At 33.2% G+C, this 72,089-nt stretch overlaps 1 protein-coding gene across 2 annotated transcripts; it reads right to left on the bottom strand.

The window, feature by feature from the left end:
* Positions 1 to 14,597: 14,597 nt before the first annotated feature.
* LOC108557589 (zinc finger protein jing homolog) lies at positions 14,598 to 70,421 on the bottom strand. 2 transcript variants are annotated; one of them, XM_017914176.1, is made up of 7 exons: positions 70,092 to 70,162; positions 37,688 to 37,820; positions 16,243 to 17,623; positions 15,999 to 16,178; positions 15,769 to 15,913; positions 15,225 to 15,423; positions 14,598 to 14,997 (listed from the first exon to the last, which is right to left on the bottom strand). In XM_017914176.1, exons 3-7 carry the CDS (start codon positions 17,491 to 17,493, stop codon positions 14,829 to 14,831), a joined length of 1,944 nt encoding a protein of 647 aa, XP_017769665.1. In that variant the 5' UTR covers positions 17,494 to 17,623; positions 37,688 to 37,820; positions 70,092 to 70,162; the 3' UTR covers positions 14,598 to 14,828. The 2 variants fall into 2 exon arrangements, with proteins under 2 accessions (XP_017769665.1, XP_017769664.1); XM_017914175.1 differs by lacking the exon at positions 37,688 to 37,820 and having other exon boundaries at positions 70,092 to 70,421.
* Between the last annotated feature and the right edge of the window lie 1,668 nt (positions 70,422 to 72,089).

Below are 72,089 nucleotides of genomic sequence, written 5' to 3'. Positions count from 1 at the left end.
TATTAAGTTATTTTATTCAATAGAACAGTGATTTTCTACCGGTGTGTTATGAAAGAATCTAGTTGGATCGTGAAAATTATTAAGAGTTGCGGAAGTTTAATATATGTTCTAGTGTGCCTTGAAACAAAATAGGTTAATGTCCAATATTGTAAATAATAAATATCTAGCTCAAAAATATTTATTATTTTTATGCTTTATAAAGATACAAATAGTGTACAGTCAATAAATATGAACGTTTTATGTTTCATAGAAAAAATAATGTGCAAGTTTTGTAATGCGATCGTTGTTATTTGTTTTGGCCTCGTTCGGCACACTGGACTAGTGTTAAAAATGGTGTAGCATAACAAATGCTAAAGACTAAACATCATCACTGATTTCAAAACACTGATATCATATAACTATAACTGCATTTCGAATATGTATATCTGACGAATTTCGAAATGTATCATATAAAAAAAGAAATCCTAAAATTAATTAGGAAAAAAAAATCGTATTTCTTATTACACACATTTATAGAGAGAAATATTAAAAACTAATGATTGTAATTTGATTGAAGAATTTACATAACACACATTTCATAATACTCTTTTGAAAATGAAAATTGTATACGAGATGTTTATTGCTAAATAAAATCTTCTTTTCGATTTCCCTCATACATTGTATGCAATTTGTTCAGTGACGCAATTTCAAATCTTTTGTGCAAAATATTATTCAATATTGTAATAAATTGAAATAAACTAAATTTTATTTGAGTAAAATAAAAATTTCTTCTAAAATTAGTACATAAAATTATGTTTTTTTTTCAAAGTGGACTCTAGAAAATCCGGACTAATCAAAGCCCCGTCATGTGTGGTAATGCTGTATCCTAAAAGCAATTATATTTATTCTTAGAAACACACTTTACGTGCTTATTTTTATCATATCTTTAACACAGCAAAATTTCTTGTTACTTTTTTGTATTAGATTCAATTAGATTGGTAATAATAATTTTGTGATTACTTTGTAATATATCATTAAATGTGTTAAAAATAAACCTAAAAATATATATATTAATGTTATGAAGATTATAATTAACTATCATTAAATCATTACTCAATATTTATAGTATTTGTATAATTAATTCTCAAGTATCTTTATGAAATTATTCATTCAATTAATTGTATTTAGGTATTGTCTTTTATTATATATATTATATAATAATCATTATACAGCAATACCTCGCATAATGCTGTTTCAATCAGTGCGGATTCACTATAGTACTATTTCTAAAACTTTCAAAACAGACTAAATTTAAATTAACAAAATTTATAAAATTGATAAATAAATGATGCTTTTTGTTTCGTTTATTTTTTTATTAGTCTGGTTTCAAACAGTCCAGATTTTTGAAATAAAAATATCATTTTATTACTCACTTAGTTTACTTATGCAGATCTAACGTCTACTTTTTCATCCATCTAAAAAAATGTTTAGTGAAGATAATAATACTTGACATCACCTATTATGGATTTGCAACACAAAAAATTACTTGTACTTGTAAAAGTCAAAGTACTTTACTGGTATTTATTTACATCGTTATTACGAATACATACAGTAAAACTTGTTGCGTAAACGGTTTTAGAATCGTTAAAGTGTGGTGTATAATTTTACATATAAGATAGTTAACGAAGTTAATAATATTCCCTATATAATAATGTTAATTTTATTAATTATTAAATAACAAGTTGGACTTAAATAAAGATGCGAAATTACGCAATATTTTCGATTTCGTTAATTGTCAATTAAAAGTAAGTGAGCGCTGCTAATTGCACTATCGACGCACGTCTAATTGAATTTTCGATATGGAATAACGGTAATAGCCAATGAGCGTAATGAAATTATTTCCTGACCTTTCATTCAAATCTCCGCTCAATCATACGAAATGCCCTCATCGAGGAAGAGCACAAAACAAACAACAAACCAATAAAATGATACATCTTCATATTCGAATCGATTACATCTATAAAGTTACGTTTTAATTAAAAACAACGAAATCGTCTGTAATTGATTTGCAGAGCTTTTCAATAAAATCGAATGATTAACTTGTTTTTGTTACTTCAAGGATCAAGTTATTATCGGAATTTTGATGGAAACGTATAACAATGTAATGGACAAAATTATTAGGTACATGATTGGTGTCGTCAGTGGAAATTACGAAATGCGCGACCTTCGTCCACTCAATTTCACCAAAAACAGTTTTTTTTTTAAATAAAAAAAATTGTAAATAAATAACAAACATATATACATAGATTATGGTAATAATTGTTGTAGATGTGGGAGAAAGATACGAACTGAAAGTTTGAAATGTGATTAGTTTGGTTTACCTTAAATTCGGATTTTGCGGGGATCTCGAGTCGAGTCCTTATAAATGAGTCACAGAATCACAGAAACATCATCACTAAAGAAAGTCTTGGGCAGGTCGGCGGCGTTACGTGTGTGGTAAGAAGTGGTGGGTAAGAATGAAGAGCGAAATGAAGAGCGGAACGAACGGTCGAATGAAGAGGAAAAAAAAAACGATAAACAGAAGAGAGAGAAAAAAATGAGAAGAGAGTGAAAGAGTGCAGAATTTAAAGGGACCGAAACTGTATGTGTGTGTATGTTAGTGTGAGTGTATGCAGGCCAGCAGGATTGCAAAATGAAACGTGTTTCTTGTGCAGCAGGTTGTAGAGAACTAGAGGAACTAAGAGGAACAGAGTGTGCAGTTGTGCAGCAGTGGACTTTGGCTCTGCAGGCGGGGGACAATGGCGGGGACCGATTTGCAACCATCAGCAAAACTCACTTCGAAACCCCCATATGGGTGTCGGTACTTTTTATTTTTCTTAATATTAATATACTTGCACATCAAAATCGATATTGATCGAAGCATATGGAAGGAAAAAAAAATTAGCAATAGTTGCAACTTCAAATGGAACATTCCTTCCTTCAACCTCTTTGACTTTTCTGTTTGGTTCTTTTTGCAAATTCCGTATTAATAAGCAATTTGTTGCGGATTTCTCAAAATACCAAAGCTGAGGAATGGAATTGGAGATGCATCCGTGTGGATATCGTGGAATCGGCGGAATCTTATCTGCGGGGATCTGCTGTTGCAGATATTGCAATCACTGTGTCGTGATGTGTTGTGATTGTCTGAGATATGCAGAACGCTAAAAAGAGAACAATAAATCCACCTGGAACTTATCTCGTCTGCTTCGCTTCTTCCTTTTTTTCGTATCTCTATTCCTTTTTTTCTCTTTCCTCACACTACTTTCTTCGGCTGCAAAGAAAAAGATCAAGTAATTTATGAAGCTTAAAACACGACACGACACATTTGTACAGTGCAGAAGTTGATTTACAGTTTCTACAATGTGTGTTCATTAATTAAAGAAATGGATCGTTCTTGCAGTTGGAACAATTTGATTATGAACTAGTTCTTTTTTGGGAGAAATTTGAGAAATGTTGGAATTTTATTAAATTTCAAATTCCTTACAAAACTAGAATAAAAAGTAAATCTATTTAATTTTAGTATTTTCTTGAATTTTCTAACAACACCTTGCAAGGATTCACTTTGACAATTTCAAAATAAACTAAGTTTTAAGTAATAAAATACAAAAATAAATTCTAAGAAATTACTACACAAAATTATTTTTGTGTACATAATGATCGTTTTTCGTTCTTTATACATTAAGTCTGTATTTGTATTGTTTATAATTGATATATATACACATTTTTAATGACTTTCAACCATACTATAACTATTACTTCATGCAATTAATATATAATTGAAATATTATATAGGGTGGCCCATTGGGTACGCCGGATTTAAATTTCCTTCCATTATTTTGTATATGAGCTGCCATCTCTAATGTTTGACATCTCTAAGCAGATGACAAATGTCATCTGCTTTTTTGAGAATGATCTAACTTTTCGTGGGGTCAATTGGACGACATGGACCTTGAAGAAATGTGGTTTAAACAGAATGGTGCCACCACATGGCATACAGCAAGAGAAACCATCGATTTGTTAAGATAACATTTTCCAGGTCGTGTGATATCCAGAAATGCTGACGTAAATTGGTCGCCCAGATCATAATTAATCTCAACGGCGTATCTGATGGGCCACCCTATATAAGGATTTTCCATACTGTATACGGCGTGAAATAATTAATTTCTGTAATTTAATGTAACACTGTTACAATTAATATCAATTGTAATATTATGGTTAAAAAAACAAATAACATAAGATTTTTTTATAAATAACTTCATTCGTTTATTGAAAACAGACAAACAATTTTTTTAGTTAAATTATGGTTAAATGTTTAATGGGTCGCGAAATGACAGCTGTCACATTAGAAATGTAGGGTCGCGCGTCAAAAATGTTGAGAAACGTTGCTATATAATATATTAAAAGAATGTCTACAAAAAAAGTTTAGTTTACAATATTATTAAAAATATTTGTTATATTTAAATTAGTTTTTAATGTAAATTTAAACCATTACGTTTATCTTTGTGAGATATATTTGTTACTGTATCAAAAATAACATAAAATCTATGTAAACATAACATAAAAACTAAATAAACTTAAAAACACTGAATATAATATTTCAAATCTATTTTTTTTTAAATAATATAAATATAATCTCAACGTTGACGATTGTAAAAAAAAACTTTCTAATAATAATATTTATAAATTAACTAATAATGACGGCATATATATATATTAATTCCATTATTGTTGTTTTGTTTAATGAATTTGTAATAAACATGTTTTACAGATAGAAATTAAAATCATATTTGGTTTTTAACTTCTTCATTGCATCATTAAGTAATGTACAAATATGCGACAAAGAAAAAAAAACGAATAATTCTTCTATATACAAAAACTGTCTATTATTTACAATATATAAGACCTTGCATAGTCCGGATAATCGGTTACACTAATCAAAGCCGAACTATGTGAGATATTGTTTTAAATTTAATTATGTCAATATAATGAAATTGTTTGAACTATTTTTTATTTAATTATTTATACAAAAAAAACGTGTTAGATAATATTAACAGCAGATTTTAATCAAATCATATATATGTAGCCAGTAGCTTGAATTGCTTCAGTCAATGTTAAAAATTCAAAGCTTATGTGTCAACATTTCCAACAGCAAACATAAATATCTTTTTTGTTCATTTTTATATTGTATTTATACTTCTGTTATGCAATAAATCGATTTCAGTTTCAAAATTTAAATATTCATGTTTTTTATAATAAGACACATAATAAGATTTATACTTATTATGTGTAGCCCAAATAATATATTTATTAGTATTAAATATGTTAATACATTACAAACTTCTTTTGTTTGCGTATTACAATACTAAGTATTTCTTTTATACGAATTTGGTGCATTTATATACAAATTATGCAAAAAAAAAACTACTAAAAAGTGAAAGTATTGTACTATAAAGTTACTGTTTGAATATGTCAATACTCATTTTTTAGTACATGCATGAATGATTGAATTGAATTAAAGTGAGATTTATCACTTTTCGTACTCTTTCGTATTTAAACAACAAAACACAAACTTTGATGTAGTTTTACGAATTAAATTATGACTTGTCATCTAAATATTCATATATTCAATATTTGGATAGTTACTTGAATATTTGATGTTATCAACTCACACCTAATCAGTTTTACTGTTGAAACAAATATTAACATCATTGATTGAACTTTTTTAATAAGTTATTATATTTCTGTAATAAAAAAAAACTAATTGAATTATTGTTTTTTAATTTAATTTGTCTTAAATTAAATTAGTTTAATTCTAAACTATGTTTGATGTTTATTATGATTAATTGATTTAGTTAGTAAAGAGGCTTAGGTAATTAATTAGTTTCCAGGGTTTTATATCTGAAGTTAGCAACAGAAAGAACCTAAACTTTCTTTTCGTTCGGCTTTAGGGAGACAGGGATAGCATTTTTTTCCCATATAATATACAAGAGAACGGTAAAAAAAAGCAAATGACGGAAACGAGATTTCGACAAGAAAAGTTAGATGGAAGGAAGCTTTTCCAGACGTAGTAACTCCTGTAATTAGTCATCCTGCTGGAAGCAGAATACAAGTCGAAAGCACGGCAGTCGTACTGTTCGCAGCCTCAGCAGTCCCAAATGGCCTTAAAGCAAACTCCGAAAAAAAGTATCGTAAATCATTGAAATTCATCGTGCAAAGTGCTTTTGAAAATACTTGCATAAATACACAAGAGAGACACAATAAATTGCCGCCTTGATAAAACCGCGACTTTCCGACAAAAATTTGTAACTCGTCGCTTTTGTGCTGCAGACGCTATGAGATTTTCCGCACGCAACTAAAGTATTGCATTTCGCTACGTCAAGCTCTAAAACTACGAACTTATCGCTGGAAACTCAATTTACATAATACAGGTAACAAAAAAAAATATGGGCGCATAACTACATTTAATAAGTTTGTAACTTTGCTTCTTTACAGTCTTTCCCTGTTACATGGAAACGTTATGTAAATAAAGTTGCAGAAAAAAAAAGTACCAATCCTTGAAACAGAATTTAGCTTTAGGAAATGAACGGCTCATGCATATTTAACAAACACCTGCGAAATGATCGCGGATTCAGAGAATTGTAATAAAATACAAGAAACAAATACAGAAATACATTTTTGATATTACATTTTAATACAAAATATATATTTTAATTTCTTTTCTCTACATCCTTTAATTAGTCGTAATAATTGACTCAAAACTATTCATTAGTTATTCTAATTAACAGCTTTGAGTTTAAAGAAACCCATCTAGAAATGGGTCTATATCGCAAGCCCGACAACCGAAAGACCGTCTATTGAAATCCCGACGTTCGAAATCTCGACTGTATTGAAATCCCGACTATATCAAAATTTCGACAACCATAATCTCGACAAACATAATCCTGACTATATCAAAATCCCGACTGTATTGAAATCCCGACTATATCAAAATTTTGACAACCATAATCTCGACAAACATAATCCTGACTATATCAAAATCCCGAGTATATCGAAAATTTTTACAATAACATTTTTAAATTATTTCGGAGCGTAGTCACCTTGTGCTGCACTTTTATTATTAATAACAATAAATTGTTATTAATTTATTTGATTTTGTTGAATTATTCATAATAAACCTTAACATCATGAAATAATCTCAAATACAATTAGATTATTAATTGTTATTATTTATTATTAACAACAATTTAAAAGTCACTACGCTCCGGAATAATTTAAAAATGTTATTGTAAAAATTTTCGATATAGTCGGGATTTCGAACGTCGGGATTTCGATACTGTCGGCATTTCAAACGTTGGGAATTTGATTGACTGTATTTCGGTTGTCGGGCTTGCGATTGCCACCGATCTAGAAATACACTTTTGACAGTACAATTTTAGAAAAAAAAAGTTATTTCTCTTTGTTAATTACATCATATATTCTCTTATTTAACTAAAGTGTTAGTTTTACTAATTGGCTCAATAAAACAAAGCACTTTTCATTGAATAATTCTCCAGAAACGAATAAAGGATTTCATATTTTTTTCTCTTCCTTTCTATCTAAAGGATTAGTTTTACTAATTGACTCGATGCGATTAGTCTATTTCAATACTCGTTAAATGTATAAGTGTCTGTGTGTATGTGTGGGTTTTAACTTGCACTTTATTATACAAATATTTTTATGGGATCGGATTGAAAAACCGGTCCTCGACTTAATGTCAAATAATTGTTGTATATAATTTATATTTGGTTCCATAAATAACGCGTTTCGTGCAATCCAGAAACGCACTTAAGTATAGAGTATACTTAACTTTTATTTATTATACCTGTGCGAGATGCGCAACGAAAAAAAAAGAAAGACTTAACTCAATATTTCAGCACATGCTAAACGCTATCAATTTTGTATAATTAAGTATTAACCATGTATTTTCTTCTTTTTTTTTCAACATTTTTATTTTCTTTTACAATGTATAAAATGAAACGCTACAATGAAACAAGTTCGTTGAAAATTTTATGAAAAATGAAGAAAATAAAGCATATACATCTTTTAGCATAAAATATACTTAACAGTTCGTTTTTCATGTTAAAAATTGTATAACTTACTTACAAATATTAATGAAAATACATTAAAACAAACATAAATACATCAATACATCTCAAATTGTCATTCTTTGGAAATATGGATTGTCTACCAGTTTGTTATATCTCAACATAGTTTTAGTAGCATACAGAAGGAAATTCTGTAGTAAACTGAAGAAATAAAAACGATCGAAATTTTTGGATAAAACCATTGAGTTTATGTGACAAATTTAATGAAATTAACTAGAATAACAAATATTTTACTTACTACTAAATCTCAAATGAATATTTCCGCTGATATCCGTCAAGTTTCACATAACACCTAGTCAAATTTCCACTCCAGTTTTTTTTTATTATTGAAATACAAATACCTTGTTCATTAAGCGTAATTAGAAGACATGTATACTTTTTTTTCAAAGTTGTGCTGACAAAGATGTAGATTATTTGTTCTATGTAAGTTTATGTAATATTTACAACTAATCAAACTTAATACAGTAGTGATATTTCAATAATCTTTGAGTTGAAATTAATAATGAAAAGAAAAATATTTTTTTAAGAAAATATAATTGTTTATTGCAAACGTATTGTTTTAGTAGAAAAAAGTTGATTATTTTATTGAAATTATTTATAAATTTTAGTCTTTTGACTTGCCTTGCTTGCATTAATTATTCAACGATAGCAAAGTTTATGCTTGCAATTTCCGACTCAAATAAAAGTGTTTGCATTGCAAATTTTTCTTCGACCGTATTTTTATATTCAGTTTGCATTTCTTGTGTTATACTCTTCTAGATTTACAAAATTTACTTGTATTTAAGTGTAAGATTTTAAAAAATTGTACTAAAATTTAATTTGCTTCTAAAATATAATTAATTTTATGTATAGTTTAAAATATCTTTTACAAAAATATAAACATTACGAAATGTAAACAAAATACTTGCATCATTTCAAAACTTCAATAAAAACAAAATAATATTTCTGTTTTGGTACGTAATCACCAAAACAGAAACATGAATAGTTTTTAATTATATGGTAATTAACGTTATAAATAGTTGACTCATTATTAGTATTTACTTAGAAGAATCTAATACAATATAGTAATACCTCGTATAGTGCGGCTTCACTGTAGTACGGTTTTAACAAGCAAAATAAGTTCTAAAAAATGAGTACACACAATTATTATACAAACATAATGGTTTGTTTTTCCTTTATAAAGTCTCTTTATGAGCAGTATGTATATAGTACCTTGATTAATCCGGTTTCAAACAGTACGGAGTATGGATGAACCCACGCTATGCGGTTTTTGCTATATTTACATTTTAAATAAATATACTAAGGTTTACAATTTTCAAGAATCATTATTTCTATGAAATTCTCAATAGTATTAGTATTTACATGAGATGACTTTAGCATTCATTCACCTTTTTCTTAAGCACAAGAAACAGTGAAAAGTCACAACATGTGATTAAGGTAGCCGTTCCATCATATTGCAATTTAAGCATTTTTGTCAACGCTATTTGATACTTAAATTTATTGTCGTCGTTAATACAATGCATAATATAATAATATTATTGTTTTTCCACTTTTCAGGTAGCTGACGAGAAATATTCCATGGCAATTCCAAGAAAAAGTAGGCATCACCTTAACCTTCTACGTAGTTCTGTATGTATTTTAGACTCGACTTTGTTGTGATAATTCCATGATTTTCAGAACTTTTTAAATCTTTTGTATGGCGACTAAATATGTTTCTTTCTACCTGTTTCTATGGTTCAACGTGTTACCATGGTTAATAAAACAAAACTTGTTTTCTTTGCTTTCTAAAAATATTACAATTGATTTGTTAGTACACTTTTTAATTATTTGTCAAAGTTAAATGCTAAAAAAACGTCAACTAATAACAACAAAAAGCAGCAAATATTAATAACATCTCAATGAGTAAAATTACTCATTTCAAGATGTTAAACTTATTTTTTAATGATATTTAAATAAAAATAACGCATTAACAAAATCATATGCAAACGGAAGCTAACAATTTGCTCGATAGAATAAAAACTAATTGCGCAAAAGACAAATAAACTATCGATAATGCAACGTCCGAACAATTAAGGTCGTTCCTATCGTTGGATCATTTGCTGGCGTTTCAAATAATTCTACCTGTCTTTCACTCTCGCATCTCTTCTCTCTCTACAGTTTTTTTGTAGTTGTTGTTGTTATAATGTAACTATTTTCCCGTACATAGACACTTTTATCCACATTCTGTTATTTGCGACCTCACCATGTGCGACGCAAGTTCATTTTCATTTTTTTTTTGCGGCACGTTGCGCTTACATTTTTATTTTATTTTTCGTCAGCAGGATGTAATTTCAAATAAACAGGAAACGGCGGTAATTGCAGAAAAAAATCCACGTACACACTCGTATAATAATATTGGAATCTGATAACCTGTTCGCACGTGCTGACCCCTCTTGAAATGGAAAGACTTGAATTCAACAAACCCAATCTTACCTTATACTGTAATTATCCATCTCGCTTTTTTTTTATTCTTCTCGCATTGAAGAGGAAAGTGAAGTAAATGGAGGGAAACAGAATGAAACTACGAAAACGATTTAAAATATTTACAAGTTTTATTCATTTAGAGAATAATTACATACTGTATTATTTATTTATTTTTGCCTGTCGAATCACATAGAGAAATGTTCGGGAACGCAAAAATGAGGAAACAAGCCCAATTAGAAAAATGTTACATATCATTTTTGCATCAGTCTTTTTTTTGGGTATTTATAATTATTTTTTTTTTTTGGGTAGTTTACTTTATTTTGTTCGTCTACTTAATTTAGGATCGAAGGAAGGACAACTTTCGATTAGATCATGTAAGGGTACAATAACAAACGTTTGGAAATGAATTCGCACAGACAAAATAAAAAACTACAAATAGTTCTATTAATTATTATAAACAAACAAACAAAAGAGAATTGATTGTAGTCGATTAAATTAGTTGGGGAGTGAGGGAAGGGGGTAGGAAGGAAAGAATACAGAATTTCCTTTCGCATACTCTCGAAATTATTATTTTCTTGTTTTTTTATCGCAAAAACTAAAAAAAAAAGGAGAAACATACAAATTGTAAAAACTATACAAAATACAATTAATTATAATTAGAACATAATTAAATTATATATATATAAAAAAAAGAACACTATATGTTTAATTTACTTCTTCTTTTCTTCTCGTCCCTTTTTTTTTGTTTTGAGGTAGAATTTGTTTGTTACATATTTCTTGGATGATTGAAAACAGAAATTTGAACTCGTGTTTTTTTTTTCTTCACTTATTTAAGTTATTATTACTATTACGTGTTTTCTCCTATTCTTCGGGATGGTGTATGAAAAACGAAACAGAGGAAAACTCAACGACGAATGTAATAATAACGATAATACAAGATGCGGTGATTGTGTTATATTTTTTTTTTCAGTTTTTTGTTTTGTTTTCTGTGATGAACGTACTTAATATTTTGTTTTATTCATTACATATTTTTTTTTCTCTCATTTTCCGCGTTTATATAAATAAAATATAATTAACGCTAATTAAATTACCTATATGTACACACTTTTTCTCTCAAGCCGGATTTACCCATCAGCATGGTTTATAAACTACTTTCTCGCTCCGAGCAAATCATCCCCAAAATATTTCTCCCGCAAAGAAACTCGAGAGGAAAAGTCATATTTTTCGTCCTCGCGCTTGATTTTTCTTTTCATTTGCATTCAATATATATTTTTGTATTTATATAATATTTATATAATCTTTTAACTAATTCACCTATTATATATTTATATAAGACACCGATTTCAGGGCGATTTGCTGCATACTTTCTCTCTTTCTAACTCTCCTTATTTTTTTCTTTCTTTCTCTCTCTCTCTCTATACACGTTTGATTCAACCTTAAATCTTTTCCCATTCTTAACATAGCTCTAATAAAATTTCTAATAAACACTTAGCAAATAAGTTTCATTTAAGAAAACCGTAAACGAGATATTAATGCGCTTCTCTGTTGAAAATGATAACACAAAATAAAGTCAAAAGTAATCAAGTGGGGAGAAAAATCAAGTCGCATTCGCATATATATATAACATACTGTACAGAAGATTTCAATCGCGGAAAAAGGAAATAATTATGTACAAAATTAGTTAAGAATTAGAGACAATCAACATTGGCCGCTGCTTAGTGTCATGTAAGTACAGCTGTCTGTCATCATAAATACTGAAACGTTTTACAAACTTTATTTACATTTTTTTTGTTCTTCTTTGAATCATCTATATTTATATATTCCTCTCTGTCATTACTATTTCTCTGCAATATATATATATATAATAGTCAATAAATTTAAACGTAAAAAAGGAAGGACAGTCACGATTCATATCTTTAGCTTTTCTGGAGAAGAAACAAATCGGGGAGCAACCAACTTCATATCTTATCATCATCGTCATGTTACCAAACTACAAATACAGTTTACAATAGTAATAAAACATAATTAAATTAGGCACAGGTAAATTACAATAATAATATTAATAATAATAATAAGATTAGATTGTACATTTCCTACACGTCGAAAGAAAAATTAAATTAAATAAAAATTGCAAATTAAGTTTAATCAACAAAAACCGAAAATCAGACAAATCAGTCAAAAACGAAATCATCGATTCTCAAAACCCTTTTCATCGTTATTTGCAATTGATTCTCTTTTTTCCTCATTAGTGTGCTTTTTATTTATTCGCCGTTATTTTACCTAAAATTTCAATAAAATTTACTTTTTTCTTCGATATCAGTCTATATTTTCCAGTTTTTTTTTTAATTATTATTTTTTTTTTCTTTAATTATTAATTTTAATTATCTTCATAAATTTGTGAGCAAAAATATATATTCTTTCTATATATATTTTCTTCATTAATATTATATTTAATAATTTAAGAAGAAAGAGATTTTGTTTTTGGATTTAATTATTACTCAATCACGATTGGATGCGATGCTTGTCCGTGGAATCGATTGATTCAATTGCCTTAATAAATCAACAACAGAATCTTTTACTTTTTCATTTATTTTATTTTTTTGTTAACGCGAATTTACAAATTTTTTGAGGCACTTAATTTCCCTTCACTTATTAATTTCATTTCCACAAAACCCGTTTTGAACCAATCGAATCCAGCAGACGAAATATACAAAATGACGAATGAAGAATATTCAATAAATACATGGAAAGAGATCAATAATATTTATATAAAAAAAAACTATCATTACGCTTCGTACGTTTACAATTTTTCTTTTTTTCTTTTCTTTTAAATTGAACAAACAAAAGGTGAAACTGAACACACACGTTCTTATTAAAGGGCGTTGATCCTATTTTATTGTTGATACACACCCCCTCTCCTAAATGACGTCTCACCATCGTCGATTATAAACATTATTATTGTTATTCCACTAAATTCTAAGAGTGTGGCAGTTTTGTTGGCAGTGATAGGATTTCTGTTATTATTATTTATTACATTTACTCGTATAATTAATGTATAATCATATAAATATCCATTAATTAAGAATAATAAAATTAAATTATATCATATTATGCACCGTGTATTAAAAATTACAAAATAAAATAAAAACCGCATTCTTAAATACTTACAAAATAATAATAATTAAAAAAAATAAAAACAAAAAAAAATTACTTAAGACAACCGCGTTTTGCAGAAGAGAGTAAGTAGTCACAATCGAAAACGGGGTTAGTAGTCTCGACCGAAGTTAAGAAGGTTCCATTTGAACACATGTATTTCAATTCAGTCCTCTTCACAAATAATACTTATATTCATTATCATACATAATCATCATTATTTTGTCAATATTAAATTATAATCTAATAAGTAAATTTAAATTTAATTAAAAAAAAACGTAATATAAATTTGTACTTTAAAAATTTTCTTAAGCTAAAATTTCTCCAAGGTCAATGTAGAAAACAAAACGAAAATAGATCATGGAATGCTTGGTAGGTATGCTTGATAACTTCGGTCAATTCATCCCTTCTGCAAAAAAACCCAACTCGCGCGAAGACCCTTTTTAAGTGGTAATCGCGAGAGAAACGAAACGAGAAAAAGAAACTAAGTATCGTTCATTTTAAATTATTTTACAAGACTAAACGATATCCCGGAATTCTCGGCAGGCCAAACCTCGATCGTTAATTATTGGCAGTGATTAGTTTAGCTGGCTGCGTTCCTTCAAAATTTCTACCTAATTATTATGTATAATATATATAATATTTATATAAAACTGTACACAAAAAGTGTTATGTTATGCACAAAAAAAATACATACACACACGTATAAAATAATATTTTAAAAAAAACACACGAAGTCTGCATAAAAATATTGAAATTAATGTATATAGAGATCAAACAAAAGATATATTATATAAAATGTGTAATAATAATTGTCATGTTATTTGCTTACATTATGAAATAAACGAAGAAGAATGAATTAATGTGTTTTTTTTTGTGTGTGAAAAAAGGGAAGGGATTAAAGATGTGTCTCGTCGTTTTTCGCTTTCATGGGGGAGGGGGTTGATTTTCCGAGAGTACATTGAACACCCTGTTGTCTTTTTTTTTCTTCAATTATTTACTTAAGTTTCTTATGAAGGCTTCGTGAACGCTTTGAACTTGGGTTATATATCACGTGTTCTTACTAGGTTTGCGTCTGTGTTTTTGCCTTGTAGTGGCCACCTTTTCCTTGGGGAATAGCACGGGCCGTAGCGAATTCTTCGCCGAGGGTTGCAGCTTAGGTATCGATACTGTTTTTTGTGCCCTATAGTCTTTTTCGCTTACCCACTCATCATCAACTCTGAAATCAAGAAAAGAATCAAATTATAACACTTTCGATTATTTAGCTTCCTTCAACAAATCAATTCTCTTTTTTTTGCGCTCGATACGATGGCAACGAATAGATAAAACATAGCTTTTAACCTTTGAAGCCCAACCCAACGTTTCCTTCGGCTCACTTCCGTGAATAGTTGAGAATTTTTATTACTTTAAGTCGATTTCTTCCATGGATTTGTTGTATATACTTACACATCAGTGGGATGCCACCTCAGGAGCATTTTAGAGATGCCGTCCTCTTCAACTCGCCTGGCCAAAATTTGACTTTGCAGTGTAATGGATTCACCGTCGACGCTGGAGAATTGGCCCATTGTCCGTTTTTCCGTCATGGACAGTAATTTGTACTGAAGACCTTCCATTATCCCGGAATCCATAAAATCAAACATGCGAGCTATAAAAAAGAGAAGTAATGTAATAAACATTTGTAATTTCTCCAGTTGAATGGAAAGTATTCCATTATGATAAATAACTCAATAAGTCCATAACGTTTACAAACTAATTGAAATATGTATATAGTGAGGATGGCGATTGCATCTACATAGATACATGTAAATGTATATAATTTCGATTAAGCCGCGGATAATGCAACGATTTTGCACAATTAAATGTTAATGTATGCAACCACACGCGCACTTTATTCAGATTAGCGCGATTATTGTGTTGCATACATTAAACCCACGGAATTGACACTGTCGTACTGATAGCGATCTGAGCGGCGAATTAATTTTCAATTTACCTGACCACGGCTGCCTCCTAAATCGTATCTTCTTGCCATTTCTTCTAAATAATTTAACGCAACTATTCTCCACAGACTTCTTTGTACTTCCGTTCTGCGAGCTATCCGTGTTGAAGTGACCATTCACGTGCCTCTCGAGCGCCAACTGAAAATACATTATATTCAAAATTAGTTATCATACTTTCAGTTTTCATTTCAAGTTGATGATTAGTATTAAAAAAGAAACTTACTTGTGAACTAAACCTTTGACCGCATCCATCTACGATGCACCTGAAAGGTTTAGAACCGGCGTGCGCCAGGACATGCCTTTCCAGCCACGATCTTGAACACGACTTCCTACCGTGTACTTTACATCCGTGCCATAGGCACACATATTGCTCTTGGTTTGCTTGAGTTATCACATGTTTTACCTGCGGAATCAGGAATGGTTAATGGTTTTTGATCCGTTAAATCACTTGTGTGTGTCACACTCACCTGTAGATGTTCTAGTAAGGCACCATTGGTATCGAATTGTGCTACGCATTGATCCCATTGACATGTAGCGGCATCTCCGTTGACGGTTATCTTGTCCTTGGGTTCGGTCCGTTCCTTAGCAGGAAACCGTATAGTTTTGGGTTGGGAGAGGATGGGGGACTTCTGGGCTTGTTCGAGGGGAGTCTTTGCCTCGTCTACTTGGACCTCGAGGAGGCTGCTGGCAGTGGACACGCCAGAATCGGCCGGACTCAGTTCTTCGGCTGTGATACACTGGCGGCTCACGTCGAGGGTGGCATTCGTTATGAGGGATGATGTCGTTATGTTAGGTTTGGAGGCAGTGAGCACCGTCGGCACGGCAGTATTGATCATATTAAAACTACTATAATTCTTCGAAGGCATATTAAGTTTTACAATGGGCACGACGGTGGTTGCATTTGTGGCAGTGGTGTTCAGCTTGACGCAATTGAAGTTCGGCAGGGATTGAATGATACATGAAGCACCTCGATTTACTAACGGTATGGTGTTCTCGTTCAAGACAAATATATTATCAGGAGGTTTGGGAGCTTTGGTTTGTATATAGGCTACGTTTGGTATTAGTGTGGTGATAATGGGGGGGAAACCTGTGACGGGGGTGATTGGGTGGGCTATGGGTTGTTTACTGGGCGCAGGGAGGATCTTGCGTGGTACGCTGCGCGTCTTCGGAAATCGCTCTATAGGTACTTTCTGAGGCACTCGAACGATTTTCTTGTTTGATTCGACTAGGTTCACATACTTGTTTGGGTTGCTTGGATTGTTCGTTTTGATTATTATGTTAGAGAGCTCCTTCTTGATCAAGCTCGTTGGTTTGTATTGCGATTTGAAGTATTCTGTGATCTTCCCTTGCTGCAGTTTCGGATTCTGGGGCTCGGATTTCTTCTGCTTAGGACTAGGCTCGGTTTGTGCGCTTTTTGAGGTGATATTGTTATTTAGGCATATCGGTGTGGTAGTGGGAATTGTTACTACTGCTGCTGCTGATGCTACTGTGCTTGCAACCAATGGAGCTGCTATCAACACAGCTGATTGCTGTTGCGGCAGCTGTTGTTGTTGTTGAATATCCACGGTTTTAGCCCGTTTGGAGAAGGTGGTTGCAATGCCGCAGCCGCTTTGGGTCATCAACGACGGCGAAGTCCTCTTCAGGTTCGATACTCCGTTAGTAGACTCCTCTGTCCAGGATGACCAAGGCGGATGATGGGCGGTCTGGGTCGGTGGCATCTTGGCGGGCTGCGAACCCGAATCCTCCGAGTGGGTAGAGGCAGTGCTGAACGGCGATCCGGGGTCTGTTATATCACTTGAAGCTGTTGAACTACCGCTGCAATCCGTGCAGCTCAATATCGCCACACCACTGTAGGCAAAGAAGAGAAACAAAAGTTCGATAAGAAATCATACACAAACTATAGATACAATACACACACATGCACATAAATAGTGATTATCTGAATTCCAGCGAATTTGCATCTTAACAAATCTAATCTTCGTTTTCCACTCTGCACGGACAGAATCCATAAATATATATATATACCCATATTGCTGTCATAAAACCCAACGGCCAGTAATAATCCCGGTGCAGATTACGACCAGCTGATTAAGTGCACCCATCGTCGTGGAATTTAATTGGTATTGAAAATCCTACCAATTTACAGGCCACAATAAAACCATAATTATCACTGAATTAAAGGTAACAGCGCGCACAAACTGCAGCAAACGGGGGTTTAAAATCGAAACGGAAAACCGTCCTCTGCCAAGAAACACGTTATACTACAACTAAATGGGCTCACTCTCTACGAGTGGAGTGAAAATTTATCTACCGCCCATCATTTTACCCCCAAAAAAGGTCCCCCGGATGGGACCCTTTTTATAACTACAATAAAATTATAAAAGCCCAGGCAAACAACACGGATCGGATCTCTCTTCCCTCCTTTTCTGAACCGACACAGACCATTCTTCCCGCTACCCCTCGTCTTCCCGTTGTTCCACCTTTCGTTTCTTTCACCAGAACTGCAATTTTTTGGTCACATCTTTTTCGGATTTAGCTACATTTTATAATACATAATAAAACCCAAGTATGAAAGTGCTATTTCTTTCTCGTGTTTTATGTTCCATTGTGAAATAGCATCTTGCACGGATAACACCGAGAGCGCAAGTGAAACTCTCAAAAGGCGTTTACCAGGAAAATGCGAAACGTAATTTATGCATTATACTTGGAAATACAGGCATGATTAATAACGCTAAAAAGTAATTACATAAATAACGATTAGGCGGGTTCGTATTACTCGAGGAATCACATAATTAGCATCTCCCGCAGTTGGAACGTTTGCGCAACATGGTATCGCAATAAGTGGTTCTATAAGTTCAATAAGTTCGCTCTCAAACGGTCTTGCACGATCTTCGCTGCATTAGATAACAAACAATGCATGCTAAAGGGCTTTTCCTTTCATTCGCGCCTTCGGCAGCAAAGGGAGATAAAGGGGGAACAGATTCCTGACTGCGACCTCGTCATTCAATTACCTAATTATCCGCGACTCCCCGCGAACGAACGAAGACCACGCCCCAGTTACGGTAATCCAGCGACTTCCGCCCACGCACTTCCGTCCGTCCATCACAATCGCAACCACAATGCATACACTCGCACACCAACAGCAACAGCAGCAACATCAATACCAACATAGGTTACACTTGTTACCATCATCACGCACACTTAAACAACACTCGCTGCTCGCACATCTGCTGTTGTGCCCGAAACCACAAATCCCAACTTCACTAAAAATCGTGATTTACATGCTAAGGCCCCCCTCGGATAAGCCTTTTAATAATCATTTAAGAAACACCACTCTTTTTTCTTTTACATGTCCACGTGCATATCAATCAATTTAATTCCTGTCCCACTTTTACACACGCCCATGGTACTTTTATTACGGGAATAAACTATTCGGGCCATCAATCTTATTTCTTCGAAACATTGGTAAAAGTGATTAAAATCTCCGAAGACCACAAAAAAAACAAACTATATCTTAATATTGTATGTCAGCTCGAGATCGAGATCGCAATGCGAGAAAACAATGTAAACTAATGTTCTTTTTTCTACAGAAATTGTTTGAAAAACTCTTGTATCAGTATTACATATCTTAATAGGCTTTTTGTTTTAACCCGCGTCTTTAGTATTCATAGAAATCAGTGGAAATAATGTATGTACAATTATGTACCAGGTTATGAATAAAAATTACTGAATTAACATACATTTTTTGCTTTGTTGTTTCTCCCTCCTGCTTCCTTTCAAATAACAATAATATTGGTGCGCATATCTAATGAGACTTTAGATTTATAATTTTTCAATGAGTGTACAAATTTTTTGATTCATTATTTTGTACTAATCATTCCGAAATAAATATAATAGAAATAATTATGTTCATATAATATATAATAATTTAAAATAACCGAAGCACTAGATTCGTTGTAAGTTTGTAGTAAATAATTGATTGATGAAATGATGTTGATTACGTTCGTGGCAAATCCTTGCTCGTCTCACTAAATATGGTTACTTACAAAAGGTGGTCTTGTGCTTATATAAACTCGATAGAACCTCTTGCGAATCTTGCTAGAGGATCCATAGGTGTTGATCCACCCATTTCTAAGAAACATAAAGAAAAAGTTTAGAATCTTTTATACACACACACATATTTATCAACGATGTTCGATTCTTACGATCCTATTTAATATTTGAAAATATTTAACTGAAAAACTAAATCATAAATATTAAATAGTACATATAAAATATATAATACTAAAAAAAAATAAAAACTTTAAAAGAAAATGATTCGAGATTATGTTACTTCTTGCATCAATTTCCATAATAATTGATTTCTAACAATTTATGCATGGTTTATTTGCGTTGCAACAACTTTCTAAAGACTGAAAAAAACTACTTTTTTTGCACATAAAAAAGCGCAAGGGGAAAAATATAATGGAAACGCGAGGGTTGGGGAGAAGCAAACCCAAATCCCAACGTATATGTTAACGTGAAAAATATATAAAATAATGGCTTTCATACAACTGAAAATAAACTAAAATAAAACTGTCGAATGAAACTATTAAATGCAATACCAATTTGTATATGAAGTTTTTGTGTGTGTGTGTCGGAAACGTTAACTTCCTCAAACTCACCATTATTATGCAACAGGATATTTACACTTCATTGGATATCTTGTACGCCATCAAAGTACAGTTTTTATACCTGCGTGCACTTTTTACTAAACCAACCTAGGTTACGTAATGCAACCGGAAACAACACCTTGGAAAAGTATATCGGCTAAATGGTACTTAGATTGTTTGATTCTATATTTTTATTAATAATTTTTAAATCTTCGTAATCAATAAATATAGGGCCGAAAGGCTTTAGACAATAGCCTTTTATATTTATATAAACATATATGTAATAAATTATATTTATTATTACATCTATAATAATTTTATCCCACTTTTTGTGTCTGTAATTATTTGTGTTGTTACAATGAATTGTTATTATAATAATATCATTAATTAACTAGAATGCATAAGAAGTTAAAGGGCAACCAACCTGCTTGTTTTTAGGTAATTTTAGTAACTTTTACTGAGATCATAAATTTTCGGATTAAGTATAAAAATAAAGTTTTTGTAAAAACTGTAAAAACAATGATCAGGATTATTGCAAAACTTTGATTAATTGGAAAGCATCCAGACTTTATTCGAAGAGCGGTTTGGTTAAAAGGAATATAGAAGTATATATTACAACGTGAGGAAGGATGGAAGTAAAAACGCGAATATAAGCATTTCATTTGAGTTGGAAATAATTGCGGAGCAGCAAGACGCGGTCATAAACTTATATGTCTGATAAAGTGCACGGCAATAAACTAAATGACAATTGTAAAGTTCTTCAATTATTCCCCAAGAGGACATTGTTGTTGTTGTTGATATTATGGTGGCGAGGATGCTTCACCAAGAGAAGGCTGGCTGCATTGTTCTGTGCAGTCCATATCTTTGTTGGTGCTTTTTTTGCTATTTAGAAAAAGAGTTTATTTAGAAGAAGTCGATGGTATATAAATATGATGTCACTAATTTGTACAGTGAATTATTAGATCGTAAGTGGCGATGATGCACGGTTTATATGTGCCTTAGGAGAATGGCTCGAACATCGATGGTCGCATGGATCGTAAAGATTTATTACGTGGAAAAGTCTTTGTCGGTGGCGACGCGATGATGGATCAATTGGGTGGACTTCTTTTGGTTGAGATTAGAAGGAAAGCGTGAAGGAAGAAAAGCTTGACGGCGTTGGCAAAATAGAGACGACGATGGGGGTTGGTTTTTGGAGCGGTGCGAAGGATTTACATTGTAGTCAAAATTGGTGAAGTTTGAAAGAGAAGGGAGGAGAGGAGAGGAGAGAAATGTATTCCGCCGTTTGTGTCCCACGTGTGGCCGTAGTCGAATTGACCTTGGCATTAGGTCCGTTGACCCAAGCGCCGCGTCTCCGTCTCGCCCGAGCGTGTTCCGCCATCGCCGTCTCGCGCGCTCACCTGTGCATTGCACGTCGTCCACCTCGTTTTTCTTTTCTCTCTTTTACTTCTTCTTTTCTTCCTTCAAATCCTCCTCCTTTCAATCCCCGCGTCCTACTCTCCTCTTCTTCCTTCTTTCTTTCTTTACCTGTTTCCATCCAAAACGATCTCTCGCATGCGAACACAACCACATCCATCCATACATCCTCCTTCTGCTCCTCCTTCACAGATATCTTCCGTCCTCGTCCTCTTCCACCCCACGGCCGGACCAGGATCTCAGAAAGGAGGAGAGAGGAAGAGACCAGCGCGACAAGAAAGATACCGCAAAATTATGTTGACATTGAACTTGCTACTCCCGTTCTTCGCGCATTGTGCAATTGCGTAACGGATATACTTATTATTATGACATCGAACTACATAATCTGTGACAATGGACAGAAAGTGATCGCTATCCAGTTTCCCACAGTGCTGCAAGCCATTGTATCATGTTCTGCACATGCACACGCAGCGGGAATATAAAAGAATATAAAAAAAAGCGAAAATTATATTTGAAAAAAATCCAATCTAATTAGGTTCAGTTTCCAATTCGAGATACCATCATTAACTATTTATTTCGATTTCAAAGTGCCATGTAATTTACTGAAATCAATTGCGGTTGTTACCAATGTTAGAGCGCTTTTCAGGTCAACCCATTTAATTTCATGTACAAACGAAGTTTCGAACAAATGCATTTGCTCTTATTGTTTCGATTAAAACATTGCTTTCGTCATATTTTTCCTTTACACATTCGTCTTAGTAAATGTCTAAGAAAGTTGGTAAAATGGCTTTCAGTCTTAAAGTATTAGGTGTTAAGTGTTTTAATGGAAATACCTGTGATTGTAAATATTATTACAAATATTTCACACATGAGTCCAATTTACGATTTTTCTTAGAAAGTGAAATTTCCGCACTTTCATTTAAGTATTTTTAATATAATATAGAAAAATACATAATTTACATAAAAATTCGGGTATATATTTAATATATAATCAACTTTCTAATAATATATTATATTTTAATAATGATTTTCTCATGAATTCGTTTAAAATGATTTTTTGCTATTTCCGTAGTCGGAAGGAATGTGTCACTAAAAGTAACCACATTTGTCATAATTGCTGTTGAAATATTAAAATGTTTATGAAACTCAGTGGGATTGAAAGGGTAGCTATTTATAGGCATTGTTCGTTGACCTTAGTGATATATTAAGAATAACCTAGACAAATCAGTTTATATCGGTGGGTGTGTGCACTGCACTGAATATCCATATGACAAATCCAGACTGAACCACCGAAAGTATAATGCTGTCACGTTTGATGTACTGCAGTTGACGTTATTGATTTCGGCCTTCCGAAATCAAACAAAACAAATGGGTATTCAATCGAAAGATCTACAATATTCGAACGTAAACAAAGCGAAGCATATTTGAAATATGTTTTATTATAATGTGTAGACATTACATAAGTTACCAGAAGATAACAAAAATATGCTAAACAAATAGCGTTAGAGAACGCTCTATAAATCTATTTTTTTTTATCAAGAACATATGTGTGATAAGCGTATTATATGTACGAATAGAAATGTTATCAACGTACATAAAATATTAGTGGTAAAGGAAACTAGATTGTTATCAGCTTAAATATATATTACATGCTTTCATAATCTGAGATAATCTATCATTATAACATTATTTAACCCGCTTCAAAATAAAGATTCAATGTGTTTATTCATCGCGTACTAATTACAATTTTTATGACAAAAATAAATCAAAAGACATAATAGAGTTACTTTTAAAGAAAATATCAATAAAAATGTGTTATAAAAGATTACTTTTTTGCTGAAAAACTTTAATCTCTGTCAACTTGGAAGCTATTACAAAAAATAAATGCTCTAAAATAATTTAATTGGTATAAAAGCTATGTGCAATAGTATTTCGGGTTTGTTTTAATTGATAATTAAATAGAAAATTAATTAATTAAGTAGAAAATGAAGATACATTTAATGAATTAAGTATTAAGAACAAAAAAGGAACGTTGATGAATGTCTATGCACTTTTTAATGAACCAGTTAAGTAGTTGCTGGAAAAGGTCCGTTTATGCGACGACCTAATGGTAATAGCTACATGACTAGTATGCACTGGTTGTTGAGTTTGCCAAGAGTGTATGTATATATATAGTCTGACCACGAAGAGGATGACAAAAACTGGTGCTCGGTCGCAAAGTGTTAGAACGTGAATCCGATGACAAGTTCAGATTAAAGTAAGAGCAGTTCGCTCGGTTAATTTTAATGAATAGGAGGATATTTCTCGGAGGCTAGGTGAGAAGTAAGAATTTCCCTTCTTCCGTGTGAGCGCAAAGGCCTGCAGTCCCGTTAGAGACATTACATTCATTACGAGTGTCATCGGCGGCGATTTGAACACCTCGACTAAGAGGAGACAGGTGTAAATGACCGGCAGGGCAGTCCATGCAACACATCCTTCCTCCCTGCTGGGGCCGAGGTCATCGCCGGAAGAATAGGTACGGGTACAGTAAAACCTTGGGGACTCTTTCAAGGTTTAGGTTTTGGACGTTAAAGGCGGCGGATTTTTAAACTTGAACCTGCGATCTGAGGCGTCCTTGCAGGGGCTCGTTCACCTCTGGTCTGGTGCAGCTCCGTGCTAAACTGTAGGTTAGTGGACCCGGCGCAGCCGAAAACGAGATCCCGTAGAGGAGGAGGCTCGTCGCAATTTCGCCTCTTTCTCCTTCGTTGCAGCGGTGGGAGTGTTGCAAATCCGCCCACGCACGCCGAGAGAGTGAACGAGAATCAACAACAACAACAACAAAAACAACTACAGCGGCATGAGAACAACGAGGAATAAAAGTAAAACGTCGAAGAAGGAGTAAAACGCAACAGAAGAACGGTGACGTTGCGATCCATTGAAAGAGCGAGCGCACGGGACGCGGCCAAAAAGTTTACTTTCATTGCGAGGAGTAAACATAATAAAGCAAAGGATCTCGGATGAGTAAATACGTAAGCAAACATTAAACACATGCCGAGCGCGGTTCATTGCATTGCCGAGCCTCGTAGACTTGATGGATAGTTGGAAAAACTGGATGGCCGTTTAGAACCATTCCGTTCTGAGCTGATCGATTGGCTCACCGTAAATCTCCTGCGGATGCTCCGGGGACCGCCTGGACACTTCCTCGAGGACCGCTTCATCCAGGCCCCCCGTGGCAATTAGCGCTCTTTTTTTGTGCAGCATTCGCACTCTTCTCGCGACGGTCATATTGCCATTTTTAAAAACCTTAAACCCTAAAAGGTGCGCGAGCCGTCGCAGACATAACATTAACCACCGGCCGATACGGTGTGCCCATTTCACGGCCGCCGCGCGCGAAACAATAATTGGTAGGTGTAAAAAGAAGAAGTGACGGTGGGCGGCGGTCGTTTTTATCGCCGTATCATTGTTACTTACACCTGTAAACCGGACACCCAAAAACGCGAAAGGGCACATACACATGCACACGGATGCGTGCACAAATTATTGGCCTTGTTTCGCCTCCCCCCAAACCCACTGATTCAACACCGACTTCAACCACTACAATCTTATTATAAAACGATGCATATCTCTTCTTCATTATATTCCAATCAAATATCCCAATTAAAATACTTAAATATCTATTATTACAATCACTTGCTAAAGTTAAGATATGAATTGTGATTAAACTTATAATATTACATTTAAAGTATACTTTCATAATTAATTATAGCGCTAAATTATTAGAACGCAATTACTAATATTTTAAATCATTTGTAACAAACAATTGCAAATAGAAAGACAAAGAATTTTCTATAATTTTATGATCAAAAATTTCGAGCACGCCGCTCAAAGTATTGATTATGTTGAAAACGGAAAGTTATCAGATTCAAAGAACATACGTACATTGTAAGGAGGAGGCGGATGATGATGATGAAATAATACAATGGGAGACCACCAGAGACGAGAAATAATAAGACCTAATTTATAGTCGTGACACAGTTTCGTAATACATTGGCAGCAATTAATTTATAAGAATGTTTCCTGTTAATTTGAATCGATATATTTACGATAACAGCAGTAAATTCTTATATAAATCTGAGTAAAAAATACTTTTCAGATATTATTTATTCTCCATGAAAATAGTACTTAGAAAAACGTTTCGCAAGAAGTGTTTGTATGTAAATAATTAATAATAAATATTTATTCCTAGCGCAACTTGCCGAAGGTCATATTTGTAACATTTGGCACCATAATATTAATATATAATTTCCATCCATTCCCAAGCCCAGATTATAATAACATTATTTTATACTCAACTGCAGACGTAAATCTAATACTATAAATAATAAATTTTATATAAATAATGTATGAATGATTATTATAAAAATATATTTATATTTATTGGTTTATAGGTGTAAAATGCTTTCCATGCAATCAACAGGTTTATTATGTAGTGCATATCGATTTTTAATGAAACAAACATCATTAAAATTATATAAAGATTTGTAATACCGTTAGAAACATTAAAGTGGAATGATATTATTTATGATATTAAATATGATGATACATTAAGAATCATTAATTTGAAAATACGTATTAATAATTTATGTACACTATTGTTTACTATCTATTTATATAATACATAAAGGACATGAAATTAGATGTAAATCTGTTAGAGAATAAGTGAATTATTAATTATGTATGTGTAAGTAAACTAAGAAATCGTAAAATTTAACTATAAATATACTGTTTATGATGAAGATAACGAAATATATAAAGATATAAAGTGTAGAAGGAAATGTTATGTTACGCGTCAAGAAAGGCTTTGAATTACATGGTAGTATTTTTAATGCTTTTCACCTGTTTCCTTATTTGTCCAGCAGACGAGTAAACAGAAAAGCATGGAAACAAATGGTAAGATGCAATTAGGAATCCTGTAAAAACCGTATGTAGATTGAAGCACGCATCGGAATACAAGGAACTAGCAGTAGCTCGGTTAGTAACCAAAAACTGTTAACACCAGCTGCAGTCTCTTCCTTGTTAACCCCCTGGCACAGGGATGGGACACATTGAAGAAGAAAAAAAAGGTGGAGAACACGCTGCGTGTAGATGGCGTGCGAGAGGGTCTTGATGTAAGAGGAAATTTGCTAATAACCGTAATTTAAATGAAATTATTTGCAGAGCCGTATGCATAATATAGTCAAAAACACGGTGGAGAGGAAGAATGGGATAGCCGGAGGCATCAAACGAACGAAGAAGTTGCGTTGGCTGCCGGTCATCACGGAATACCATCGATCGATGGGGAGGATGGATGATGGCTCATTAGCTGTGGACATTTTGTAACGGTCCGGAAAGTATATTTCTTGGTTTGAAGTATGGAAGGTTGGTTACACGATCGTGCCGCAGTCACTCACCCAAATCGCGGTGACTCTGGATGGTTTTGGTGCACCTCGCGAAGAGCGTTCATCATTAGAACGAGAGCAACGGCTCTCATCGACTAAGAAGCGCCGAAGGGGCGCAATGCGATTGTCACTATTTTTGTAATAGTACCACCAACAGAGAATATAAAAAGTCGGAGTAAGCGTGTCAAGATGTGCGTGCATTGCTAAGTGCAGAAGTCTTGCGGCGATACAATCAACAACCCCGGCGACTATTCTTAATTTAGACCAAACATTACGGATTAAAAACAACAACAGCGGCAGCAGCAACAAATGCAACATCAACCAGGAATCCGAAGAACTAGTTTCTGTATAAGAGAAGCAGAAGACGACTTTCGTAACCGTGCTTAGCGACGGGCGCACATGCCTAGGTCCATGTGGTGGCGTATAAATAAATCGTTCGCATCGCGGCTATAATAATAACATCCTCTCTTCTTGTGGTAAAGCTCAAGCAAACACCAACGACCCTATTTTCACGATGATAAAATTCAGAGAAGGAAGTTTCCTAGCGGTGATTCGGATAATATATAAGTTGCGTTTTTAGGGGTGTAATCGCGTGCGATGCTCCGTCGCTGATAATGAGACCAACCGGAAGTAATGCAGGTGAGTGTTAAATGTACACTTCCGGTCAACTCGCATACCCATTTCTCACTGCCCCTTCGCCGTTCCTTCCTCTGCACAGTTTTCCCCACAAACCTAACTTATTTATAAATTCTTTTATTATCGCCCCGAGGAATTTCACACTCCCTTAAGTATATTAAACGTGCTGCATAAACTGTAACTCAACCTAACGACGCCGTCGAGACGATTCAATTTAGTCTACATCTCATTTCTAAAACTAAATTTAATATGCCATTTAATCTATCTACCTAAATTGCACGACTTCATTTAATTGGTAGTGAAAATCCCATCAATAGCTGTGCCGAGATGAAGAAGAACCGGTTCTCTGCAGTGATCGAATGAAGAAGCAGTTCACGAAATTTTATGCCAAATCTCAACAGTACTTTCGGTCATGCAATATACGAGTTACACTCACCGAGAACAGCTCTTTAATAAAAGTCAGACGCAAAGAACAGCTGATTAAAATCTTAATAAACATATTTGCTATTTTTATAACCAAGTAACAATTCTCAATGTTTTAATCAATTGTAAACTAATTAATATCTTTGTAACCGATAACATAAAGTAGAAGCAAAGAAGAACTGAATGCAATTCTTGTAACCGATATGACAATAAAATAATTGTTTCGCATGAACAACGAACATGAGTTAATTAAATATTAATAATAGGTTGGAGAGGAAATAGACCAATACAGAATTACTGAAAGGTTTACCAAGACGTTGATAGTGTTTATTGGCATCGGTTATGAAAGTAAACTTCTTTCTCCACTTATACCGAGATTGTACAATAAATCCTTCCTTTCCTGCGCTCGAGAATCGAGGCTTTGTGGAACTCGCAATTCACAAAGCTTCAGCAAACGCAGGAAAAGAACATGCAATTGGAGAATAACATATGATTGTATACCCGATTCCGTTGCACATCTCAACAGGTCATAAAGTGCTTTTATTTGTAGGATTATAATGCATTTTAACTGAAATTGAAATGCATTACAAACTATTCCAACTTCACAGTTTAATTAATTATAAATGAATTCAAACGCATGCGGGTGGTTCCTTATCTATAAAGAATCACTTAATTTGAAAAATAAAATAAAATAAGAAAACTCATTATTTTTTTATGAACGTTTAAATTACTTCTTAACTCAATTTTATATTTAATAGATTTCCCATTTAACCAAGGCGATTCGCTGTAGTAAAGAATTTTAATACCATATACATAATACTTATGTATAAAGACTATCATGTAATATATACAATATAATTGAATCTAAATATAAAATATTTTAATTTTTTTTAATAAATTGCACGAAAAGACCATCGGTCAGTAACCCATTGGAATGAATCATGTGGTTTTAGTTTCACTGTTATGTAATTGTATAATTGCTGAAATTATAATTTAATAAAAAAAGTGCGATAAGGTAAGAAACCAAGGGATAATGTTATTTGTTTTTGTGCAACGAAATAATAACGTCTTAATTCAGGAATTATATAGAATGATTTTGAACTTCCTGCATAAAACTATAATTACTTTGGAAACAGTTATCTTGTTGTATTTATCTCTCACCAATTTACAGCAGTGGAAAAAAAAGAATGGGAATGCAGTACATCGCCTTTTTTCTTCGCGTATGTTGAGTGTCGTTCGTATGCTTCCAGACTTCAAATTATCTTATTACATAGATTATACGAATCATGAACTAACAACAAACCTTCAACAAGAGATTCTTCTGGTGGCCTTCTTTCAATTTATGTAAAATCGCACGCACGAATAAAAAAATGTTATTATAATTGACTAAAAATATAATTCAAATTATATAATCCATTATGTAATTTTTAATTGAACTTTAAATTTAATGTAATATTCATATTTCGTTTCATATTTAATAATTTTGTATATTTATTGTAAGAAAGATTGCGTTTATTTTGAGTAAAAATAAATATAAGAAAAGTTTAAATAATGGAATTTCTAAATAAATGCATACAAATAGTAATTGTATAAATATGTGTTTTACTCGATTAATCAATTAATTATTTGCATGTATAAGTTGAATGCATGCTAATGTGTCATTAGGTAAAAGCCTCGATTCTTGAAGGAAAAACGAGGAAGTTGACTGTCTGGACGAAGTTTCGCGTTTGTTTGCGTCGGACCTTGTGAATATGTATCGATTTCTCTGTCTTATCGTTTCCGTTTCCGTTGAAAAACTGTGCCCGATGTCAATGCCATGTATAAATTCGAGTTTGTTGTTTGTGGTCGTTCGAAATCCAGTGATCTGCATTATGGTCGACCTTCTGCCCAGAAACGAAAGTAAAATCCATCTTAGAAAGTGACGTGGGAGTCATTAGCTAGTCTTTAAAGGCATAATGTATTTTTTCTTATCCGTGATAAATAAATATACATATTCGAATGCGGCAGGTAAACTAACTGTAAAGGAGCTTTAATATAAATGCAAATAGAAACGCACGCACCAGATGAGGAAAAATAGAAAGAAATAGGATAAAGGAAAAAAAGAAAGAAATGGTAGGTTGCGTAAAAGTTTCTAAAAATACGGCGCGTGAATTAAAAGATTAATGGTGGAATTGTGGTAATTAAACGGATTATTATTTATATAGCTTTTATTTCTACTGCTGCTGCTGGCTGTAATTAACAGCATGTTAGCGAGATATCCAATGTCAGCCTTGTTATCTGTAAAATGCAGGTGCAACGATGAGTGTAAAAGTGTACAGGTGTATCATCATCATCGCCATTGCCACGCGTGTTTGCGATGCACTCGACTCGATCTTGTTTATTGATGGGTTTCGATTTCGTAATGGCGAAATGCGTGTATCATGAGAAATGTAGCAGTCAGTAGGAGCAGCAAGAGCAGTAGATCCGAGGGTTGGGAAAAAAAGGAGACGTGACTAGAGCGAAGTCGGCTATGGCTTGCGTACGGGGTGCAATGGCCAAGGGGAGGACGGACGGACGGATGGAGCTCGGATCCTGAGGGAACAGGCAAACGAAAAAAGAGCTTATGGGAACGTGCATTTAGGGAAAGGGGGCTTCTGGGCGTGCTGCGGTGCAGTTCTCAATTATGGTTGCAGTCTATAGGGAAACCGAACCTTCCACCCAAGCCATACCCGATCGATAGGCACCGTTTGTGTATCAGTCAGTAGGTAGAGAGGTTGGTTGGTTGGTTTGCCATGGGTCGTTGCCTCTCGCCAGGCTTCATCATCAAAGCGAAAATGTCGACTACTTGCTTCCTCCTTTTTTTTTTATCTCTCGCCACCCGACATTATCGCATCGAAACATAAAACACTAAACCAATTTTAAATTGAATTATCAATGTAACTCAATTTTCAATAATATACAATTTTCCACCTACGACGTTCTCCGTCACGCTTTGATTGCATTTCGATTAAATAAATACTTCATTACAGACTATTAACACTAATGGGCATGAGAGAAATAAAGTACGATTCTGCAGTAAGAATAAATTACACTAATCTGAATATATCGGGAGCTTATATAAGTCTGCAATTGAATCGAATCAAGCCGTGGAATTTATATAGTCGTATGCACGTCCTTTTTTCTCCTTCATTCTTATGTCCTTCTCTTCCTGTTATCAACAGATAAACACCACAAATAATTCGAACACCGTTTATAAATTAATTTCTATCATTCCAGTAGAAGATTTTCCTTATATAGATTCCGTAATAAATAGCAACAACGACATATTACAAAACTGAATTATACATGTAACAACAGCAAAACATAACTAAATAATACATTTATTAATTATTTAATACATAACTAACTAATTGAAGTATGTACGTCTATTTCAAATAATGAAATAGAAAAATTTATTTTTTGTCCGGAAAGACATACCGTCAATATTATGTTATAATAATCTGGTTCTTATGTCACACTTTTTAGTATTTAATTCTTATTGATGATTATAAGTTTATAATAAACATTAAACTGATACTAGATATTAATTATAAGTGCATTATTATAAATCAAATCATTTTTTAATATATTTAAATGGATTGTATATAAACTTAATGGAAGAATTAGAAAAAATGAATATTATTGGACAGAAAGAACTGAAGATTGATAGTCGTTAAAAATAATCAATACATCAAAGGTGGTGTGGATTTTTATTTCTTCTTAGGCACTTAATCTAAATTACGCAATTATGAAATGATTAAAGTAAAACATTGCTCGGACTTCTTGGTTTGAGAAGAGACAAAGGCGAAAAAAAACATTGAACAAATAAAAAGGAAACATCGGTCATCTCGGAGATGTTTTATGTATTGCACGCACGCATCCACACAAATAAATGGCTTCGGTTGAAGCAAAGTGCTTTTTTATTATAATACTTCAGCAAACATTTTGTTGCGTAACTTTCGCATCGGAGCATTATATTCATAGATCGTCGAAGCCTAATCCGGTTTGCGCAAATTTGCTATCACAGGTAGCCTTGATAAGCAGGCATTGCACAAATGCCAATCCGCTATCTTTACATCGGTTGTAGTTGAAATGCATGTCCCATGCATCAACGGCTTCGCAGAGTCGATTCATTTTCATCGTAGTCCGATGCAAATCCTTTCCTGCCTGCATCCATCGAACTTCCTTTTTCTATCAGAGACATAAAATCCAATATCAAATATTTAATAGTGGATGATTTACGCAGGACAAATCCGTTTCCGTCATTTCTCTGGGGCAATTAAAGAGTTGCGCGATTTAAATCACCGTGCAAGTTTTAGTGTCATTGTAAATGCCTGCCTTAATGTGACTTTCATTGCTGAAAGGCATCTTCTTTAAGGTCATCTAATGAAATGCAATCATTTTAGATGGTAACGAGTTTGCATCCTGTTGCAAACGATCTCGATTCCCTCTCGACTCCTCTATTCTCGTCTGTTTGTTTGTTTGTTTTCTGTCATCGTTGCGCAATCAAAATTGTTTCGATGGCTAATAGAAAGTGGCTGCATTAAGCGCCGGATTCAACAAGTTTATGTCGCTCGATAATTTAGAGCTTTTAAATGAAACATCATATTTGCGAAACGTTTAACTATTGATTGGATAATCAATCAAACGTAATTTAGATTTAATTCAAGAGCATTTAAAATGGGCGTAATTTAACCGTCCAAAACTAATTCCAATTGTATATAAATGGTTTTAAAACTTCAACAATTGCAATTCGGATGTAAATGAATCATTCAATAAACATGCACTGTATAATTATTCTATTTTCTAGACAAAACCGCTATTTGAGAATTAAGAACATTCACTTAAAAACATATACAAGTACTTTTAATGCGTGTACTACTTGAAACATTCTATTAATAATTACAACAGAATTGAATGTTTTAAATAAAAATACTGACTGACTTGTGATTAAGAGAAATATTTAAATATTCAATTTGTTTGTTCAAAATTATAATATTTAACTCAAAAAATGTCAAAAAACTTTAAAAAAAATGTATAAACGAATCTATTCGACAATGGCCATCTGTCATGCAATATAATCCATCTTAAATCGGTTAACGAGAAGCAAATTGAATTTTATGTGCGGAATTACTTGAACAACTGGCTTTGGAAATAAACAGGAACGATCTGAATGTGTTCCATAAAAACGAACGACGGAGGGTGATTTTCATGGGGTGCAGAGCGTTTTCGCATGAAGAAGTGCACGCCGCACGCACGTAAATTGGATGTGGATCCGATGCATTACTGATACACGCACAATCTGTCACACCCCAAAACAAGAATCTTCCATCTATGTTGCACCGCTCAGCAAATTATAACGCAAAATCCACCCAAACCCCTCTGAAACATACATACACATATCGCCAGTCGTCCCTTGATCCCCCTCCAGCGTTTCGCTAATCACAACAGTTTTATCATGTGTAAATTAATTATTCAAAAAATGGGAATTTTAAATGCCACAGGCTATTCCGAGTCCAATGCACGAGGATCGATACCATCAACAAGTTTTTTTTTTGTTGCGGAACAGTGTTTCACTCGAACCAACAATTTGCATTTTCCACATTTGTTTTTAAAATTAGTTGAATTATAAAACTCCGATAACTTTATTATTGTTTTTATTGCAGAAATAATTTCATTTCAATTCAATGTTTTTATTTATTTCAATTATTTACTCTATAATACATAAATTGTTACCGTAATAAAGTAAATCTATTCTTAACAATTAATGTAAATAAACAAATAAATAAAAATAAGTATCATGTGCTTAGGTTTGACATCCATAAGAACATACAGTTTACAAAGAATTACAAGTAGTAATTACGAAATTAAACAAGTATATTAAAACAACAATCATATAACTTACTAAATGATTGAAGTTATCAAAGAATAATAGCAATATTACGCTTTTAAAACAAATTAATTTATTGTTAATTATCTAAATTAAAAACGATAAAATATTTAAAAAACAGATTGACTATTAACAAGTTTGTTTGTTCGATGGACAATTTAATTTGGAAATGAATTAAACAATTAGCAATAATTAACTGTCAATAATAATTAAATGGTTATTTATTTCAGATTTTATGAACGAGGCGGTAAATAAACAATTAGCTTTCGCGATAGCAGTGATGCTTCAATATTACATAATGGGATTCATTCAATTGCGTAAATACTTTAAAAGCCATTCGGTGGAAGTGTTTTTTTTTTCAAATATATATGTATGTGTGCATAGATATAAATTCGTTTTTGCAAGCTGTTAATTACTGCGGCCATCATGAATTTCATCCTCTTAAAACACATAAAAATCCTCTTAGCGTTGGTCAACTCCAACGGGAATTCTAGTTTTATGCATTTCATGTAGGTGTAATTGTTTTCACGGCGACAGCTTTATTCAGCAGATTCATAATATTGTTTTTCATTAATCACATTTCATATTTTATTATTTCTATGTTAGCTATTACAGACAATTTAATATATGGAAATGTAAATTTAATTAATCTAAAAACTATCTGAGGAAAGATTATTGTTGTTTAAAAACTGTAACTATCTGTATTGTAAATATATTTTTTTATAAAAAAAATCTCTTACAAGATTTATATAACACATTTATATTCTCCCAAGTTATCTATTATATTCTTTTAAAAAAACAGCATTATAATGATTAAAATACTTTGGTTTCGTAATCCAATCCGACGCGTTTTGGATGCGGCTCGGATTACTGACAGGACTGAAAATATTATCAAATTTCAAGTGCAAGGAAACGACGGTTCGTGGAAAGTGTGTAGTGATGAGTGCTGAGGGAGCCGAAGAACATGAAATAGTAATTAAGAACGGATGATAAAAAAAAATGTAGTGAATATTAAAATTTGAATACACATTAATTATGGCACATCATGCGCGAGCATTAAATTATCGTGTTAATTAAATAGTAGCGGTTGCAGTTTATAGAATTGTATGAAAATGTGTAAATTTTGATCTGTTTCTTTCGTTGGATTTTGTGTTTCGTCTTTTAGTTGTAGGCCGAACATCCAGCTGTCTGTGGGGGATGGAAAGAGTGCCAGACGCTAATGCATTTCTTTTATGTTTGCTGGGATTCATTTACAAGAGAAATGAATAGGCGGAGGAGAGATTGGGTCGTAAAGAGCAGCGAGGGGAAGAAGAGAAGCGACGGGCAACAGAAGCGACGATCTGTTTAGTCATTGGGGGAACGCGGGGGGAGTAATAAAAAATGAGAATATATTAATAGACCAGCAGTTGAATGAAAAGGGGGATCGTCTCAATTCAGAATTAGTACTTAATATTTTGAGGATAGTGTGTCTGTTTGAGTGCGAGTGTATGTGCTGTGTGAATCGGCCTTTACGCCCTCGATATCGATCGCGGAGGGTGTTTGTTGCCCTCCTAATCCTGCTCAGCAAATACTCGGGAGGCCCTTCTGTACAGACCACGGACAAACACGAACGTACGCCGCCGAAATAGACTTCCCATAATCCAAGACATATTAGTGGAAAGACTCGCTGGTGGAAACTGAAAGAAACGTAGCGATTTTCCGACAGCGAAATTATTCACAAAGTCACGGTCGATGGTTCATCTTCCATGTTCCGGAAGTAATGGGACACGTTTCGCACATGGAGATAGGTTGATGAATGCATGTAGTTGATGCAGCCACCGTTACATAGGATCGCAAACTGTTGATACTCTAATATAGTTCCACATCACTTCCCTTTAAATTAACCTAATAACTGCTGTCGAAAGCTGCTCGACCGCTGATCTGCTTTCCCCCCTTACCCATGCAACAACATCATCTCACTGCGCCAATTACTCTTTAATTATTCAGAATTACACCAGATCTGTGATGAGCGTATACATAACATACATACACCCGCACAATACGCAACTCGTCACTTCCGTCCACGACATTTCCATGCAGCAATGCATCATCAAAGACAGCTAAAAAAGGAACGAATGCCTTTTTCGAATGCCACAACTTCGAATTAATTCATTTCCACAATTAAAGCCCGCTCCGCGAAAGGGGCCTTTTGTCCCACTATTCGCATCAACAATTAAACTCTCGATTTAAATAGAAACCCACTTCATGCAGGATACACTAGTGGTAATTAGTATTTATAGACTGCACTTCTGCTCTTCCACCGCACGACGTACATTTCATACCGCATTATGTTTTTATTTGTCAATGAGGGTTTGTCTTTCCTAATAGCAAATTACTTATTAAAGCGTCTCCTCGTAATTAATGATGCACATTTAACAACGTATAAAATACGTATCAATCAAAGACACAATAGATATTAATTAATCGTATCATAATGATTCCTAAGAGTACCAATCAATACTTTCGTCTTGAGAAACATTAACGCGCGTAGGAATTATTTATTATGTTACTATAGGGTCACCTTCATGATTATGTAATAAGAATCATATTACAGACTTCAAAAGATTTAATTACTCAAAATTGTGGTTTTAACAATTAGGAAAGATGACTAATGATTCAATTATAAAATGTTATCATTAATTAATTAAAAATGAATATTCTAAGAGACAATGAACTTAGTTCAATATTCAATTGTAGACAAAATTTAAAGCAATATTAATTACATATGTAATTGGCATAACTAGTTAAAGTCATAACTATTGTCGAGTACTAAAATAGAGGACAGTCATAGCAGCAAATGAATTGTTTAAGTAAATTTGTTACATAATTGAGCGCATGGATGGCATGGTATATTCATCTGCCGCTTATTGCAAAAAACAACCTACACTCGAGCGATATGTGTAAAGGTTACAAGGTTGCATTTTGCAAGATGTGTAGTAAAAGAAATGTAACAAGAAATTAAAATAATCAATAGAAAAGGTAAACAGTTTATTACTTTGTGTGTGGGCACGAGAGTATCAATCAAACTTAATGATATTGTATTGTGTAATTTACAACCTTGGATGAAATCAGCAACTAGCGGTCTATATGAAATAATTAGTTTTAACTTTTAAATATCTCCGATCTAAGGACAAATGAACAGAAAGAGATTTACTAGTTTATGTATGAACTTTTTCATAATTATACAAGAATTTAATTTAGAATTTAGAAAAATCTCTGATCTTCTACAATATTAGAGTACATCGAACAATCACACTTAATGATACCAAATTTAGAAATAATCAAATTTTCTTGCATACAAAATAGATTAATTTAGATAATAGGCTTAAATATTGGTAATAACAATACAGTCATAATATAGTTTAAAAAGAAACTACAAAAAAAACTGAAGCTGTTCAAGTTAAAAAAAAGAACAACCTCTTACCTTGAAGAGAAAACCTTCAACTATTTGTATATTTTCTTCTTGCTGCACTGGACTATGTGCGTAAACACGAGAGACCAATCCATAAAAGTGAATCTGAGATCCAGTCCCCAACATCTCATCTGAGAGGAGTCACCTAAAGCAAAATATTTGTAAAAGATTCTCTATTTGATATGTATCAATAGAGTAAATAATATTGTACCAAAATGTTGTATAAAAATAGTAATTTATCATATTCAGTTACAAACAAAAAAGATTGTTGAAAGAAATTGCTGAGGTAATTTGTAATTACGATTTATTAAATTACAAAGACAGTATCAGTTTTCAGAATCAGCTCATTTTCTGTGGATATACCATTTGAGCCGCTCGAGTGTTTATATGCATATAATTTAAGATGCGTTCTTGTTCAATGAAGAAATTAGCTTAACGAGATAAAGATTGTATTTCATCTTTTGGATCCATTAACTAACTAAAAACCAGATTGCGTTATCTTGTTGGTTTCGACGCGTCGTGCAATGGATAATTTACAATTTGATCGTTTCTAAATGTTAATTTAATCGCTGCGAATCACGTCAATGTTTATACAGTGGTGAATCATATTTTTCCTACCGTTTTCTCCAAGTGCAATGGGACTACAAATAACAACAAAAAAAAAGGCAGAAAGGAAATCAACTCGAGATCTGAATATCACAGGTATGAAAATTGCAGCGACAAAAAAAAAATATGAAGGCATGCAGCATTCGGATTAGAAATCGAACGTAAATCAAATTGCGAATTATTATTTTATAATGTCAACAATAATAATAATAGTATTACACATTTATTGAGGCCAGCGTGGTTTGAGCAAATCGTTTTTAAAAACAAATAAGGGGACCATTAATAAATGTTTAACATTTGCTTTGAACTGCGTTTTGTAGGTGGCGGTGGGGCAATTGCGAAAATGAAAATGTTGAAAATTTCAGCGAAATAAGTAATTAATCGAAGGATGTGAAAATAAATGCAGCAATGCGAAAAATGAAGTTTCACAATGAAATGATAAAGGAAAGGAGGCTTGTTTACAATCTATTCCCAAGGATTCCGTTGCAAGCTGCACGTAAATTAATTTACTGGACGATCAATGGAAAACCGACGTGCATATTGCCAAACCAAACTCTTGTACGACGCGAGAATTCCTTGCCAGTTTTCATTATAGTAGACCGTTTAAATTAGTTTTGCGCAATTTAATAAAATAACGCATTTGCATAATTGACGAGACGCGCGAGAGCGAAAACAACTTTGTACAATCCTTAATTCGCAAACACCATATAACTGATTTGCAATATGCACCAGTGGAAACATGATGGTAATGGGTCCATTAAGTTACACATGTAATAGATTAGAGGAGGGTTGATCAATTTAGACCGGTACCTAGATTGAACTTGATCTATTGTAGCACAACATGGAAACCAACTTTGGTTGTCTAGAAGTAAAGTTGACTAAATATTTTGGGAAAAGGCGGAAAGACAGCGGTCAATAGCACTGTCTATAATATATACAATAAATTTTGTTTATTGTTATTATTTTGAAAAATAAGTTACATCGACTGCTCATAACTTAATTCCATTATAGACTATTGAAGGTTTTAATGTTAACTCAGTAAAAAATTCGTAATTTCTTTAGGTGGATCAAAATTGGCAATCCATCCCTAATATGATTATTTGGAGGGAAAAGAAGTGATGCATGTATCCGTTAAATGTGTCAATTAATGTCTAATGTATTCCTGAATGGAACGTATTTACGGTGAAATCCGTTGACACCGACTGCTCATAACTTAATTCCATTATAGACTATTGAAGGTTTTCCAGAGAACCCGAGGAGTATTTACGTATTCTTACAAAATCAAATTCTCACGATCGAATGCACTTGTACGCGATTTACTTTCGTCTTCTTCTTGTTTTCTGTTTACGCTTCTTCGTCGTCCTTTTCGTTTGCCGGAATCCGACTTTTAAAAAGGGTATCCGGAATTTTTATCGAACGAGTCCTTGGACGATGCGACGAAGAGGAGGCGTACGGAAAAGAAAGAAATGTAGTAGCGTAGTAAAAGTGTGTGAACTTGTGCTTTTTCTGGTGGTCAGGGTGACTGAACTGTGCCACAGCCGCACGGAGTGGAGTAATCCGCGCGAGCGCAAACCCAAGGCGCATGGAAATGTATTCCAGAAATAAAATTCCACCGGTAAATTCGGCATAAATATTTGCGGCAGCGCGTTATGCAAGTTAAGTAAACGGACCGGGGCGAAGAAGAGATGGAGGTTGATGTTGGAGGAGGCTATGAACTAGTGGCGCGGTATGCGAGGAAGAGGAAGACGGGGCGAGAGGATTACACGGCGTGTCGATAACGACTGCAAGGAACTTGGAGAGCATCCAAAAACTTTTCCCAGACATCGCGCACACATACATACACTCGTTCATCTGCACGTCGAGCATACGTATATATTCTTGGATAGTTTGTAATTCACTTTGACCCAATTCATGCACAATTGAAGAATTCCGATCGCTTATCGATCTATCGTGCTTTTGTCGACCAAACGGCGCAACAGCTTTGCCTAAGCCACGTAGGCAAAATTAGAAGGAAAGAATTTGATATATAATGGGAGAGAGTTTCTTGTGCGAAGAACCTTGGGCTCCGGCATGATATTTGCTGTAAAAGGAACGAGTCGTTGCAAAATACAGCCGATTGCAACTCTTCGAGTGCTGTTGCTGCTGCCGCTATGCAACTCCTTTAAAATTAATGCGCTTTGTACGATATGTAATAATGAAGAAGGGAAAGAAAATTAAAAAAATTACTGAACATGCTGTGTGTGCATTATATGTGTTCATATATACCCACATCCACTCCACACATCGCATGGAGCAAAAAAAAAGTTAATTAAACGCTTTTGTCTGAATCAATTTCGCTCCGAGGGTTGTTCACTGGTAAAGGCAGTTGTTGTTGATGTTGGCGACCGGAGGAAGCAGATTGTTGCGAGCGCGTGGAGGTAATTTCATATATTTTAATGACCATAGGGGTTGGTGGCTCTGCGTGCTGCAATACCACCAGCATTTCGGGAAAACAAGGTGGCAGAGAGATTACTTCCTCCCATAACTTCAAATCCCATACTTTATCTATGAGATATCCTGCAGGTCACGCAGTCGTCCTAAACCAAGTATTCATCAACTGCAGCATATATTACTGTTATTCCATTGCATTGCATATACCAGCATAACAACACACACATATGTTGAGTATATAAACATATTTTAATGTACTTATTTGCAATGTCATACAGTCCAGTATACATTAAAAAAGTAATGAAAATATGAGTTATCTAACAGATTTTGTTAGAAGATTTCAATCTTAACTGGACAATAACCTCGACATTATTTAGTATACTGTTTAAATGATGTTAACATTTGTTTTCTAAAAGTTACAATTTATTATTCCCCGGATGATAAAAAGTAAAGATCCTTACAACCTATGTAATATGTTAATAACTGTAAAAATATAAATTTACTGCACAAAATATGTGATTGAATGAAATAAATTAAACGTTAAATAAAGTAATAACATTGTATTTTTTTAATATTTTATTATATTTTCCTATGGAAGTTGTTAATTGAACTTGAATCATCTTGTTTGGAATACTGAGTTCTCAGTGAGTGATTATTCTCGAAATTATATTTATCCTGACTAATATGAGCTATTTACACAAATTATATTAACTAGTGGAGTCAGTCAAGCCAATATAAATATGAAAGCAAATCGATTACGAAGTTCTAAATTTAATTATGATCATCAACTATAGCCAAGCTAATCTCGTCTGGAGCCTAGACTAATTGGCTGCGTAGGCAAAAAGAGGATGTAATTACGAAAAGCGTATTATTAAAAAAATAGCAACGAGTGGCTGGAGCCGGGAAGGCTCATTTGTATCTACTGGCTGCTTGTTTTACTGTTAGAATTGTGATGAAGCTCCAATCTTCCGCGCCATTTCATGATTCGCAACTACGTTTAATATTCAATAAACCATAACTATGATCTGGTTGATGCTATGATGATTTTTATAATCTTAAGTAAAAGAAATATAATGAAAAGGATTCCTGTAAATATTTACTAAACTTTGTACTCTATATGGATATAGAAAACTAACATCAACTAGCAGATCCTCTATAATATAGAGCTTATATACTACAGTTTAAGCATTATACAATAACACTTCCGAACGTTTTACGGGATCCAGCAGAGGTCAGGCGCCGTCTCGTAGACCTAATGGCCAATTAGTGATCTAATTAATGCACCACCTTTGTGGCGCATACATTCAGACTACGACAAACTACAAGTGCACTCCGTTTCGCGACGACTGTATAAAATGCATTAATCTAACGGCACCGTCCAAAGACCAATTAATCAGCAATTACCAGATAAATCAATCGCTTTATTAAATTTAATCGGCCATACATGATTCGATCTTGCAGGAAGTTAAACGCCTGTTTTATATTAATATACTCGCATAGCAATTAAAAATGGATTTTTAGGAATGTAATTAGATTTTCTTCAGATAAAAGTGTGCTTTTCATTACCATTAGTAATTAACTGGGAAATGAAAGCGTTTAAGAGCAACCAAAAAAAAAAGCACCAGCGGCATCTACATTTTTTTTCTATAGCAAAATTAAAGTAAGTGGGAAGTGACAGAGTTTGGCACGCCCTGTTCTTTTTTTTAAATATATTCATATAAATATGCCGTTTACAACAGACACATAAAACGGAAAACCTGGCCAGAAGGGTTCAGCGATCGTGTGGAAATATTTTCCGTTTTATTAATGGCTATAAAACGCGCGCGCCGGAGATAAAATCGCGTGCGCAGACGCATTTACATATCTGCGAAAAGATATGAATTAAACATTAACGTGTCGCGAGGTTGGTATTATTAGATTCCTCGCGTCGAGACTCGCGGGTCCTATAAGTAACACGAAACCTAGGCGCTAAAGGTTTGTATATAAACTACAGTAACGCTTCCGATTGGACGAGGCGGGGCCTATTTCTATAAACAACAACAAAACCTAGGCACTAAAATAAAAATAACGCTTCCCATTGGAGCATATTTTAATAGGCGGAGCCCAATTTACAGTAATTCCAATTAAACAATTTCTGCAAGTGCAAACGAGTAGCATCTAGGAAGTGCATCTTCATGCACACCATCAGATATGTGTAATAATAATAATAATCTTTAATTATTTTCCTTTACTGGCTGGCCTTCTGTTCTAACCTACATGTTTCTATGCATTTCCTTGTGATTTTTCTATGCAAACAATAGCATTTAATGCCCTTGGGCGTCAATGCCATCAAGCATCGCGCGCGCGTTGGAACTACGAAAAAAAAAGAGCATGCACAAAGCCTAATAGGAGAAAAAAAAAACGGGAATGGAGAATAACATTGCGTTTACTGTTAAATGCAATAGATCAAAACCGTGTTTACCTTCGAAGGCCTTCAACGAAATGCGTCCGTTCAAAATTGCAAAATTACTGCTACATTGTGCTGTGCAGCCTCATATACCACGCTTAATGTGACCTGCTGCAAAGTCGTTTTGTTTCTTTGCACTGTTATTCACTTTCTGTGATCGATCACTGTGAAGGATCAAATATTAACCGGACTCGTGTAGTTTTCGCATTACGGGTTTCGGTAAGGTCAGTGTCAAGACCCACAATGGTTTATTCCTAAACATTTTTACCACTTGGTATCATCATTATTATCACATTGTTATGAACGAAGAAAATTATTTAAATCGATAACCTTAAATGAAAAATGAGATTTGTAAATGAAATGAGAGATTAATTTCGAAAGGAAGTAAAGAATGTTCTGTATTAGGAAAATAAAGGACATTGAATTGTAAATTCTTATATGTTAGGATATGTCCTTCATAACTGGCTTATGGTCACACTGTCCTTCTAAAGAGTATGAAAATTGATTAGACTATAAATGGTCACTATTTAAATACCAACTTTCTTCTTTGTAGAACCTTCGATATTATTTGCGACTATTTGTTTATTTGTAGCATACTGAAATATCTACTAAATAGTATGCAAATTAAGCGACAAAAACCTTCGCGATTAAACCAAATTGTACTTGAGAAATATTTTTTTACGTATGATCTGAAACAAGGTAATGCATACGTACAGTAATATAAAGTGATCTTTTATCTAAATTTTAATACACATTACATCATAATTATATATTATTTGATAAGCAAACTAATAAAATACTGTAAATACATGAAACACACAAAATACAAACTCAGTACATAATAAAAAAATATTTTTGTTAGTATAATCAAAAGAAGAAAGTTCATTTTATATGAAGATACTTTATATGATTAAGCCTATTCAAAACTGAGAGTTGAAGACAATATTGAATCGAACTTTGCTACGTCCTTGGAAAGTCGGATAGATCAAGATCACCAAAACTAAATGGAACATTATTTGCATCTCTGACTAGTAGAGAATCTAGCATTTTAAACTGCAGATGATGTCAGATACGGCCTTGCAGTCCTCTTTGAGATCAAGGATTGAACGTTAGGTTTGCAGCAAAAACGAATGGCATGAAGAACAATCAGAGGCCACGATTAAAACTCTCGTCTTTAAAGGTTTCCTATACAAAAAGCCCATTACGTTACCTAATGCGTTATTTTCTTTCGCTTAATTTGGTAAGTAGAAATAATGCTGGGATTAATTTTGTTGAATGAGAGGATGAGACCCGGGGAGTGAATATCCCCCTTGATGAGCGTATATGTGAGTGTGTGTGGATGGGCAGGCGCAAGCACGCGAGAGGAATGAGGGCGAGGGCAGAGGCGATCAACAGCTGGCTTGGATAGAGGAGGCACAGCCGGCTTCGAAGGGAAAGCCATACATTTGAGTTCTTCGGGTAGTCTCATTTCAGTTCAGTTCTTTTTCGTCGTCGTCTTCTTTCTTTCTTTTCCTGTGAGAGAGGTAAAGGCGCGACCCTGCGGGATGAAATGACGGCCGCAACGTCAGCTGTTTTACTCGTTCCGAAACCGGGTCTCGTTAGAGCTCCGCTCTTACGCAACGCACGCACCGACAAAGACCCGACCCACCAGCCACACGCACGCACGCATACACACTCTTTGATTCAACAATGCGGTAGAATTTATTTCCTTTAATTGCAATTATTGTCACAAACATCCCGTATTTGCAGAACCGCTTTTTTTTTGCAGATGAGAAACCATTGGACGGCTTCTACCCAGAACAAATCAATCGCGTACAGCAAACCCAAGATAACAAAGATATAATCCCCATTTCGCATATGTACTTTATTACAAGCCTGATCTCATACCTAATTTAGAATCGCTTTTTTGCCTACTTGATTACAATCCCAATAAGCGCATTACTTCTAAAAGAAGTTAAGTTAGCTAATAAGTAGATTTATAAAACATAAATCCCATACTAGTACAATTTATTTCAATTTATATAGCTTTTAACATTTTTTATATGTTACCACTAAATTGTATATTATAAATATGTATTTTATTGAATAACTATAAAATAACAAATATGTAAAATGTAAAATTTGTGAAACATTCTTAGTCATAAACGAATAGCTATATTAACCGCTATATATAACCATTCTACCGATTTATTGCCATTCCGAACTGTTCCATCATACACAAAACGAAGAAAAAGCATTCCAGATAATTAAGATACAATTCATCTACATTTACATAGTTAATTCAAGTACATACATCAAACTTATTGAGATATGTATATGGATTAAACTGATTTATTAATTAAGCGAATAGTTTAACTTTAATAACAAAAATGTTAATAATTTAACCGTACATTAATTGATGTATTTGAAGAATCCATCCAATCTTCAACTCTCGTCTACATTTTGAATTTGCATACGCCTAATTAATTACAGTTTAGAATCAATCAAAGTCCTCACCTTTTTATGATTCATATACTTCATTTATTCGTAAATTGTAAATAAAACTTGATTGACGTTACCATCATAATTATAGACTTCATCAAATGCAATGAATATTAAAAATGTTGAAGCAATGAAAAGAAAACTATACTTAAATTCGATTAATTAAAATTGCGCTGGTTATGAATATTGCAAATGATTAGAGATCGGTGAGATTTCTTTTATTCGAATTGATTTTATTATGAGTCACAATAAACAAACAATATATAGAAGCGGGTCATCGACATTTACGATGAATATACTTTTCCGCGAAATGAAAAGTAAAATATTCGTATTTTGAACGTGTGAACTTTCGGGTTGAATAAAATTTACATGTTATAAACAACGGGCGTATTGAGTTTCACCTTCGGTAATTTGATTTGAACTGCATCGAATAATAAATCTAAATTGCAGACTATATTTGATAAGTAAATGTATAAAGTTTGTTGATAAATATATAGCTTAGTTGTATAATAATGTATTTTATCAGACATAACATGACAAGTCTAGAGGTTGATAATCGCGTAACTTGTTCATCCAAATAAATGCAGGACATGACATGGCATGTCGTGTTCAACAGTACAATTGCATCAACTAAGAATGCAACTCTAACCCGCACCATCTGGTAACAAGCCCAATCAATACTAATCGCATATCGTTGTTTGAACATCCTAATTGACACGATTACGCACGGATCTATAGTAATTTCTCAACGTTCGTATATACTGAAACGTATATCAGTTTCCGGTGACTTCTGGGTTTCTTTGCGTTTCGGGCCAGTTGGCATTAAAACTGCACGGATTGCAAAACGGCTTAGCTTGCACATGCAATCATATCCAACACACACCGACCAACCAAGAGAACCGAATCGACCTTCACCTATTCTCTACTTGCAAACTAAAGAGAGACCATTATACTTTCAGCTAAGCTGCATTGTGTTGGCAAGACTCGCATGGTAATCGCGTGAACAATTCGAATTCACGCCGCACATGTTGCCCTAAATCCCGATATCTTGTACGTTCGAAACAAACTGAAGAAATTTAAGTTACTCAAACTGGACCAATCAAACAAATTTTCCAAACGAAACTCCATAAATACAGCACTGAATCGGTTTATTTAAGAGCCCAATTGCAGACTCCGGAAAATATGCAAAATATGCAATGTAATGAAGCATGGAGCGATATTAATTTATGTAATATGTAAATCTCTTCTTTTCTCTCCTGTACTCATATACGTATGCATTCTTAGCAATCGCCATTTACATAATTACAATTTAATACACAAATGCTGTATATTCGACCCGTTTTTCGTTGTACGTTTATATATACATTTATGTTTTTTATTATTATTTGTGGCTTTCCGAAAGCTGTTCCTGCAATTACTCTATTGATGGATGCAACTGCAAGAATCAACAATGACGGAAGGAAAAAAAATGTATATAATAATGGGCCGGGTTTCCGAAAACAATCCGTCGTTGCGTGTCGACCGAACGTGTTTCCTTCCACCCAAAATTCAACAGATGCGAATTGTTGCAAATGATAATGGTAGTTATGATGATGTGGTAATGCGAACGAATGTAAAAAAAAAGCGGAACCCGCTAACTGCAGGACAAAGCATCGCATCCAATTCCAAATCGCTTCATAAAAAAAAGTATAGATAGTCATCTTGCAAATTGTGTTTATTTTGCGTGAAATATTGAAAATATTCGTGTTTAGCGTGTATAATTCATATAGCACAAAAGTATCTGATAAAAAGAACTTTTTAAGATATTAATAAAAATAAGCAAATATAAATAATATACAAAAATAACAATTTTAACAAAATATTAAGCGCTTTGTCGGTTTTTTTTTTGTACACGAGTAGAGTACGTATCGTTGACTAAAATGAGTACAAAGTATAATTCTCGACATTTTACGGTAATAGTATGTTTGTGGAACTGTTTTATGAATGAATTTTAATCGACGCATGCTTATCTCTGTTGTGCGATAACTTTCAAATTCGCACAAGTTTATCTGGTTTATGAAATGCAGTTATCTCTCTTTCAGAAAACTCGGATCTGTCCAATGAGTAATTTGTCTGATTCGGTCGATTTAGTAACACTTGAATTACTTGAGCAATTGCCAACGAACGTATAAAATATGTATTCGCATGTAATTTATCTACGAGTGTGTCTATGTTTTCATGTAGGATGAAATAAACATACCGAAATTAACCATGAATTCAACTTTTGGAGCGCATTCAATATCGAGTTATATTGTGTATGTTTATTATTAAAATTAGCCGTTAAGGCCACTTCATACCTTCAACTGAAAATCATCATCATAGCACATTGCATCTAGCAGGTTTCATGTGCCAAGAAAAAAAAATCCAAAAAAAAAAACATGAGTGTGTTTATAATTGGTATAGCATTAAACAAATAGTAGGCAACTGATGATATGCTGCGTTCTCAGGATGCTTGCTTTACTCGGTTGAGATAAGATGGTTTCGTATTACAGCAGCTTAGATTTTAAGTGATTCTTACTAGTGCGGACAGCGTTTTCTTCGGTTATCCGGGAAAGAGAGGCCTTACCTAAAACAAAAGAAGAAAAATGAGTAAGCATGTTATTATGCTTTTCCTTCATTATCTTGTATGCATTCTTTTTAGTTTTTAATTGAAAAAAAGGAGGAACAAGTCGCGGAGGTGAGGTGTATGTGATGTTGTGGTTCTTTGGTCGAGTGTGCAACGATGTGGATGCACGGTCCGACGGTCTCGGGCAGCCAGGGTTAGCGTCCTCCTGAGTTGCCGATGGTGCAGCAATACTAACTTTAATTACCGCACATACAAACCGCAGCCGAAAGGAGAGAGAGAGATGTACGAAGCAAACAACAGCAACTACATACAACAACATAAGAACAACAGCAACAAAAAGAGTCGAAGGAAGGAAGAGCGCTCAATTAAGAACAGTTAATGAATTAATGTTTCCAAATGCATATAATTACAGATACATTTTGAAGATAATCGATGTCGAAATCTCACCGGGAGGCCGGATCCCAGTTCTATTCATCTCGTCGACTACGACGGATTCCTCTCATCTCGTATAACGAAAGGATGAAAGAATGAGACCAGCGTGGGTAGGTTTACATATTAGTGAATGCTGAAACCCATTTGCTTTGTGCTGAATTAAGACGTGTGTTTAAAGGTAAAGCGGAGGAACAAGCTATACGCCGCGCTGCCCGGAGAAACTAAAAAAGAAGGAGAGTACGTAGTTTCGATTAATTTTTATGGCTGTCCGAGAAAATTACCCAAGTATTAAAAGCACCGAACGCGATTTTGTAACGAACCGCAATCTCCTCCACCTCGCATACATAATAAATCACCGTTTCCACTTTCCTCCAACGTTCTACTGCACAATAATTTCACCTATTAGAAAACTGTAATCATTTTCCACATGTTTGCAAGACTCGCGATGCATCCATAATAAATAAACATACATATTCATCTATCATCGTAAGAAATAATAGAGAAAAAAAAACCTCTACAAACTTCTATACACTTCAAACATTAATCTTTATCGAAAAAGGATGATCTAATTTAGCTATAAAAAAAAAGGACGAAGCAAAAAGAACGGAAGTACGTAGCGTTATGTAACACGGCTCGCATGTTCCGCGGTGAATTATCGATCCGATAATAACCACTTACGCAAAATGATTCCTCGGGATACTGCATACAACTCAGTTAAAGCGGATATAATATAACGAGAACAACAACTATTTATTAAATGATTAAGAAATTATAGCTAACGAACTAGTGGACAAGCTATTACGCTGCATGCTTCTGATCGGCACAGCTATAATCTTCCGGTCGTAAAGTTCCATTATAAAAATGGTGGTCATCAGCATGTAAATGTGGTTCAACTCTTCAATGCCAAGACCTAACTAATATCATGTACGAAACAACACTATTGTTTGGAGGATTATTAATTACTTAGTCGTAATTAGCTTTGATCAAATGACAAGAATAAATTACTTTCATTACAAAGCATTCATTGAATAGATTTGTATTATATAAAATATTGTTACTTCTATTTTTTTCTGTCATATTATTATGGATTAAATAACATTCTACAGAGTAATTCATATATCAATTGATATGCTTATACAATGAATAGTCATTAACTAAGTATTTCATATAATATTGTTATTCTGCATATTACCTATATTAAATACTTTAGTAATAAACAATTATTTCACAAGTACTTACTTATTTTATAAGCTACTTGACATTTATCATGTAGCTATCTATTCAGATTGGATAATAGATATAGTTACTGCAATAAACTTTTAAGTTTAATAGTTGAAAACCAATATCAAAGTGGAAAAAATAGCAAAGACTGTAAATTAATTTAAGCTTTTCTCGGATTTATCGCTGCAGTTGTCGAGAGGCAATTAAATTAAAATGTAAAGATGTCAACATTGTTGTTCTTGAAAATTAGATACATGCATTCACGAGCGACAGCCAGGGAAACGGGCGAGCCTATAATAAATGTAAAGGTTGCTTTTCTTTCTAGAATTCAATGGCAATTTACGATTTGGATTGCGAATGGAAACCGAGATTCGTTTCCGCATTAAAATGTGCACGACGAGAAAATTGATCCTAAACGACATATGCCTTTGGAATGGAAAAAAAAGAAAAGAAAAGGCCATACAAAACAACGTGTAATTACGTGTTTATTTAATAGGCTAGGCACACCCAATTTTCTTAATTGTGGAGCACGCAAGTCTTCGCAGACCGACCAACACAATGCACGGTTGTTAATTAACGAAAAATAGTTTCTTTTTGGGGGTCTTGAATAGCCAAAAGGCTATATAAAGCGCTGAACTTTCGCTACGGACTTTTGAAGATATCCAAATGGTAAGATTAAAGATTACACGTGCATTTCTTTATGCCACTAGCTATGTGGTTTCTTTCTTTTTTTATTTAACTCTTCATGTTCCCCCTTCTTTTTTTCTTATTATTCTGTGGAGAGTGTATTTCAAGTAGGTTTTCCTGTTGGCTATCAAGATCCGGGGATCCAGAATCTCCGATTTCCATGAAAGGGAAACTGGCTGCAGTGCGTTTCGAGGTGTAGTGAGGCAATGAATGTTGTAAGTGCTCAGGCCGAGCGCGGAGTAAACCCGAGGTGAAACCTCTCACGAAATTCCGTCCTAAGTTCATAGACAAAGACCAGTTTTAGAAGGAAACGCAGCAGGTCACACACGTCCCTCCACCTTGCCTTCTTCTTTTTCTTCATCGTCGTTTTACTTCACTTCTTCTTATTCTTGCCTCTTGCCACGCCAAACCTCCTCTTACACACACGCATCTATACAGGCAACATCAAAAGTGCATCGTGAAGAATAAAACAGCTGGTTTTATTTTAAAGAAACGGAACGCAGCATTTGTTGACGAGAAGTAACAATGCTAGTTGATGATTATAGATTGTATAGTAGGAGATTTGTTGGTTTAATTAAAAAACGTTCCGGGAGGGATTCGAAGCCGGGGACAAAAGAGGACTTTAGCGGGAGAGGAGGATGCATGTGTGGCATGTGTTACTTGATCCTTTTATCAACGGGATGATTCATTTGTTATTGTCCTCGGCTCACTTCACGCACATTTATATATAGATGTGTATGTATATGTGTGTGTATGCAGTTTCTGGTTTAAGAAGGGTTGAGGAAAATGGATCCCCTCCCGACGTCAGTCCCATTGACATGCTAATTTGCTTTCATTATTTTTTTCCTCCTCCTTATTTTTTTGTTCTTGCAGTGTTTGAAATTTTAATCAACCCCCCTATAATCAAACAATGCACCCCTTTACTTTTCGTATACACATGTATATCGTAGCACAGGCTACTATGTAAAAAAAGGTACTTATCGGATATTAAGTTTTTGATTCCGAGAAGCGAAGAGAGGAAGGTTCGGGCTACCGTGCGCGGCGGAGGTCATTAGGCCTCACTAAAAGTTGAAAACTACAGGATCAAAACGAAAGAAATAAATAAAAAGGAAAAGAAGAACGGAGGAGAAGCACTACAATAAAGCGGTTCTTCTGTGAATGTGTCTGAGGTGAGGCAAGAGGATACAAAGAAATTCCAAGTTCCTCGAGAGGCCAGTCGGTATGGGGCTTGTGTCCGTCCGTCTCTTCGATCTCCGATCCTCTTTCATCTCCTTCGCTCTAACTCTAACCAAGTGAATGTACGAAATTTTAACAATCGGTGGGCTGACGCGCCACATTTTTTCCAAGAGCATTCATTCTACCTGACACAAAAGAAACGACCGAGAATATTTTTTTTCTCCATCCCACAAACCTTACTTTAAACCCGCCACCATCGCAGATGCAATATAAAATAAACATAAACATTCCCCCTTCAGCATTGTCTCTAATTCGATCTGTATCAGTAAAGGGACCCGAAAAGTGTTTCCTCTTTGCCCTGATTAAGGAAGCCTAGTAACCGTACGAAAAAGCAATTTGCGAAGTAACATATAAGAGATCACTAGGAAAATAAAGTATAAGGAAGAAGTGGGGAACGCAAAAACGCCTGTCGGGTGAGTGAACGGAAAGCCATCGGTGGTTGAAGGGGGAGCAGAGCAACGAATCGATACATCAAGAGGGTGTTGCTACACTGACTGCAATTGGTCCAAAAAAATCAATTATAGCCCAAACAGCGGAATCATCCTAATAAATTACGTTTAAAAGAACGCAGATAAAAGAGAGCACTTAGATTAATGCTGGTAATCTTCAGGAATCCATTATTTTGGTGTTACTAAACCCGAGCAGTATTCTATCATCATCATCCGTTTGTTGGAAAACGCGGAGCGCGCGCTTTGTTCGTGAAGAAAATGTCGTCTGACTGGTACGAGAAAACGGGCTTAATCATATGAAACTTATTAAAAATAAAATTTCCGAGTCCGTCCATCGTTACTAACAGTGGCAACAAATGCTTATACGGAAGAAACGAGTTTTTTGTCTGCTCCACTGCTCCGTCGGGATGTAACAACAAACAGCAAATATAAAATATATCATTCATATAAAAATAAAACTGATTTAAATTGCAAACATTTCTATTAGAAAATGTTACGTAAAGAAGCAATTTATTTTTCAGATTACTTTCGTTGAATATCTCTTAATATTTAAACGTAAAACGTAATTTATTAATAAAAATTTGCATATCAAATATAACTCAGAAAGAGAATTGTAATAAAAAAATCATATTTTATTGCCAATAAATATTTTCAACACAAACAAGTTTCACCAAATTATGTGCGATAAATAACAACATTCGGTGAAAATTCCCTGAGAACGAAAAGTGTGATATATAAATTTTAGACTTAATTAGTTTAAAGTATCGCAATTCTCTCAGCCGGAGGATTTTGATATGTAAGAATGTCAATTAAACAGCTATTTTTTATGTTAGAGAAACTAGTTTCGATCGCGTAATAATAAATATTTACGATTAATGGTAAAATTTGTTAAGTGCTCATCAAATATAATTATGCCATATATTTTCAAACACGTTTTATTACCTATTTTTTTCATCATTACATTTTGTAAAATTAAAAGCAAATTGCATAAAAGTTAATGAGTTTTTTTAAATTACTTAATTTTTTATATGTTTTTATATTTATTTGAATAATTATAAACTATATTGGATTCATAATATATGTCTTCCGGTAAATATATATTTGTAATACAATGATGGTGATCGTATATTTAAACCAATATAAAGTAATATTTGCTGATAAAGTTGACGATAATTATGATTTCTGTTCATATATAAAATACAAATTTATTCTATAGACGAGTTTACTATAAGTTAAGTCCAGTGCAGTCGTTATAAAAGAAGCAACAACAAATTTATTATTGCATTAACAATTTAATAATTATATAGTCTTCGCAGGATGTTCATTAAAGCCTGACTTGAGTATGAAATATTCAGTCTTTTCATTGAACTTACCATTGAACTCTCACTCTGCAACCAAGACTTGCTCGCTTACAAGTTGCATGTGCGTGTACAGTGGACTTTAAACTAAGCCGAAACCAATAAATACTAGCAAGGGAAGTGCGAACAAGAAACGATTATGTTCTTGTGCCTCGCAACACAGGCTTCCTGTATTCTGGATTTCTTTAAAACAAAAAAGGACGAAAGAAGGAAATTGTCTAGAGCGAAGGAATCAATTCGAATAAATCACCGCTGCCATAGAGAATCGATTCGATTTAACAGAAGTGGAATCCGCATTGGCAATCCTAAGAATACATAAATTGAGTCGAGCGAATAAATGAATTTTCTATTCAGTTTACGTTTGTTCCGAGCTGAGACAAGAAACCATTCACAAGAAGAAGATATTATTCAGAAGAACGTTGTTTTCAGACACTAAAGATACGCTGCTTATGAAATGATTACGAAGTAATTAATGGAATGTAGATTCACTATGCGTTATAAAGGAATTAAAAAGGTGGAAATATTGTTTTATGAATGCATCGAACTGTGTGCACGGCTTGAATAGAAAAGAGATTCCAAAACAATACTCAGATGACATTGAACTTGGACGAAAGCTCACGGAGAGAATTGTGGAATATAAATGCTGTTTGTAAACTTCGCTTTCGTTTATTTCTTTCTTATAGCAAAAGAAATTCGTGCTAATGGTTATTATTAGTGTTGGATATTCACGTTGCGTAAAACAATATTTACGAGTTACATTGGAAACTTGGCCAACTTTATAGCTCCTCTCAAAGTGAAGTGCATATGCCAAAATCTCATTAAACCCAATCTTTATTTCTATCCACAGCAGATGTGCAATTGCTAAAGAGCGATTCTCTTTCATTTTCTATGCTCGTCGAATGCCAATTTTCTGTTTATACATTTATTATTTCGTTTAGCAAACCTCAAACTCATCTCATTCAATGAAACAACTTAGTCAAGTTTAAAATGATAAATTTATTGTTCGATATGATAACTGCTTACTAAAGCATAACGATAAAATACAGAAAAGATATATATTATTTATGTTGGTATTGCTGTGCTATGGCATGTCAATTAAAAATATTAAACTAATTTACAATAAAGACGTAAACATATCAAAATCTTCTGTCATGTCTCATTTTTTTACCAACTTATTATTTGCCAGATAAGCCACAAGTATTTATAAAATGCAAATATCACATACAAAATTATTTTGCATCATTCTAACCAATTATGAATAAAGTTTTACTGTATAAAAATGCATTTATTTTATTTCCATGCACTCAAGTATAATATAATCATGAATTTATTTTGTAAATGAAAGTATATAGCATTAACTATTCTTATATCGCGTGTCGCTGAAATTACAGAATTAACTCCATATAATAGCAGACACGTCACCAACGAACATTGCACTCATATTTGCCAATTAATTATTATTTCATGAAGTTAATTTTTTTAAAACTAATATTTCTGTTTTAATCAAAATTCAAGCTGCCTGCGGCAAAACAAAGCTCCGGGCATTTTAATTGTTGTCATTGAATATTCAAACGGATCCGAATGCGAAATCATATATTACGCGCTCATTGCTAAAATGTAATTAATTAATGCGGCGCAAAAATATTCATTGTTTCGTCGCCGCATTTCGAGCTGCAAAATTTTCGAATGCGAATGAATAACGCCGCCCGCTTCATGTATGACGAGAAAGACCCCGAGGTTCGTTGCAGATCGCAGTAAAGATGTTCATTATACTTAATTGCATTAGACCAGGAATTCTGTCCCCGACAGCTAGCCAATAGTTTTTTTTTCTCCTTCTTTTCTTCTTATTTTATTTCCTACGTAGGTTTAGCGAACTCTATATGTTAGCGGTCAACAACTCTGTAAGTTATATATATAAAAATAAAAATGATTTCCTAAAGTTCATTATTTTGCCTTTGATTACGCAAAACGTTATAGTAAATTAAATGGATTTATAATAAACAAGAAAAGTTGATGTATTCTAATATTACATTTGTTCACACTATAATTATATACACTGGAGAAACATGTAACAAGTCCATATAATATTAATTGCATAGTCATCAAATTCTGAATTTCATTAATAGTTTATGTGCGCATATTTAAACATTAAACACCAACTGTAAAAATTAATATAACAAAAAAAAATTGCGTAACAATATATATAATATACTTGATAAACTAGATAAATTAAAAGTATTCATTTATCTGTACTGGTTTATCGACGAATCAATAAAGCCTCAACAAATATTTAGATTACCTGATAACTATCCCTGAACTAAACAAACGAAAATACTTGCGTTTTCACCAAAATATATTTCGAAACGTTTCGTTAAATATAAGTTGGAAAATTACTAACAGTAACAATACTTTTTATGTTTGACAGCTCATAAAAAGTAGTAAACGTTTAACGATCTGAGGTCATTTGCCTATACTGGATACATAATATTTATATTTATACTAGTTTTTTTTAAGTAATAAAAATAAAGGAAACAATTGCACCGGATACTTGATGTATTCAAAATCAATAACAAATAACGATAAAACCGAGCACAGGCAATGGGAATAAAGGTGTTGTAAGCAGCACTCTAGATATTTGGAGTGGGATTAACTACTCCCGCAAGATTTGAAAGGATTGTTTCTGAATCACTTGAGTCGCTATAAATATAGGTAAAAGTCCAAATCAGAAAAATATGGTTTTAGTATTCTTACATCGAATTGGTTTAGTGATACTAAGCATATGTAGTTGGTATGCATATATAATGTTATAAGTATTAATCACGAGAAAAGTGTATTTAATATTCAGATATAATAAACTATTTACTTGATAAATGTATTTAATTGTGATTCTACAAGTAATGAGTAGCATTGATCCATAGGATAAAGTTTTAATGAAAGGTTAGGAAAGCAAATAAAAAGGAGTGTTTTCTCTATTATTGACTAATAGAGAAAACATATAGTTATGGTCAGACGTGTTGTAAGTATAAACTTAGATTTATCAAAGTGAATTCTAAATGTAAACTATTGATACGATATTTATCTAACAAATTATTATTGCTTGAAATGATTCGTACGTAACAGTGTATCATTGACCTACAAAATAAAGGATTTGCAAATGGTCCAGAGTGCAAATAAAAAGTACCATGAATAGGAACGTGTGCTCGGTTAATTCATGCGTGCTGCTGCTGCATCAGCCGCAATGAACGCGTGTGTATATGTATCAGTGTGATAGATGCATACACACTAAAACCGGTATTGTGCGTTTATGGTAGTGGCGGTGCTACTGAGGGGTTTCGGGGCTGGGGCAACCCCTATTGTGTAACACTTTCGGGACGAAAGGGGGCTGCGTTCAACCCTCCGCCGCCCCACAATCATACTAACCCCGTTACTTCTTCGATTGTAAAAGCCATGCATTGCATGTGAATATTGTTCACGTTCGTCGAAGCCCCCTCGGTGTCAGCTTTGCGTTGGTCATCACCATCGGCCGGTGCGTATAAATTTACACACATCGCATTCCCACACCAAGGTTACTGGGTTGTGTTTACATTTTGCACGAATATTGCGTATCGTGCATTGCTGCACATGCATCGACGACATGAACCAAAAAAAATGCAGTTCAAAAGAGTTCAGCACGAAGAAAACGTTCACAAAGTTCGGATACACAATAGAACGAAAAAGTCGAAGCCACATAAGCAGAATTAAGTATAAACCTACTAAGCCATACGACACGTATTGCAAAAGTATAACGTAAATATATTATTGTTATCGTCATCATTGACGCAATTATTTTTTGGTTTATTTCAATTACAAACATCTATGAGTAAATTATATTTGCATAATCACAATTAGTTGCATATAAAGAATAATAGTTTTTTTTTAATATTAGACTAGTATCCAAAATATACATGTGTCACAAATAATATTGATTAAACTAAGTGATCAATGATATGTATCAACGTGTCTTTATAATTTATGTATATGTAATAGCAAGTAACACGTTTTCCTCAAACCTCAAGATGTTTATTTAATGTAACTATTATTGAATCGCAACATTCAAAAAATAACATTTACTGATAATCATCACCATTTTATTTATTCTGCATTATCAGTATCAAGGAAACCTGAACAGAACACTTAGAAAGAAGTATATTCGAAACTGATACTGTTTATCCAGAAAGATTGTGGAGCGTCGGAATAATTACCCAAAAATATCAACTCAAGAATCGATAGTAATGATTATTTTTAGTAGAACAAGTTTCCCACGCTTATGGTGTTGGTTACATGTATTTTTTTTTAAATTTGTATCCTTCGAAAAGGAAGACAACAATTAGTTTTGAAAAAAATGTTAAAAACAATTAATCATACTACATATCCTGAAGCACGGTGAAAAAATATGAAAAGAGAACGGAACGACGAGCTTAACTATTAGCTTTCAAAAATTAGAGACGGACATAATACAACCTTTAATGTTAAACTGAATACACATTTGCAGTAAAACTATAGACAAGTAATTCCCAGATAATTATTTTTGAACTAACAAGTAAGATTCCTATAATTATGATCATCCGGTAACAAGTGTTAATTATGGTTTCGAAGCCTTGCTTTGAATGTATCTAATTTAGAAAAACTGTTTTATTTATTTGTATTTCTAATATAATAATGGAAATCAATTCCTTTGGGTATTTCAGCGTAACTAAATTGCTATGAATATTATATTAAGCACGCAATGTGCATTATTATTACCAATCCCATTCAAATAAATTAACTTACATAATTTATAAGTCAGAACTGAAACGTGTTTCATTATATAGAGAGAACCTCTTGTAAACCACGAGCAAACTTATAAACACGACAAACTAATGTCTGCACAACAAAATCAAATTTATTGTACAGAAACCTGAGCAACAATAGTAAATTATGTGTAACTGCTAACATTGGAAATACACGCACGCTGCTGGTTTTAATTGGAGCTGTATCATCTCGTGGTGAGAAATGCACAGGACAACGGTTATCTGTCGTGACAGCTGGACGTTTTCTCCAGGCTGCCAAGGTTGGAAAATCGTGTTGCTTTACACTTGTTACTACAGTGTGGACAAGCAAAGTAATGTATTAAATGGTACATGCATATAACTGTACAGATAGCATCAATACTAAAAGCAATTATGTACAATTTGCAGTAATTTAAGGTTCATCATTCGTATTTAAAATATATCAACTTAAATTTAAAATGGATAAAATATATACTCAAACAGACAGAAACTTTAGAACATATTTCGAGTAAAGAGTATGTCTTAGTTCTGTAAAAGGTTACATTGCGTAACACATCCTGCAAGAAATATTTAATAATGTAATTACGTTGAGAATAATTAAATTTCTCCAATTTCTAACATTTCCGAGCACAACCACTTAACTTGAGAGAATAACGTCGCAGCGTTCAATTACTGCTACAAAATACTATCATCTTATAAAAGTAACTTGTTCGTGGATGACAATATTTGGAAAAGATTTATTTTACTTAATTAATTTTATACTGGTATGCTTTTATTTCATGCTACAAAAACCTGTTGACTATCGAAAATATCAAAGCTATCATGCTTGTTTTTAAATCACAAATGTAAATTTGAATGTAAAAACGGAACTTTTTGCAAATATAATAACATCATGCGAAAGAAATATAAAGGTATAATACTAAATGGTGATGTTTTAGGAAACAATTTTATGTTCCTTGTCACAATAGATACAACTAAATAGCATTGTAGCCAATGGACAAAGAAGGCAAAGGATATACTATAGCTTAGGAAAACAGTACAGTATATTGTATTGTAATAGATTCGTCTTTATCCAATGTTCATCTATCACAATAGATACAACCAGAGGACGGTGGTAAAATATAATTGAAACTTCCTAACAAATACTGGTATGAAAAGGTAATGGATTATAAGTTGTAAGTAGGAAAACAGTAAATAAAGGTATCAGCAAATTGAATTGTAATAGATTCGTGTTTATCCGTTGTACAGTAATAGTTTCTCACGATCATGGGGTTTTAGGTAAACGAGTTGCTTGTATTCCGCAAGGAGGAACATAGCAATTACCAGCAAAACATTTAAAGCCTTTGATTACATATGATTTAGAGCAGGAGGAAGGGAAATGAGAATGGAAAAGGAAAGAATAAAAAAAAACGACCAACATGAGAGGAGAATTATCTACATGGAAGCAGCGTGCGAGCATAGAATAGTAAAGAGTGTCGTTGCCCCTTGAAGACGATGAGGACGACTTCGCGGAGCAGAGATAGAGGGTCACTAGCTCTCCGGCTTCTATAGCGTGCATCGCGAAAGGGAAACAATCGAATAAATCTGCGATACAGTTTCTTGCACATCTCCGCCTCCTTCCTCTTCTTGCTTCTCTCGCTTTCTTTTTACCAGGCTTTCCGCGCGCCGTCTTCTATACTTGTAATGCGCGTAACGCGATGATGAATTGCGAGAGCGCGAAGGAACAACTCTCGATTTCGTATCTGCCGAGAGACCTCGAACTTGACAGTGACAATGACATTGGCGCGGCCCGAATTCCCAATCCCAGTCGCCGGCCTCTACTTTTGCTTCTACATCTACCTTTACTTCTTACCACCTCTGAGTCCGCTACCTCAAGCTCTCGCTCGTACGCGCGATCCTTTTTCACCGACCGAAAAACTACCGAAATAAATACGCGATCGCAAAACCCGATCGTATCTTTACTACTCCGACGACATAAACAACCATACGGCCACACATTATCATTAACTTCAAATGCAATTAAAGGCCGTAACTCAAATGGCGCACGCCTTGATAAATTGATTGAACGAATGAATGCTTCAATCTGTCCAATACTGATTGAAACAAGTTTTGCACCACTCTCGTTACGCATTTCAGTAACCTACATTCCTACGCCTTTCCCCAAATACCAAAATTTACTCGATCGCAAACTATGCGGATGATTCAATCATTCACGTTAAATCCATTAATATGTTTTTTTCGGAAATTCTCAGAAAGGAATGTATCACAATTACCAACTACACCCAAAACCAGTTTTATAATCAGCTGTAACATTATTCAACTTCTTTCAATGAATTAAAAATAATCTTGTTCATATCCCTGAACAAATTACATTTATACAACACGATCATGTCGAGATTAGTATAAAAATTAGATACAATTATTCACATTAAATTTATTAATAATTTTTTTTCCATACATTCTCGAAGTACCTACAACCAAAACCAGTTTTATAATCTGCTCTGACATTATTCAACTAATCATTATTGAATTAAAAAATAATCTTGTTTCTATAGACAAATTACTTTTATAGATGATCATATCTAGCTAAATATAAAAAAATACTTCTTTTGTTTATTTTATAATGTGTCGTGAGTTTATTAACACGTGTATTTTAATCAAATTATTAGTTTAACAAAACAAAATGATCACGTACAAATTTAATAACAATATTTTTTATTAATAAAAAAATGTGTTAATACTAACAAACAATGCATTCCTATAGAATTCATTGTGTAAACTGCAAACGTTTATTTAATATGCACACGGAGTTTTGTTTTGTGCCATTTTAACAGTGACGTTAGTGTCTGTCATGCATGCAATGCGCTAAGCTAATGCTCAACGAATTGAGAATGCAGAATTTAAGCTTTGATATTTCAAATGAGTAAATTTAGCAGAATTATACATAAATTAGTGGACGGTGGGTGTCTTAATATGCATAATATAATCGTAATCTGCATCACTTACATAAGAAGAAACACATTACATTATCCTCAATACTAATCTGTGATAAATATAAAGAGTGCATTTTTGATTTACGTAAAATATAATTATGTTCATTTCAAGATTGGTATTTTGTTCTAATAAAAATAAGTGCAGTAACATCTATACTTTAAGGATAGTCTGTGCCAAGTGGTTTTCGAGCATAGTTTGATTTAATCCGCATTGGCAGAGGTCCAGAACTTCTCGATTCCTGCATTTCCGCGCATTGGTTTCCGTTTGTACCAGGATGTTCTTAGTTCCATAGAAATGTTCCAGTTATATATGGAACAAACGGGCGAGAATCTGTATATTCAAAGACAGTTTAGAACTACATTAAAGCAACTAATTGCATCACTCGCAACGTACTTTACTATTACTAAAGTATTAAGTATTTAATCTTACATTAAGATTATTTTCTTAAATAATTATTAGTAAATTCTATTCTTCCTTGCATTACTGTTACTTTCATTAGACGTTTGAAAAACGCTCTTAATGCGAACATTTCTTGAGCTAAAGTATTTTTTTGCAAGTGCATCTAAAAAACTTGATTCTTAGCGGAACCACCAACGACTTTTGTTCTCTCTTCCTTAATGTCCGTCGAGTCTGCCTAAGGATAATAGCGAAGCAAAATGTGCAGAATCGGAACGGCTGCACCGCCGACGTGTTTCAATCGATGGTGGTCATCAGCTGCAACTTGCCTTTAAAGAATTGCATAAATTGTAGTCATACATTTTATTAAATTGGGCCCGGCATTTCCATCCTACTACTATAAATTACACGACTTCCACTTGCAACACATGTATATATATATACATATATAACATTAATTGTATAATAAGTATATTGTATTCCAAATTGTACATTCAGTATGTAAATATAGTACAAGGAACAAAGGTACAAATAAACAATCGGCGTTCGTAACAGATTAATCGCGCAGCTTTACTTTATTTCTTCGTTTACGATGGAAATGATTAACCGTATTAGTCATTACGATTCATAAACGTAACAATTTAAATATTCTATACAATAGGCTTAATTATTTTGTTTACAATTACTCTTAAAACACTGATTCATAACATGTCTTATCTAATTACTAAATAACAGATTCGATTTGTAGTTAAACTAAACAACGGATAGAAAATAAGTTTTCTTCAATAAACAATATTGTTTTCTATTAGTTTTCATATAACGATATGACAATTCTACAGCTTTGATTATTATTTACATAATGCGTTCTACTTCGTCGCATCTGTTAAATACTTAATTACATAATCAACTTGAAAACAAAACCGGATACATCTTTGAATTATCAACAAAAAAATTATAATTAATGTACATCAAGAATTGGTGTTGCATCATGCCATGTCAGATTCAAGTAAAATATATACCTTTTTGGATTCGGCTTCAACAAAGTGTTTATATCCTCAACGATCGATGCTAATGATTCCGTACGGCACAGGAATCCGTAATCATTTATTATTGTGGAATAAAGCAGTGCGTATATTCTCTTGTAAGCGCGTAATCGTATTAAATTATTCTACACAGTTTATTTGTGATCTTGGGAATACTAAAAGCATCATTTCAGTCTGAAAAGGATGTGAGATTACCATCTTTAATATTAATATCAATTAACCGGTAAGATGCAAGTCGCTTTTTCAGTGTGTTGATTAATGGACGAATGCCCTCAATTTTGCATAACAAACGAGCATCACTCGAATTCCCAATGCTAATTCATTCAATTAATCTAAAACAAATATGATAAATCGTTTTGATATTTATATTTTTGGCTTCGGTCTGCAGCCTTCTCTCGGCGTTTGTTCATATTGATATTTATAGTATGAAGGAAGGTCAACAGCCTCCGAAACATTCGATTTGTTTATATACAAATTATCTTGTGTATTTCATTTCCGTCTTGCAATAAATACTATAGTTTATTATTATGTTTGGAAGATACGAATCACATCCTAAACATCTTTGATCCAATTTTAAATATTTATCTTTTATATTTAAATATTATGTATACGCTATAAAAAGACTAAAAATAAAAAATATTAAGGTAAAATAATATTATCAGATTATAAAAGTATTCAAAATAATACAAATAAATGAAGAAAATATAAATATCAAATTAAAAATCAAATTTGACTAATAACTGTTTGCACTTTAAACTTATTTAAATCCTATTAGCAAAACAAAACAAACAAAAATAAACGAAGCATTATTACATGACCTTGCTAAAACCGTTATAAATTGTAAGCCTTAAAAGGATTAAAACAGATCCTTTTCATTGCGTTATAAAAAAAAAGTCTTTTGTAATGTAAAATAATTAATTAATCGAATTGAAAAATGACTAATGGATACAGAATATCTTAAGATCAACGGCCGCGTTGAGATGTGTACGCATACGATTATGTAATGGTAAATTTAAATGGCAATTTATTTGCGCATCAACAGATGAAATGAGCGTCATAATGGTTTTACACCGTGGCTTTCCTGTCCGCATTATCCGCTGTTTATGATTGCGGTTAATGTCAACTTTAATTTCCTAAATTTAAATATCTATTGGATGGGAAGTGTGCTTCCAACGTTCCAACTGTTATCGTCTGGAGATAACATATCTTCGGTTATAATTTTCCAATAGAAAACAAGAGGATTTTTCTATTCCGAGTATTATTATTAGCCATAGCATAACATTAATTAGACGATAACAAATATATGTAATAATAAGTTTATTGTGCTTAATAGTCGACGATAAAAGCGGAGTTCAAGAACATATCTAGCTCGAACAAGAGGTTATTCCGTGTCAAATCAAACATTTTCCAATTACTGCGACCTTTCGGATCAAACTTATTTTTTTTTCAGACATTCGAGTGAAAGTGTATACTTATATAATTAATTTATAAATTATAATACATTTTTTTCATAAATATTAATACCGAATTGGAATACATCCGAATCTGCGGAAATGATGTAACTGTTCCGTCAATATAAACGTATTTCGTTCGTAGATTATTCAATATGTTTTTTTATTATTAATATGTTGTTCACGTATGACGTTCATTCGCTTTCGATGATTTAAACAAATTATCAAAATACATTTTATGAATGATTCATGCTCGAACCACCACCACCACGTAACGCCCATGACTAGTAATCGTAGAATTAACCATTTCCGTTTATCGAAAACGAAGAAGAAAAATACATTACTAATATACATTTCAATAGGAATGTATTTACATTTTTTTTTCTGTTATTCGTGACACATACAAACCGAGAGAACTTTAAGGAAAGAGATATATTCCAGAAATATTTATGTTTATTATTTTAAATTAAACGGCATCCATTGGATGATATAAGAAACACGTAATGCGGATAGTACATACATAGTTGGATGGATGTGTCCGGTATTATTTGCATATATAAATAAATAATATTTATAGCAACAAATTACCCTAACGCGTTAACATAATAACAAAATAAAACAAAATTGCTGCAAAGTGTTAGATCATAGCCCTTTCCATATAATTTAGTAAAACCAAACATTTTTTTTAAAGCAATAATGAAAAAAAGCACTAAAAACTATTTATAATAAAGTTTGCAGCAAAGTCAAATTATAATATTAAAAAAATGTAATCAATAATAATCATTAAACGTTTAAATTTTCATGTTTGATTTATAATGAATTGAACAAATGTGTTAAAACCGCAAAACTACAAAACAAATTAATCATAATTACAATTATTAATTATTTTATTAAAAAACTAATCATAATAATAAAACTTGACAGAAATAAAGTACAATATAAATATGCATGATCAAGCGAGACTAATTCACGTTACTATTTAATTGAGTTCATAGAGTCGTTATGAAAGCAACCTTCGATCGAAAAATTACGTAAGCCTCTTTTCAAATGACTATATTATATTAAATAATAAATTAATATGAAAATTATGAAAAATAAATCCATTCAAAATATTTAATATACGATTTAAGCATTCAATATTTCCATATAATTTTGTAATGTGTTGATATTATTATATTATTTTGTTATTAAAACTAGAATCGAATCAATTTATATGAGATATTAATACTTAGTTAAACTGTAATATCTGCAACATAAGATTACCAAAAAGATTATTATATCATCACAAAGATTGTTAGTTAATCCCTAACCAAACATGCTAAAAACATCATCGATATAAAGGAAAATTCCATTGACGTAAATCACAAAGTAGCGATTATATAAATAGAACAAATTATAAATAATATTAGCCAAAACAAATATTTATAACTGCTTGCAAATATACTTATTATAATATCTACACTACTTACAATGTATTTTAAAAACTATTTATCTATGCACGCAGATTTATGTAATCTACATTGTAAATTAAGGTTAACCTAAATTTATAATGTTTAACAACTGACATGTAATGTTTTACGTTTTTAAAGATGTAATATTTCAATATTTCAACATGCGGAAATCAATATACCAATTGCACATTAATCAATAATGCTAATTTAAACTGCATAGCTGGAAATAGATTAGAAATAGCAAACGGAAATATACAAATAAACTATCTTGTAGTTTATTTGTATTTACATCCTCTAGCAAAATTAATGAATCGAGAGTTTAAAAGGAAGCGAAACGTTATACCAACAAAAGGCGAATCGTAATGTAACCTTCGGAAGCAAAAAAAACAAAAGTGGTAAAAATAAAAGAAACGAGAAACAAACAAAATATTACGTTGTGTTTACTCGTCTCTTACTCCAGCTTCTTCTTTTTTTATTTCGGGTCTTCGAAACACGTGAATGAGAGTATAAAATCCACGCTTTATGCAAATCGCGCATTTAAGCATCGCAAATATGTATCTCTCTCTATACATATAAATATGCACATGCATATGGATATATTTATATAAATTCTACACATTAATCGATTCCAGTCGTAATCCGGCTGCTGTAAGCTTTTATTTGCACTGTCGAGAGACACACAAAGATTACATCCACATGGTCTGCATTTATACGTATGCATATATATTTAGCCAACACTTATTTACTCAAAACAAACCGAAAAAAAATGATACGATATATATATAAACGCGTATAGCGCCTGGCGATAATTATGATGTACTCGTTGAACGAATTATCGAACGAGTTTATTTCGGAATCGCACTCGGAGCACGTAAATACAATTTGCGAATTGTACTTTTTTTTAATTAAATTAAATGAAACATACACGGCATTCATTTCAATGCAAATGATTGAATGTTAATGATTATTACGTATTGAAATTAATCGTAAACGTTTTTATTTTCCTTCTGTATGCTTTTCGCACTGACGATCTAATTAACATTGGTAAAAGATCATTAAATATTTGTGCAACAAATTGGAACGACTGTTAGTTATTAAGACGAGTTTACTCAAGCCGAGTGACATAAATATACAACTGTGTAATTTGTAGTATACTCTCTTCAACATGAGATCAAATTATCATCTTCTGGAAATTGCGATTATCCTACTTACACAATTTATTGGTAGAAAGTAATTGATACACCACATCCACTTAACACGTTGCAATTTTCTTCACTCAGCGGTCGTAGGACGTTACATGGCATCTTACATGTGTCTTGATGCAAAAGTGGTGAAAAAAAAAACCAGCGACAACACACATTTCCATGACTTGTAAGTTTTTCCGTGAAAATAATTATTTACCGATTTGTAAATTCCGGAGCGGAAATACTGGGAAAACAACGACGCACACAGTTTTTTCCAAAAAGTTAATTATAGATGAAACTGATTTTTCCTAAATCTGGGAATGTACAACAGAAAATTGCATGAATAACGAATGAATGGAAATACGTGATTCATTCTAACAATTTTTATTATGAAAACTTGAGGAAATTGAGGAACACATAAATATTGCATTTCAATTTCTTCGAATTTTCCCGAAGTTAATGTAATTACTTGAATTATATTTGCGCTTACTTTTTTCCCATCAACTCTTATTACATGGAATCACGTACATCACATTAATTTAGATTAATGAAATATGTATATTACTTATTAATAATTAATATCGAAGCGGAGATCCACGATATTTATATTGTGGATGTGCTTCGTATGTGTAATAGCCGCATCTATTATTATTATGTATTCTTTCGTTCGTGTAATTTACAATTTGAAACTAAAATTAAAACATTTTTCACTTCCTCGATTAATATTCATTAGGTTGGAAGCAACACGCCAGATTTATCATGTGTGGTATTCAACTTTGAATTATGTTACCGAAGGAAACATTAAATGAGAACAAGGAAGAAGAAAAGCACCTTGTATGCTAATATTTCACTTATTTATTGCTTTCCTTTAGGTATCCTGAGGTTACCATTTACCCGATGATTTTCCAGTCAGTTTCTTTATATATTCACTCGTATCCATGAAACATTAATATTACCAAGGTTTCCATGCGCAGCATTTGCATTCAGCTTATTACTTAACATATTTGATTTACAAATGCTATTTTTATTATTTATACACTTGAATTCAAAAAATATAGAATGTTTACTTTTGAATTACTGTGGGAAAACATATCAAATCATATACAAATTTCGAAATATTATACGCAATTTAGAACGCTTGATATCAAACTATAATTTACAAATTATGAAAGTTAAATAATATATATCAATGTATTAGCATTTAGTTTATAGTATTTATATAAGTGATAACTAATATACTGAAGACTCTTAAAATCACGTAGAAATACCAATTAAAATATATATTAATTATTTAAAAAAAAATCGAAAACAAAATTAAATTCATAGTGGATTCATAGTTTATGAGATGTTAGAAGTATTTCTCATATTCAATCTGTATTTATTATTGCTTAATATGATTTATAATGTAATATAACATGTATCCGATTTCAATCCATAATTAATTCTATAGATATATTGAAAAAAATGCAAATTTTTATTAAGTAGAAACCATTTGAATAATGCAACACATTAAAACCCAATTAATTATATTTTGAAACAAGTAAACACATTTTTCTAATACCCAAGTTTGTTCCCATTTAGATAACAATACAAAAATAAAATCAAGTCTTATTTAATGTAATTAACGTAGCAATGCAATTCTAAACATCAAAATTGTTGCGCTATACCTTTATAGTATGAGCCTCAAATCGTCTTATTTAACTGGAAATGCACAAGCAATTAAACGAAACAATGATGAAAATGTTATTTACGACTCATAATTGTCGTAGTTCCCATATTTACCTGGAAACTCGTATACATGAAACTTTTGTAAGAAGTAATTAAAACAATTAAAGGTAGTAATTTTAAGCCAGTTATCGAATTTTATTATAAAAAAATAATAATATTATTTTATTATTTTGTTGAGTTTGTAGAATGTTATATTATTATAAATGAAAGACCGAAAAGTATTCGAAATCATAATTATAACTAGTATTCATATTTTTTCGCTATATAATTCGAATCATTATACATAATTGTTATATGATACAAAATTAACATTATAGATACATTTACATAGTTAGTTCATATATTAAAATTTATTTAAAGTTGTATAGTTATTTAACAACTATTATTATCACTCATAAAACATTCTTAATTTGTTTTATGTAGTTACAGTAAAATCATTTTTAGTTAAATAAAGTTAGCTTTACAAATTATAAAACTCATTATTAAATTGAATTAACTATCTACCATCAATATTTGATAAATTTAATTATTTTTTATCGCTATATTTAGTAATATTTCGCGAAACAAATTAAATAAAAGTTTAGATTAATAAACAAACAATTGTAAACTTTACAGTTATCAAATAATGCATCTATTTATTATAGTTAATATAAATCAAATTTAGTTGAACTATAACATTAAGATATTATTATACCTTCACATTAACTAATAAATTTAATGTTTAGTAATATTTCCCTTTATAATCAATTAATCCTAAATATAATATTTATATAAAACAATTGTAATTACGTTAAAGCAAATAGTCTTGTTAAAAAAATATTTTTTTTTTTTTGGAAAGTTGATTTAACATTTTGGGGTGGTATAAGTAAACATTATGAATTGTTTCCTGTGTTTTTGGGTACCATGACTGAAAGAAGAAACGGCAGTGGCGTATTACATGTGAACGGAAGTTTGAATTGGGGAAAATGGGGGAGCTGCGAGAATTGATGAAACTTCCGGTCGAAAATTTTCAATTGGGAATCTTGAATGAAAAATAACGTTTCGACTCGAATTGACATTAAATAAATGAGGGAGAATGTTGTTCCTCCTTCTGTTTTTATTTGATTTAGCGTTACATTCGATTGTCATGCATGCATGTGCATGTGGGTAGGCCGCATCGGGATGAAAGATAACAGAGGTCCGTTTGAAGTGGTGATTTTGGTATTGGCTTTGTGAGGAATAGATTAAATAAAAGATCGGCGTGAGCTGCGTGCGTGTGTTTGGTGTGGAAGTGGTCGATTTGTTTATAAATAAATGAGTGCAGTTTGTTTACGTTGCGATGGGTACCGGTGGAGGAGTTGGTGGTGCCGCCGACGAATAGTTCTTATAGAAGGATGGGTTGGTTTTTCGGCTATAGTCCGCCGTTCTTACCTGTCTGAGGATTCGGAGCTGTCGTATCTGTCGACGCATCTCTTTTTCCTGCAGTCCTCATCCGCGGGAGAAGGCATATTTATATCCAATATATCCTCATGCTTATTATTAGGGCCCTTCACACACAAATTCCCATATAACTTGGCACCATCACTGCGACCATAAAAGGTATCCACTGTGACACAAGCACTGTCGAGCGCGCTGTCCGTTTTCACTGATTCCACGCAATTGTCGTTGCGCTTTGTTATTGTATTCTCGAGAACATTGCTCAGTGTTTCTCCCGTGCACAGACCGTCTGCCATTTTGAGAGCGCACTACCAGTCGGCGGCGACGGACCTTTGGCTGCGTTCGGGATCGGCGCGAGGACCGCCGAGAGGTGGCGCGCCGGCGCCGTTCGCCCCATCAGACAGCCCCACCACGAGCCGCACGCTCCCACCATTGGTCGAAGACGCCGGTGACGTCACGCGGCGGCGGTCGTTGCGCGCATCACGCGCCGCTCTCACCGCCGCCGCCGTCACCGTTGCCGCCTCACCGCTCTTTTTGCCGCCGTCGAGACGTGAACGGCGCACGCGCCCCGCCCCGCGCTGCATGCGGCAACGCGTCGTTCATTGGCCGCTCGCCGCCGATGCACAATTACATAATTTACTTTATGGGTAAATGACATCTGCCTGCATTCAATGACGACTTTTTTACGTAATACGCACTCTCGCACACATACACAACACAACACAACACACAGTCTCACGCGCGCGACGCAGCAGATGATCGCAACAATCATATGACATACAAATGCATGTACGCTCACCTACTAATATACAGACTATTTTCTAAATCCATAACCACAACAAATACCATTCATTCAATCCGGAAAACGCGCACCGCAGACGAATCTCAATGAAAATCTAATTAATATATATATATATATATATGCAAACTCACTCTGCAATCGCTCCACAACTTTCCATTTCTTGATTGACACTTAATTGACGTACTGTTTTTATTTGTTTATTTAACCCTTTGTTACATATAAATAAATAAATACATAAAAATAAATACATTTTTCTTTAAGATTTCTTTTCAAACACATTAAAATTAAGTTGCCTATAAATTTTTATTAAATTTCAGTAATATTTTCAATGAAAAAAATATGTGGTACTTTTTGGTAAAGTCAGCAATTTTAAGCTTAAATGTATAAAGTATATTTAGAATAGAAAAACGGATCATTGTCATATATATATATGTATTTAATAATATACTTTTCATTACAACATACAAAAAATAACAAGTATTACTTGAATGTAGGTGATTCCCATCGCTACAGCGATCCAGTGGAGGTGATGACCACAGGTGCATTTCTATTTAATGTTTTCTATTAAAATTTAAAAAAATATAATTTCCAGGGGGCGCTGAGTAATATTTTTTCTGGAAAGGGGGCGGTAGGCCAAATAAGTTTGGGAACCACTGGTTTAGACAAACATGACCATGGGTTTATACTAACTTGGTGTTTCCAATTTGAAAACAAATCATTTTTGTATACAATATAAAGATTACATTAAAGTACCAACAAGTATTTAGGTCTGTTTCACGTCTCTTTATAATTTAAATAGTGACATAAATGTGCCGGTACTTATAAGAACCGTCAGACGACAAAGGTTAAATCTATTAGTAAGAATTTACATAAATGTGCCTGTTATAAGTACCATCAGGCGACAAGGGTTAAAAGGTTAAATAATGAATACTGACATAAATGTGTCGGTACTTATAAGTACCGCCAGATGACAAAGGGTTAAATTAAAACAAAATCACTGTCTTCGTAAACTATACTTATTAGAAAATGTAAATACATTTAATCATAAATAACAAAACTTTTTGAATTTACTTATTTGTTACTATTAATTTCTATTATAAAAAATGTGAATCGACAATAATAGTTTTATAGAAACATTTGAAACTTTTTTTTATTATTTAAAACAAAACAATACATTGACTTTTATAATT

This window comes from Nicrophorus vespilloides, unplaced genomic scaffold (assembly GCF_001412225.1).
Source record: "Nicrophorus vespilloides isolate i.1.1-1 unplaced genomic scaffold, Nicve_v1.0, whole genome shotgun sequence".
NCBI classification, from domain to species: domain Eukaryota; kingdom Metazoa; phylum Arthropoda; class Insecta; order Coleoptera; family Silphidae; genus Nicrophorus; species Nicrophorus vespilloides.
Note: the sequence above shows the minus strand (reverse complement) of the source record. Positions and strands in the feature narration are given on the sequence as shown.

Coding starts and splice junctions, on each gene's coding strand:
- LOC108557589 (XM_017914175.1), bottom strand. CDS start 70,393: ATGGCAGACGGTCTGTGCACGGGAGAAACACTGAGCAATGTTCTCGAG. Junction 17,624..70,091: donor AGCTCCGAATCCTCAGACAG/GTAAGAACGGCG, acceptor CTTTGCCTACAG/TGGTGTGGCGATATTGAGCT. Junction 15,424..15,768: donor TAGGAGGCAGCCGTGGTCAG/GTAAATTGAAAA, acceptor TCTTTTTTATAG/CTCGCATGTTTGATTTTATG.